Here is a 72,089-nt window from a genome sequence, read left to right as displayed (position 1 = left end):
TCAATTTGACTCCTTATGATGAAGGATGAACATTTAGCTCATTTATAATGTTTTGTATCACTTCACCATGTTTCCCATTTTGAAAAACTATAGTATTTCGCTCAGTTGTTTGGTTAATTTTGTTTCTTTATTGTTTGTAAATCTCCTTTTCCCCCCCATCCATTTTCTACTTATCTCTTAATTTCTCTTAATGTAAAAATGATGCTATTTGCACACCTCCCTTCCTTACATGTCTCCTTCCCTTTCAGAGAATCAGCTCTAGCTCTCTCTTTCCTTTCCATTTTCCAGGGTGATATCTTTTACCTTTCATTCTCTAGTTAGAATTGTCTATCTTGTGTGGAGTGTGTGTGTGTGTTCACTCTAGAAATTACAACATGTACCTTTGACTTTCCCTGGACATTGCAAGGTTATTAAAACATTTAAACTCATTTACATTGACTTACATGCCATTGTTTTCTTATATTTTCTAACATATACACATACATGCATATATATGCAAATATGTAGGTAAATCTAAATGAGTAATGACTATAAAACAACAATAGTATGTAAGATGTATATTTACATAATGTGTGTTTTAAAACAACATTAGTATTGTTTTATTCATTTACTACTCATTTAGAGACTCCCATGTATTTACCATTTTCATTGCTCTTCATTCCTTCCTACATCTCCTCCTCTTCACACTTTATTCTATCTTCAGTTTTATGCATCAAATTCTTAAATTCTATTATTATTTCCTAGAATTTTCCTAGCATTTTCACTTGGTTATTTTACAGTTCCCTATGTCACTTCCCATAGGTTCCAGCTCCCTGCCAACATTTTCAAGCTTGACTTGGAATTTGGTTTGTGGTGTAATTGGGATGGCCCAATAAACATTCCCTAGGACGTGGTCTGAGCCCTAGTAACTCATGTGTTATCTTGCTAGTTGTAGAAATTTCACTTGATAAACATTAAACATTGTAACCTTAAAAAAAATAAAATGTCTGAGCCTGTTATTTTTGTTGTTTCTTGTCTCAACATGTCCCTAGTTATCTTTTAGCTGTGTGTTGCACATTGTATTTTGAAAGATTAATTGTTGAAATAATTTAAGACTGAGCATCATGTTACCTTCCTCTAAAGAGGATTTTCATTTGCTTTGTCAGATATATAGGAGTAGTAGCGATCAGAGTTGATCTTAATTGAGTTCAGGCCCAGATGACTCCAAGCCAAGCTGCGGTCTATGCCCTGGACAATATCTGACATAGAGACCTTTCTCCATTTTGACAATTTGATAGACACCCAGGTTTCCACACTGTTAGGTCCAGACAAGTTCAGTGAAGGTAAATAAGGAGTTGAAAAACATTTCTCATTGAGTAAGAATGAAAAACATTGGAGTTATTATTATTTTTATTAAAGAAGAAAAATCTAGGTGTTGATTTTATTTTAATTAATATATGAAGAACTACTACTCAACAAGAAATAAGAGAAAATAAGCTTGGAATCTCCCAAGGGTGAAAATCATAGATTTAATGAATAAATGACTAAATTAGTTAGTGGAGACCCAAGGAAAATATTCATATATTTCTTGATCCAGGTACCACTCCCACTGGATCTTTTTGGTCCATCCTCATTATAACCTTTCCATTGTAAGTTAACGAGACAGAGACCCCAGTAATTCATTTCACATTTTTATGTTGTCCCATGTCCTTAATGAAAAATTAGAGCATCCAGTCATCCGTTTGGAGTTGATTGCATTTGATACAAAATGATAATTACACCTTTTACCTTTGCATAATGCTTTATATTATTTCAAATTGCTTTCATATCCATTATCTTACAATAAGATATACAATATAAAAAATGTGTGATATAGGCAGGTGGTTTGATTAATTTACATTATACATTTGATGAAACTGATTCCCGGAAAGGTTATACTTAACTTCCAACAAATGCTGATAAAAAAGTTTGACCAACAAAGCGGGGGGATTCTAATTTTCTTTTTAGCACACTTTCATATGTATGAAACATTATCAGGTGAAGGTTATCTGGAATTTAAATACCAACCTTGTTCATGAATTCAAAGCCATAGGTAAGCTGTACAGGCCCCAAACTGCCTACCTAGTTTGCTTCAATCTTCATGTTTAACACAGATGTGTTAGACACCCACTCTTCCTTTGCCAGCCATTAGAACAATCTCTTTGTCCTTCTTCTTTCAACCTAGGCAATGTACTATCTGTATCTTACTTGGGTCTTTGATATTGTTATATTGATACTTCCTGAAGATTTATTTCTGAAATAGTTTCTCTTTTTTCATCTTTCTTTCCTGGGACTTCCATTCAGCTCTCTTTGTTCAGTTGGAAGTAACCAGGACTTATTCCCTCAAGCACACTTAACTAATTTCCCTTTTCCTAAGGCTGATAGCTATGTAATTAGGTTCTTCCTTGCTATCTTAAGAAAATAATCTGCAGAGAAAACTAGGTCTCCTTTTGAATATTCAGATGTATGAGATTCCTAATATTAAAATTAATATTTTCCCAAATACTCAATTATTAAGTGCATGGACAATGTTTGTAGAGCATTTAATCTGGTATCTGTCCCATGGTAAATACTCAATAAATGACAATTGGTACTACTATTACCATTATTTCTACTACTATTCCTTCTCCTCCTACTACTAAAATTTCAAGCTCCCAAACACAAGGTTTCTTTCTGGCTCTATTGGATTGGTGTGGCATCATGAAAAAATGAAGCAACATGGTGCCAACTTTAGAGGTGCTCCTCTGGCTATGGTTTGGCTGTGCACTCGAGGTCAGAGAAGGCCTCTTTTAGAAATCAGTGTTTTCAACTAAGCATGTATCAGGACTAACATGTCATCAGTGCCTAAAAGATAATTTGGCCATAGCTGTGACATGTAATCAGAAGCATTACTTTCTGGGGGGATTCATTTCTGAAATGAAATTTTGAGCTGGAGATTTCAACCTATCCGTCCCTCCATTATTTTGGGAACACTTGGAGAGTGCAGTGTGGAATGAGGGTTTTCTGAGTGTGACTTTTTAAAAAGTGATATTGAGTTTCAAGATCATTTTTAAATAGAACGTGGAGGAGGTTCTGAAAGAGTGAAGTTGAAACTATATAGAGACTTCTGATAGAAATATTTTAAAAGGCATAATCATGATTTAAATTTTGTTTTTAATATTTCTTTTGGCAGCACCGTATGTGGCATGTGGGCATGTGGAATCTTAGTTCCCCAACCAGGATTGAACCTCTACCCCCTGCAGTGGAAGTGCGGTGTCTTAACCACTGGACTGCCAGGGAAGTCCCCATGGTTTAATTTTTGTCTGGGATAAGCTGGCTTTATTTGGTTGGCTGGCGGTTAAATAACCAAATAGTGGGGGGGGAGGGGTTAAACATAAAAATCCTTGTGTTTCATCTCAAATATTTGATGAATGATTTTATAAAGGTGAATTAATCAATGCCAATTGTGGAAAAAGTGTAAAATGTACTGAACTCTATTCAGGGACTACTACTACCATGCTACTGTTTAATTTAATGTTGCTACATTAGCAACAGGCCATCTATAAGTTAGACAAACAGAAGAAACACTGTAATGTGAACTTTGACACTGTTGACTGTAGAAGAAATTAAGTGATGTATTAACTGATACAGGATGGCAATTTGAACAAAGTCACTCTATTATTCATTGGAAAACCAATAAATAAAAATAATGCCAGCCAATAGGAGACGAGTTTGCCCTGCATTACTGATTCTGTAAATATTTCTAACTCTTGAATGTGTGACATACTGAAAGTGAAAAACAATGCATTTTTATTGACTGAGATATGAGAACTCCAACAGCATGTTAAAGAAGGCTTTGACTATGATCGTGATGCAAATGGTTAGAGATTTCGGAAGAAGAGCTAATTCTTCTGGCTGTTTTTTGCAAGTGAGTGCTTCCTTCTTGATGAAATCTCAGCGCTATTGGCCAAATGTGGGAGACATCTTAGATTTATGTTGTGTCAAATAGAGCTTAACTTCAGACTCACTGTTCTTCTTCAGAAAAGTAAGCCACATGTAGCACTTTCTATGGTTGGCTAAGATTTCTTCAGATGACCAGACTAGGCCAAAGCTGTCTTGGGAAATCTGACAAAATGCTATGAAGGTAATTTAGCTGCAGGGGTTATTTTAGAACATACCGAGCTTTTTGAGGCTTGCAAGATCTGAATCATCTTTTGTTTAGATGAATCAGAGTTTTACTTTCTGAGCTTCAACAACAAAACTTGATGTATTTGAAGTGTAATTACCAATATTGAGGATTATAGCCACCTAACTTGGCAGACTATTACTCTTTCTTTGGCTCACTCCTTTAATCAAGGGCATTTTAGGGGCCGAATTTGACAGCTGCAGTGCTGGAGACAGATTGGGAACAAGGTTCTGGGGTAAGTTACATTTTCTCTAGCTTTCGTGTCAAAGCAATTGGCAATCTATTAGAAAGGTTCATTGTCTGCATCAAAGCCAGGAGGGTGTAACGCACTATTTCTCTGGCAGAAGTAACAATAAGATGAAGTGGTTTTGATAAAATCTCATTATGTTCACATCTATGGGATCAAAGGAGGAGAAAAAGAGCCTATTTTTACGGGGAAGAAGTGTTGGTGTTACACGGTCTTACTCCTATGGATGTTGGAAGTCCTGGGGTAACTCAGCTACATGGTGGTGTTGGGCTTCTAAGCCTAGCATCTTTTCAGGTTCTTCAAATATATCAAAACCTCTTGGAGAAGAGCAGCATCGGCATCAGCACCAGCAACAACAACAATCACACAATAATTATAGCAGCAGCATTTTCTGAGCCTCAGCTGTTGGGTTATTCTGGTTCAATGCATTTACTATACTGAGTTATTTTGATTTGTAACCAATTTTAGTAACTTCCAATAAGACCATAAACCATCTTTATTTCTTCCTTAACCCTCTTTTTAGTTCTTTTGCTCTCTGTAATTCCCTTCCTTTCCTCTCTCTCCTCTAGGCACCAAAAGCAACTTCACACAATGACTGCTTCTTTGTCATACTCCCTCGGACCTATGGGATATAACTATTATTTAGTGTAGCTCTCCTCTTGTTCATCAGGACTTCAAAGCCCTATCCATCTGCTTAGATATTGCTACACAAAAGCAGAGTGCATGCAGAAGAGGCCATTCTCCTTCTGAATTGACAGGATGCTTCTCTGAAAGGAAAGGGCTCAAGTTCTCCATTGGTTGGCTGATGGCAGGAAAGCAAAGAGGTGAGCTTTGGAGAAAATTACCATCCTGGTTCCTATTGCTATGGTTCTGGTTGGACCACAGTCACAATCTGACATCTCAGTGAAGAATTATATATATTCTTTGAATGTGTCTTCTATATTTTTAAGAAGTGTTCTGGCCAGGTACATTGTGAAAGGACTTTGTGGTTAATTAAAGATCTGCAGTAAAGAGTGCTATTAATTTTGTATTCTGTGCCAGCAGGTATTTAATAATTAAGCTATATAGGAGAGGTTAACTCGTTTCTTCTAATAATTTACAGTAGGTACAGACATTGTAGACAAAGGAATACAGAATATGAGTTTTCATTAGATAGCTGAGAAAAGTTCCCCATGGTAACTGCTCTATCTTGTAATTCCTCAACAACATTACCTTTAGCACGGGCTCATGAAGCCTTCTATTTGCGAAAGTACTCAAAGCATATTACCTGGTAAAACTTTTAAAAACTACCCATTGTGAGTTTGAAGACATAGTGAATAAAATTCAAAACTGAAGCCTGTTTCTCTACTTTTTCCCCCCTTTTGAGTACTTTTTTCTTCAGTTAGAAGGTTAATTGCTAATTCTTTATCATCCAAAGTGTCAGCCTCCTTATTACGATGCTAGATCATATACTGGAATGTCCCTTATCTAACATGACTGGCTAATTATTAAAATACTCTATTTTTTTCTCCAGCTGTTTTCTTTCTGAGTAAACAAATTGCTAAATTCAGTTGGCTTCCATTTGCACTTCATTGCTTCTTGAAAGCAAATACTCTGCAAAAATGAGTTGCCTCTGAGTGTTTATAATCTCCAAGGGCAGAAGGAACAAATGTGTGCATGATTTCTCTAATTTAAAAACAAGAGATTAGGAACCAAGATGGTGGAGTAGAAGGAAGTGCTCTCACTCCCTCTTGTGAGAACACCAGAACCACAACTAGCTGCTGGACAGTCATCAACAGGAAGACACTGGAACTCACCAAAAAAGATACCCCACATCCAAAGACAAAGGAGAAGCCACAATGAGACGGTAGGAGGGGTGCAATCACAGTAAAATCAAATCCCATAACTGCTGGGTGGGTGACTCACAGACTGGAGAACACTTATACCACAGAAGTCCACCAACTGGAGTGAAGGTTCTGAGCCCCACATCAGGTTCCCAACCTGGGGGTCTGGCAACGGGAGGAGGAATTCCTAGAGAATCACACTTTGAAGACTAGTGGGATTTGATTGCAGGGCTTTAACAGGACTGAGGGAAACAGAGACTCTACTCTTGGAGGGCACACACGAAGTAGTGTGCGCATTGGGACCCAGGGGAAGGAGCAGTGACCCCAGGGGAGACTGAACCAGACCTACCTGCTAGTGTTGGAGGGTCTCCTGCAGACGTGGGGTGTGGCTGTGTCTCACGTGAGGAGAGACACTGGCAGCAGAAGTTCTGGGAAGTACTCCTTGGTGTGAGCCCTCCCAGAGTCCGCCATTAGCCCCACCAAAGAGCCCAGGTAGTCTCCAGTGTTGGGTTGCCTCAGGCCAAACAACCAACAGGGAGGGAACCCAGCCCCACCCATCAGCAGTCAAGTGGATTAAAGTTTTACTGAGCTCTGCCCACCAGAGCAACACCCAGCTCTACCCACCACCAGTCCCTCCCATCAGGAAGCTTGCACAAGCCTCTTAGATAGCCTCATCAACCAGAGGGCAGACAGCAGAAGCAAGAAGTACAATCCTGCAGCCTGTGGGGAAAAAAACACGTTCACAGAAAGATAGACAAGATGAAAAGGCAGAGGGCTAGGTACCAGATGAAGGAACAAGATAAAATGCCAGAAAAACAACTAAATGAAATGGAGATAGGCAATCTTCCAGAAAAAGAATTCAGAATAATGATAGTGAAGATGATCCAGGACCTTGGAAAAAGAATGGAGGCAAAGATCGAGAAGATGCAAGAAATGTTTAACAAAGACCTAGGAGAATTAAAGAATAAACAAACAGAAATGAACAATACAATAACTGAAATGAAAACTACACTAGAAGGAATCAGTAGCAGAATAACTGAGGCAGAAGAATGGATAAGTGTCCTGGAAGACAGAATGGTGGAATTCACTGCTGCAGAACAGAATAAAGAAAAAAGAATGAAATGAAGACAGCCTAAGAGACCTCTGGGACAACATTAAACGCAACAACATTCGCATTATAGGGGTCCCAGAAGGAGAAGAGAGAGAGAAAGGGCCAGAGAAAATATTTGAAGAGATTATAGTAGGAAACTTCCCTAACATGGGAAAGGAAATAGCCACCCAAGTTCAGGAAGCACAGAGAGTCCCATACAGGATAACCCCAAGGAGAAACATGCCAAGACACATAGTAATCAAATTGGCAAAAATTAAAGACAAAGAAAAATTACTGAAAGCAGCAAGGGGAAAATGACAAATAACATACAAGGGAACTCCCATAAGGTTAACAGCTGATTTCTCAGCAGAAACTCTACAAGCCAGAAGGGAGTGGCATGATATACTTAAAGTGATGTATGAGAAGAACCTACAACCAAGATTACTCTACCCAGCAAGGATCTCATTCAGATTCGATGGAGAAATCAAAAGCTTTACAGAAAAGCAATAGCTAAGAGAATTCAGCACCACCAAACTAGCTCTACAACAAATGCTAAAGGAACTTCTCTAAGTGGGAAACACAAGAGAAGAAAAGGACCTGCAAAAACAAACCCAAAACAATTAAGAAAATGGTCATAGGAACATACATTTCGATAATTACCTTAAACGTGAATGGATTAAATGCTCCAACCAAAAGACACAGGCTTGCTGAATGGATACAAAAACAAGACCCATCTATATGCTGTCTACAAGAGACCCACTTCAGATGTAGGGACACATACAGACTGAAAGTGAGGGGATGGAAAAAGATATTCCATGCAAATGGAAATCAAAAGAAAGCTGGAGTAGCAATACTCATATCAGATAAAATAGACTTTAAGATAAAGAATGTTACAAGAGACAAGGAAGGACACTACATAATGATCAAGGGATCAATCCAAGAAGAAGATATAACAATTATAAATATATATGCACCCAACATAGGAGCACCTCAATACATAAGGCAACTGCTAAGAGCTATAAAAGAGGAAATTGACAGTAACACATTAATAGTGGGGGACGTTAACACCTCACTTACACCAATGGACAGATCATCCAAAATGAAAATAAATAAGGAAACAGAAGCTTTAAATGACACAATAGACCAGATAGATTTAACTGATATTTATGGGACATTCCATGCCAAAACAGCAGACTACACTTTCTTCTCAAGTGCGCATGGAAAATTCTCCAGGATAGATCACATCTTGGGTCACAAATCAAGTCTCAGTAAATTTAAGAAAATTGAAATCATATCAAGCATCTTTTCCGACCACAACGCTATGAGATTAGAAATGAATTACAGGGAAAAACACGTAAAAAACACAAACACATGGAGGCTAAACAATACGTTACTAAATAACCACGAGATCACTGAAGAAATCAAAAAGGAAATCAAAAAATACCTAGAGACAAATGAAAATGAAAACACGATGATCCAAAACCTATGGGATGCAGCAAAAGCAGTTCTAAGAGGGAAGATTATAGCTATACAAGCCTACCTCAAGAAGCAAGAAAAATCTCAAATAAACAATCTAACCTTACACCTAAAGGAACTAGAGAAAGAAGAACAAACAAAACCCAAAGTTAGCAGAAGGAAAGAAATCATAAAGATCAGAGCAGAAATAAATGAAATAGAAACAAAGAAAACAATAACAAAGATCAATAAAACTAAAAGCTGGTTCTTGAAGAAGATAAAAAAAATTGATAAATCATTAGCCAGACTCATCAAGAAAAAGAGGGAGAGGAGTCAAATCAATAAACTTAGAAATGAAAAAGAAGAAGTTATAACGGACACCGCAGAAATATAGAGCATCCTAAGAGACTACTACAAGCAACTCTACGCCAATAAAATGGACAACCTGGAAGAAATCGACAAATTTTTAGAAAGGTATAACCTTCCAAGACTGAACCAGGAAGTAATAGAAAATATGAACAGACCAATCACAAGTAATGAACTTGAAGCTGTGATTAAAAATCTTTCAACAAACAAAAGTCCAGGACCAGATGGCTTCACAGGTAAATTCTATCAAACATTTAGAGAAGAGCTAACACCCACTCTTCCAAAAAATTGCGGAGGAAGGAACACTCCCAAACTCATTCTATGAGGCCACCATCACCCTGATACCAAAACCAGACAAAGATACTACAAAAAAAGAGAATTACAGACCAGTATCACTGATGAATATAGATTCAAAAATCCTCAACAAAATACTAGGAAACAGAATTCAACAACACATTAAAAGGATCATACACCATGATCAAGTGGGATTTATCCCAGGGATGCAAGGATGCTTCAATATATGTAAATCAATCAATGTGATAAACCATATTAACAAATTGAAGAATAAAAACCATATGATCATCTCAATAGATGCAGAAAAAGCTTTTGACAAATTTCAACACCCATTTATGATAAAAAAACTCTCCAGAAAGTGGGCATAGAGGGAACCTACCTCAACATAATAAAGGCCATATATGACAAACCCACAGCAAACATCATTCTCAATGGTGAAAAACTGAAAGCATTTCCTCTAAGATCAGGAACAAGACAAGGATATCCACTCTCACCACTATTATTCAACATAGTTTTGGAAGTCCTAGCCACAGCAATCAGAGAAGAAAAAGAAATGAAAGGAATCCAAATCACAAAAGAAGAAGTAAAGCTGTCACTGTTTGCAGATGACATGATACTATATATAGAGAATCCTAAAGATGCCACCAGAAAACTACTAGAACTAATCAATGAATTTGGTAAATTTGCAGGATACAAAATTAATGCATAGAAATCTCTTGCATTCCTATACACTAATGATGAAAAATCTGAAAGTGAAATTAAGGAAACACTCCCATTTACCATTGCAACAAGAAGAATAAAATACCTAGGAATTAGCCTACCTAAGGAGGCAAAAGACCTGTATACAGAAAACGATAAGACACTGATGAAAGAAATTAAAGATGATACAAATAGATGGAGAGATATACCATGTTCTTGGATTGGAAGAATCAATATTGTGAAAAATGACTCTACTACTGAAAGCAATCTACGGATTCAATGCAATTCCTATCAAATTACCAATGGCGTTTTTTACGGAACTAGAACAAAAAATCTTAAAATTCGTATGGAGACACAAAAGATCCCGAATAGCCAAAGCAGTCTTGGGGGAAAAAAATGGAGCTGGAGAAATCAGACTCCCTGACTTCAGACTATACTACAAAGCTACAGTAATCAAGACAATGTGGTACTGGCACAAAAACAGAAACATTGATCAATGGAACAAGATAGAAAGCCCAGAGATATATCCACGCACCTGTGGTCAACTAAGCTATGACAAAGGAGGCAAGGATATACAATGGAGAAAAGACAGCCTCTTCAATAAGTGGTGCTGGGAAAACTGGACAGCTACATGTAAAAGAATGAAATTAGAACACTCCCTAATACCATACATAAAAATAAACTCAAAATGGATTAGAGACCTAAATGTAAGACTGGACACTATAAAACCCTTAGAGGAAAATAGAAGTACACTCTTTGACATAAATTACAGCAAGATCTTTCTTGATCCACCTCCTAGAGTAATGGAAATAAAAACAAAAATAAACAAATGGGACCTAATGAAACTCGAAAGCTTTTGCACAGCAAAGGAAACCATAAACAAGATGAAAAGACAACCGTCAGAATGGGAGAAAATATTTACAAATGAATCAATGGACAAAGGATTAATCTCCAAAATATATAAACAGCTCATGCAGCTCAATATTAAAAAAACAAACAACCCACTCCAAAAATGGGCAGAAGACCTAAATAGACATTTCTCCAAAGAAGACATACAGATGGCCAAGAAGCACATGAAAATCTCTCAACATCACTAATTATTAGAGAAATGCAAATCAAAACTACAATGAGGTATCACCTCACACCAGTTAGAATGGGCATCATCAGAAAATCTACAAACAACAAATGCTGGAGAGGGTGTGGAGAAAAGGGAACCCTCTTGCACTGTTGGTGGGAATGTAAATTGATACAGCCACTATGGAGAACAGTATGGAGGTTCCTTAAAAAACTAAAAATAGCATTACCATATGACCCAGCAATCCCACTACTGGGGATATACCCAGAGAAAACCGCAATGCAAAAAGACTCATGCACCCCAATATTCATTGCAACACTATTTACAATAGCCAGGACATGGAAGCAACCTAAATGCCCATCGACAGACAAATGGATAAAGAAGATGTGGTACATATATACAATGGAATATTAGCCATAAAAAGGAACGAAACTGGGTCATTTGTAGAGACGTGGATGGATCTAGAGACTGTCATACAGAGTGCAGTAAGTCAGAAAGAGAAAAACAAATATTGTATATTAACGCATATATGTGGAACCTAGAAAAAAGGTACAGATGAACCGCTTTGCAGGGCAGAAATTGAGACACAGATGTAGAGAACAAACGTATGGACACCAAGGGGGGAAAGCGGCGGGGGTGTGGGGATGGTGGTGTGATGAATTGGGCAATTGGAATTGACATTTATACACTGATGTGTATAAAATGGATGACTAATAAGGACCTGCTGTATAAAAAAAATAAATAAAATAAAATTTGAAAGAAAAAAATAAATGAAATAAAAACAAAGGAACACCCTCCTTCAAAATCTAACACACTTTAAAAATATTGCACAACATTATTTTTTAGACTTCATAAAGGCACAGTATCTGTTTCTGCAATTCCCAGATTCCTTCATTTGCTATTTGAGGATGTTATTTTATCAAATGGAGGAGAGGGCATCATCTTCAGGGAGTAAGATCACCAAATATACAAGACACAGAAATACCATCATATTTAGACAATGAAGAATTAATTTCCATTTCGATTAACCAGGATTACATGGTTAAAAAGTTGAGAAGAGTAATGATTTATTTTGCAATAGGTTCAGCTTGGTCTGGTTTGATTGTACTTTGGTCTATGAAAATAAAATCACAACACGGTAACAATTGCTATTCTGACCATAGTGTCTGAGGAGCAGATAATTTGCATGCATCAAAATTGCAATTTAGTCACAGTTTTGCCAGTTTCTTTAGCTCCCATGACCAAACTTGTTTGCAAAGTTTGGATTTTTGTTGTTTCTGTCACGCCTCAAGGAAAGGTTAGCACATTGTAGAGTCTAATATATTTTATATCTAAGAATGAGATTGTGAATTAAAAAAATGATTGTAAGTATATCTTGGCCAGAATTCTTATATCTTTCTTTAGATGATAAAGTGGTTAGGAGACTGCTCTTTGAAACCATACAAACTTGGGATTAGAGACCCAGATCCATCAGTTATTAGCTCCATGATGCTGAGCAGGTTACTAACCTCTAATAATAGTATTTACCTCACTAGGTCTCTGTTTAGATAATGTGAGATAGTGCACATAAAGTGATTAATCTAGAACTGGACACAGAATAAGGCCACAGGAATTCTTTATTATCATTATGGTTATTGTTGTTACTAATAGAAGCCAGGATTACATATGCAAGGCATACTATATGAATGCCTACGAGGTTTTTCTTATTATTTGTTAAGTGTTTCAGTGTCCATGGAATGAGTGTCAGGGGTATAAATCACAGGTGTATCCATTTATTAATGGATAAGATGGCAGCACCAGTCTGAAAACGGGACAGTCTTTTAACTTTGAGAAGGCAAAGGTTCATCTTGATGATACTAATGAAAATTCTTTTAAATTTGTATGCATTTGTTTTATTTCATCTTCATTACAACCCTGTAAGTTAGCTATAGTAGTTTTTAAGTAAACTGAGATTCAGAGAAGCTAAATAATCTGATGATCACATAATAGGCAAAGCTAAAATTTGAGTTTGGTTGATCCAGTGAAAATTGCATTTTTGTTTTGTTTGGTTTTGCTATGCATTGTTGCCTCTTTTTGCTATTGAGTTTCTGAAACTGTATTGTGACATTTTAATTTTTCTGATTAATATAATTGCTTATGTTTGATAAGTTCAAATATAGAAAAGCATAAAGATGATAAAAAAACATAATCTGTAATTGAGTTACCATGAGTTAGCCACCTTAACATTTTGGTGCTTTTATCTGTCAAATATATAGTTACCTGATTGCTTCCTTTTGATGCATGACATTGTTAATATATAGAGGAATCCTTTTTTTAATCCCCAGGTGATCTTTTATAGATGCCCTTCAGAAAACCCTTGGATCCCGGACCTTAGTTTTCTGCCACCAGTACAAGAATGGCCATCTTTCCTTTGTTTTTGGCTTGTAAAACATCGTGCTGACATGTAAGGGAATGATTTGACATGTGAATATCTACTTTTACAGGATAAACTTCAAATGATCAAAGTGATGCCAATGAGAGGTGAAAAATTCTCTAAATTTGGTCACCTTCAGAGCTGAGCAAAAGGAAAAAGAACTAGACCAGAAAGTATTTCACTAAAGTCTAGATACAAGTAAGTTGCATTCACTTTGCCTACAGCTATTTTCTGATTCACATGGTGAGATAATGAAATGATGAGTGTGAAAAGAGGGAATACAGGCATGGATGTACTGAGCATATATGATGGAAAGGTGTGGGAATGATGCATGGCGCCATATTCTTCTGCACTCGGGTGAGAGGTAATTGTAGACAATCTGTTTAGTTTGACTGCCAGTGATGACCTATCTAAGTCAAGTCTAGTCCTTGAATCTGATTCCATTTCATGGGCTTTGATCACCTACTGAAGGGCAAGGATCTGGGGTGTGTGCATGCACACGTGTGCACGTGTGTGTGAGTGTATAGGCAAACATGTATTTGTAATGCCATTCAGGATATAGGTGTACGTGGAGGGATTATTATTTATATTTATGTTTATTTTTGGCTTATTAAGGACCTCTTGGGGGGCAGAGATGGGATTAAACCAGGCAATCTGCTTTTAAAAAACAATTTTCCCTCAATTTGCTTATATCAAATGTGCTATATTTTTCTTTACAGAGTGTGTAAAATTCATTATTTTTTTAAAAATTCTTGTTTTTTCATCTAAAGATGGTCTTAAGGGATTTCTATACCCAGGACTCCACAACACACACTGCTGATTTTGAGATTTGGATTTTGGTTTGAAGCCAAGTTTTCATCTCTTTAGCTTAGCTTTTAGTCTTTCTAAGTCCATAAATGCTGAATGCCAGAATTTTAATGTAGAATTGAACTTGGGCCCAGTTTTCAGTTGGTCCCTATTTACCCAGTGACAACTGATATAGGACCCAAGGAGATAGGAGAGCTGAATGATGGGGTTAGATGATAAAGTCTGTGGAGAAAGAAAAAAATAGAAATGGATGATGGTGAAAATTTTCTAAAAATTTATTTTCTTTTATCACAACCTAAATAAATAGCCCCATAGTAGAGCCAGTTTTGGAAGAGAAAACAGTGATAGTTACATAGATAAATCACATACATTCTACCGATATTTGATTAGTCTTACTATGTTTTATAAAGGACCCTGTGCTTTGGCCATCCTATGGCACTTGCAGACTCTTGAATGCAGTGTGTTTTCACATCTTCAAGCCTCCATCCTCTTTCTCATAACTTCACTCATTCTTCAAAATGCAATTTAACAACTTTTCTGGGAAATCATCCCTCTCTTCTTCCTTTATATTCTCAGTGCCTAGTATCAGGCCAAGTACTAGGTGTCCAATAAATTTTGAAACAGTAGGTAAGTGATACAGGAATCAAAACTGGTGGTGAGAAAATTCTTTCTTTCCATTGGAGAAAGGCATTGCAGGGTGGTACAGTTTCAGAGATGAGGAAAAGAAAGGGAGATGTGAAGAATATAAAATTCTTATGCATGAAAGTTTTTTAGACTCACAGAAAAATTGCTCCTGATAAAAAATTGGAACAAGGTGAATATCCAACTACATATCTACAATTGTGTCTGAGTGAACAAATAATAAATTACTTGCATCAAAATAACAAATATAAATTATTCCTGTTTTTTATATCAAACTTTTATATTCATTTTTGGAACAGAAGGTACTTTTGATTTAATTTCCTACAAATCTTAAGACTCTTACTGAGGTCTGAGGACCTAAGAAAGAGGTGGAGTGGTTAGAAAAAAGGTAACAAGCTTGAGTGTGTTAAAAATATAAAAATCTGAAAAATAACTCAAAATGATGAAATAAGGCAATTTGCTAAAATAGAAAAAAGATGGCATTGATTGGAACTTGGATCCTTCTAGAAATGTGAGTCAGAAAATAAGTAGCAAATATTTTCAGAACTTACTGCAAACCTCTTTTTATAAAAGACTGAAAGCTATGAATGAAATGCTGGGGAAATATCATTGTCATGCCTGAGACTGTAGACAGAATAAATCAAGGGACATAGAGGTTCTATCACAAAAAGGTTTATCACATTTTAAAATTCCGTAGTTCAATTCTTGTAAGAATATTGGATTGAGTCCTGAAATAAGTCTATTAGTTCATGAAAAGTCAGGCATTGCTAAGTAATTGGAGAGTTCAAAGGAATCAGAATTTCAGAGCTGGAATGAACCTTATGTATAATCTAGTCTGGCCTCTTTATATTATAATTGAAGAATTTGAGGCTTAGAGAGTGAAATGGATTGTCCAGGGTCACCTAGGGAATTACTAATAGAGTGGCAACCAGGAGTCTGGACTTCAGGAGCTCAGCCTGGAACCCACTCCTGTGACATTATATCATGCTAGGTTATGTGTCAATAATTCCTTTACTAGGAATTATGTATGGCATTAAGCTGCTGCCCTGGCTGGATAGATTTCCATTCTTGAGAATGATGAGGTACAATTACATTTAACAAGTATTTATTCAACACATCACTGTGCTTGGCACTCAGAAAATTTGAAAAATAATAGAAGTTCCAGTCCCTGCTCTAGTGGCATAGGAAATTATAAGTACCTCACAAAAGTGTGAAATTTTCAAGGCCTAGGTCATCTTACATTCAATGTGTTCTCAGTAGTTAGCATAGGACCTGGTATATTGGATAGTCAAAAACTGCTGAGTGAATCAAACTGGAGAAATGAAACTTGTCTCTAGATCACCCCATTGTGGCCATTAAATGGTTAAACAGCAAAATATGAGCAACTGCACTAAGAAGAGGAGGGCTTATAGTGTGACATCCTATTTTCTAAGTAATGGAAACATTTTTTCAGTTTGTGCCCAATTTAGCATTTGCCTTTTTACAATTTTTGGTTTTTTTGTAAAGAAGGAAGATGGTGACATCGGAAAAAAACTTAACCTTGCCATCTCCATAGCATTACAGAAAACTGAGGTAGCAGGCAGAAAGATAAGCCACTCCCCAGTAGAAAAGACTCTGAAGTATAAATGTGTCTGCGAAATATAAATTACCCCTCAGAATTTATTCCAACTTGAGGGAAGGGAGCTGCTTTCACAATCCCATACCAGTCAGTAATTGGCTGAGAGCCATAGTGGGATGGGGGAAATGTAACCTCTCTGTTATTTCCAGCCACCTGTGTCTCCAAGCAAAGTGATTCCAATAGCTTCAGAGCAGTCCTCCAAAGAGAGTCACAAGTAGAAGTAAAAGCACACAAAAGTCAAGGGAGGGGCACACAGAATTGGTAAAGAAAGGGAATCTCTGTAGAACATCGACAGTATTTGTTATAGCAGTAGTCAGCAAACTTTTTCTGTAAATAGCCAGATAGTAAATTTTTTAGGTGCTTCAGGCCATGTGTCTGTTGCAACTACTCAACTCTGCCCTTACAGTTCAAAAGCAGCCATAGAAAATACATAAGCAAATGAGCATGTCTGTGTAGCAATAAAACGAAGATACTTTACAAAGGACACTGAAATTTTCATTTCAATAGCTAGTTTCGAATGACCATTTACTCCTAAGAGTATTTGAACTTGCCTGAAAATCCTTACCTCGTTGATGTCCATCAGTACTACACTAGCATTATCATGATTCTTACCCAATCCTAACCAAGCCTGTAAATTGAAAGACCCATGTTAAACCAGAATCTAATCCTCCATAAATATCCTTATTTTGCCCTCCTTTACCATGGTAAAAAAAAAAATACTCTTTTTTTGTCTTATCAAAAGTTGCTTTGGTAATATTTTCAGGAAACTAGCACTTGACAATATTTCCAGTTTTTCTATGTTTTCTGTACTTTGAATTGTCTATACTAGAAGATCAGTCAGATGTCAACAGGTTTACCAAATTCAAAGTATTTTTCTAGGCACTGTTTTTGCTATGGGAAACTCTGGGAACTGAGATCTTCTTCCTGGCTTTGATACAGATGTTTTAACACTTTTGAAATTGTGTGACTTCTATTGTGTATAAATTACCTAAGAAGTTTTTAAGCAAATGATACTTTTTATAATTTATGGTGTTCTTTAATTAAGGAATTGTTTTACTTGATTCAACTGGTTTTTGACAAAGGCTTGTATATAGAAGGAGCTGGCATAAATAAATGTGCTGCCTTCACTTGGTTCCTGGGAGGCTAACTTTGAGGAGTTAAATCTTCACACATGACAACCTCTATCAGGGATATTCTGAGGAAATTTAAAATGCAATAAATTCGTATTTTTATTAGGAAAAAAATCTATGGCTCTCGTTAGAAAAAAATGTCCTTAAAATCTAAGTTTTGGATTTTAGAAAAATAACTATGAATTTTCTATTGAAGGCAACCCATGAAGTAGTGTTATAGCTGGAACAGAGAAAGATTGGAAGCATAATTTGGATCAATTCTGGTCACAAATCACTTTTTATTTTAAAGAAAGCCTGAAAATAACCTGAAATAAACTTATTTCATAAAGTAAGAGCATGAAAACTTACTGTTCCTTTTGCTGTATTTTTTATTGTGCTTTGGGACTTGGTTTACTGAGCTATAAAATTTTTAATAGGGTATTTCTTGCTTTTGCTTGGGAAACTAACAAGAATATGACACTTTAGGGGTTATTTGATGGAAAGGAAAAGAAAGTCTTTAAAACTTGCTGAAGCAAGCTGTGGCTCCTGTACTCTTTACCTAAGTAAAGCTTCTCTTTGCTTTAGTTGTCTTTCATGAGACAAGAAAGGCCCTTTCTATTTATAGGCAAAGATTTGATAAAAGACAGCTTTAAAATCTTTCTACTCTACTAAACTTAAGGGCTAATCATACTTGGAATTTGCCTAACACCGCTTCTCAAAAGAATTTTAAATGTATTTTGTTGAGGGTTAGAGTGCTGATTATGAAGCATTTTGCTTTTTTAACCCATTGTGCTCTAGGAGAGCAGGGATACACTTCAGAATCCTGGATAAAACAATACATGTCCTGGGCTTTCAGTTCACTGTGCCTAATCAACCCAGTCAAAATAGTCATGAGAGGTTGGTAAAAGCAAACAAAATACCCAGAACATAATATGTTGGTATGTCATTTTTTTTTCATCCAAATGAGCCATGTTCCTGGAAGTCAGAGGTTATAATAAAATAAGCTTTTGAAACAAAAGGCAATTTTATTAACATGTCTACATTTTTTAGAATGTTTTAAAGAACCTGTATTTTCTACTGTGTAATGACACAAATGTTACTTTCTTAACAATGGGTAATTATTTATGTTCTCTGGCTAATGTAGAGCTGGTAAGCACAGAGATAAACATGAGACAGGGAAGACTTCTGATGCTCCTCAGAAGTCAGAGTTTAAATTAACATGAAAGATTCAACATGTAAAAGATTTTATTGTATGTTTTCCACATTTTTACATCTGGATGGATGATAGAAGATAATGTTCAGTCGGCCAAGTTTTTATTGGCATTTTCAGAGTGAAACAGAAAATTTGCATTCATATTTTATTAGCTATTCCATAATGCTCTGTATCTTTAAAATAAATAGCCTTTGGCACTCCATTTCCATCTTTATGCTAAACCTATTGTTTTTTTCCCCCTGTCTTCTCCCTCTTGGAAAATATACTGTGACTTTCCAGAATTATTTTCTTGGATTCTGAGGTAGCAGTTTTTTCAGGCTTCTTTTACTCTTCATGTTCAGAGAAGTTTGTTGATTTTTTTAAGTTCTCATAATGACAGACTCTACACTCACCTCAGTTCTAGGTGGTATTATACTTCACTGGGAGGAAATAAACCAAACCAGCAGAATGAAAATAGCTTGGGTAATGATTGCTATCCTGTGCCGGTGTGACATTTGGGTTAAGATTTTGTCCTGTGAAAAATATCAAAGCAAATCTCATCCTCTATAGAAAAATAAGCATGTAATTAAAAAAACAAAAAAAATACAAGAAATTCACTGTGATGACGTCAATCAAAAGTATTTACTGAGAAACCACTATGTTCTCAGAACTTTGAGTAATGTGGAAAGAAGTTTAGGGCATGGTACCTACTTCAAAGGACTTTCATGCCTTACATCACACCTTTGGTACACCTTTAATAGTGAATTCTTCTTCCACAAGGATATTAATAATGTAAGAGTCACATTTTGGTTGGGTTTGTTTTATACCTTTGATCATTCACTATTCATTGAATGTTTCTCTAAGGATCACCTCTTTTCTGTAAATTTGGATCACTTTTTCTCTTGAATGAAAATATTTGGATTTCAATAGAGTTCCAGTCAAGGTTCTTTCGGCTGCAAAGAACAGTCACCCTTCCACACTAGCAAAATAGCAAAATAGGGGGTTTTATAATGAGATGCAGAGGATCTCAAGGATCCCAAGGTGAGGTTCATAGTGTATATTGTAGCAGAGCTGGGAATCAGAAAGCCAGGAAATGAATTCATTCTTATTATCTCTGTGGAACCATGTTATCTTTTTAATCTTTGTGCTGCTTAGTGTTCTGTTTCTCTCTCCTTTCTGCTTACTGAAAATATATCTGGCTCAACATGGTCTCCAACTCCATCACTACATCATGAACTCTTAGTTTTAGCAACCACCTTTAGTTAACAATGTTCTCTGTGCTCTTCATTCAAATTCTTTTGAAAGGATATGATTGGCTAATGTCTGGAACTCCTTTTATTCATCCCTAGTCCAATAACTTTTGGCTGGAAGGTAGGTTCATGTAATACAACATGGCTGTTTAGTTCTGCTATTTTGGTAGGGGCTGTGGGTGGATACAGTTTCTCTTGAAGGGGATGCTGTTACAGGGGGTATTGAATGTTTAGTATCAGTTATAACTGGGTTAGTATTTATTATCAAATCTGACTGGACAAAATTCCCACAATACCTGTAAGAATATTCAAGAATAGACATTCATGTCTATCAAGACTCACTCATTCCTAGAGACGTGCCTTTTATTCTTCATTAAATAAATGTTTTTGCCAGGCACTGACTTAGGTCCTAGTAATACTGTGGTGAACAAGACAGGAGAGGGCTCTGCTTTCATGGAACTTGTATTATACTGGTGGGAAGTAGAAAACAAAAGTAAAAAAATCAGTACACAACATAATATGAGAAAATGTTAAGTGCTATGAAGACGATAAAACTGTGATACGATAAAGAGGGGATGGGTGTTTAGACTGAGATTTCAGTGAAGTCCTTTCTGAGGCAGTGATCTTTGAGATAACATCTAAATGGTAAAGGAGCTATATACAGTTATAAGCATTTTATGTGTATTAACTCATTTGCACCTCACATTTAGCTTATGAAGTAATTATTTGTATTTTCTGCAATTAATGAATGAGGAAACAAAAGCACAATCACCCAGAGGAGGTTCAAGATGGCGGAAGAGAAAGACGCGGAGATCACCTTCCTCCCCACAAATACGTCAGAAATACATCTACATGTGGAACAGCTCCTACAGAACACCTACTGAACACTGGCAGAAGACCTCAGACCTCCCAAAAGGCAAGAAACTCCCCAGGTACCTGGGTAGGGCAAAAGAAAAAAGAAATAACAGAGACAAAGGAATAGGGATGGGACCTGCACCAGTGGGAGGGAGCTGTGAAGGAGGAGAGGTTTCCACACACTAGGAAGCCCCTTCGCAGGCGGAGACTGAGGGTGGTGGAGGGGGGAAGCTTCGGAGCGATGGAGGAGAGCGCAGCAACAGGGGTGTGGAGGGCAAAGCGGAGAGATTCCTGCACAGAGGCTCGGCGCCGAGCAGCACTCACCAGCCCGAGAGGCTTGTCTGCTCCCCCGCCGGGGCAGGTGGGAGCTGGGAGCTGAGGCTCGGGCTTCGGAGGTCGGATCCCAGGGAGAGGACGGGTTGGCGGCGTGAACACAGCCTGAAGGGGCTAGTGTGCCACAGCTAGCCGGGAGGGAGTCTGGGAAAAAGTCTGGAGCTGCCAAAGAGGCAAGAGACTTTTTCTTGCCTCCTTGTTTCCTGGTGCACGAGGAGAGGGGATTAACAGCGCCGCTTAAAGGAGCTCCAGAGATGGGCGCGAGCCGTGGCTATCAGCGCGGACCCCGGAGACAGGCATGAGATGCTAAGGCTGCTGCTGCTGCCACCAAGAAGCCTGTGTGCAAGCACAGGTCACTCTCCACACCTCCCCTCCCGGGAGCCTGTGCAGCCCGCCACTGCCAGTGTCCCATGATCTAAGGACAACTTCCCCACAGCGCGCCTCAGGCTGTTGCAACGTCACGCTGGCCTCTGCCGCTGCAGACTCGCCCCGCATCCATACCCTTCCCTCCCCCAGGCCTGAGTGAGCCAGAGCCCCCGAATCAGCTGCTCCTTTAACCCCGTCCTGTCTGAGTGAAGAACAGATGCCCTCAGGCGACCTGCACACAGAGGCGGGGCCACATCCAAAGTTGAACCCCGGGAGCTGTGCGAACAAAGAAGAGAAAGGGAAATTTCTCCCAGCAGCCTCAGGAGCAGCGGATTAAATCTCCACAATCAACCTGATGTACCCTGCATCTGTGGAAAACTTGAATAGACAATGAATCATCCGAAATTTAGGAGGTAGACTTTGAGAGCAATGATATATATATATTTTTCCCTTTTTCTCTTTTTGTGAGTGTGTATGTGTATGCTTCTGTGTGATTTTGTCTTTATAGCTTTATTTACTTTTACCATTTATCCTAGGGTTCTGTCTGTCCGTTTTTTGTTATTTGGTTTTTTTTTTTTATTGCTTTAAAATTTTTTCTTAATAATTATTTTTAATTTTAATACCGTTATTTTATTTTATTTTATCTTCTTTCTTTCTTTCTTTCTATTTTTTCTCCCTTTTATTCTGAGCCGTGTGGATGAAAGGCTCTTGAAGCTCCAGCCAGGCATCAGGGCTGTGCCTCTGAGGTGGGAGAGCCAAGTTTATGACACTGGTCCACAAGAGACCTCCCAGCTGCACATAATATCAAACAGCGAAAATCTCCCAGAGATCTCCATCTCAATGACAAGACCCAGCTTCACTCAACAACCAGCAAGCTACAGTGCTGGACACCCTATGCCAAACAACTAGCAAGACAGGAACAAAACCCCAGCCATTAGCAGAGAGGCTGCCTAAAATCATAATAAGGCCACAGACACCCCAAATCACACCACCTCACGTGGACCTGCACACCAGAAAGACAAGATCCAGCCTCATCCACCAGAACCCAGGCACTAGTCCCCTCCACCAGGAAGCCTACACAACCCACTGAACCAACCTTAGCCACTGGGGAGAGAAACCAAAAACAATAGGAACTATGAACCTGCAGCCTGTGAAAAGGAGAGCCCAAACACAGTAAGTTAAGCAAAATGAGAAGACAAAAAAACACACAGCAGATGAAGGAGCAAGGTAAAAACCCACCACACCTAACAAATGAAGAGGAAATAGGCAGTCTACCTAAAAAAGAATTCAGAATAATGATAGTAAAGATGATCCAAAATCTTGGAAATAGAATAGAGAAAATACAAGAAATGTTTAACAAGGACCTAGAAGAACTAAAGAGCAAACAAACAGTGATGAACAACACAATGAATGAAATTAAAAATTCTCTAGAAGGGATCAATAGCAGAATAACTGAGGCAGAAGAACGGATAAGTGACCTGGAAGATAAAATAGTGGAAATAACTACTGCAGAGCAGAATAAAGAAAAAAGAATGTAAAGAATTGAGGAGAGTCTCAGGGACCTCTGGGACAACATTAAATGCACTAACATTCGAATTATAGGGGTCCCAGAAGAAGAAGAGGAAAAGAAAGGGACTGAGAACATATTTGAAGAGATTATAGTTGAAAATTTCCCTAATCTGGGAAAGGAAATAGTTAATCAAGTCCAGGAAGCACAGAGAGTCCCATACAGGATAAATGCAAGGAGAAACATGCCAAGACACATACTAATGAAACTATCAAAAATTAAATACAAAGAAAAAATATTAAAAGCAGCAAGGGAAAAACAACAAATAACACACAAGGGAATCCCCATAAGGTTAACAGCTGACCTTTCAGCAGAAACTCTGCAAGCCAGAAAGGAGTGGCAGGACATATTTAAAGTGATGAAGGAGAAAAACCTACAACCAAGATTACTCTACCCAGCAAGGATCTCATTCAGATTTGATGGAGAAATTAAAACCTTTACAGACAAGCAAAAGCTAAGAGAATTCAGCACCACCAAACCAGCTTTACAACAAATGCTAAAGGAACTTCTCTAGGCAGGAAACACAAGAGAGGGAAAAGACCTACAATAACAAACCCAAAACAATTAAGAAAATGGTAATATGAACATACATATCGATAATTACCTTAAATGTAAATGGATTAAATGCTCCAACCGAAAGACATAGACTGGCTGAATGGATACAAAAACAAGACCCGTATATATGCTGTCTATAAGAGACCCACTTCAGACCTAGGGACACATACAGACCGAAAGTGAGGGGATGGAAAAAGATATTCCATGCAAATGGAAATCTAAAGAAAGCTGGGGTAGCAATTCTCATATCAGGCGAAATAGACTTTAAAATAAAGACTATTACAAGAGACAAAGAAGGACACTACATAATGATCAAGGGATTGATCCAAGAAGAAGATATAACAATTGTAAATATTTATGCACCCAACATAGGAGCACCTCAATACATAAGGCAAATACTAACAGCCATAAAGGGGAAAGCAACAGTAACACAATCATAGTAGGGGACTTTAACACCCCACTTTCACCAATGGACAGATCATCCAAAATGAAAATAAATAAGGAAATAAGCTTTAAATGATACATTAAACAAGATGGACTTAATTGATATTTGTAGGACATTCCATCCAAAAACAACAGAATACACATTCTTCTCAAGTGCTCATGGAACATTCTCCAGGACAGATCATATCTTTGGTCACAAATTAAGCCTTGGTAAATTTAAGAAAATTGAAATCATATCACGTATCTTTGCTGACCACAACGCTATGAGACTAGATATCAATTACAGGAAAAAATCTGTAAAAACAACAAACACATGGAGGCTAAACAATACACTACTTAATAACCAAGAGATCACTGAAGAAGTCAAATCAAAAAATACCTAGAAACAAATGACAATGAAAACAAAACAACCCAAAACCTATAGGATGCAGCAAAAGCAGTTCTAAGAGAGAAGTTTATAGCAATACAATCCTACCTTGAGAAACAAGAAACGTCCCAAATAAACAACCTAACCTTACACCTAAAGCAATTAGAGAAAGAAGAACAAAAAAACCCCGAAGTTAGCAGAAGGAAAGAAATCATAACGATCAGATCAGAAATAAATGAAAAAGAAATGAAGGAAACGATAGCAAAGATCAATAAAACTAAAAGCTGGTTCTTTGAGAAGATAAAATTGATGAACCATTAGCCAGACTCATCAAGAAAAAAAGGGAGAAGACTCAAATCAATAGAACTAGAAATGAAAAAGTAGAAGTAACAACTGACACTGAATAAATACAAAGGATCATGAGAGATTACTACAAGCAACTCTATGCCAATAAAATGGACAACCTGGAAGAAATGGACAAATTCTTAGAAATACACAACCTTCTGAGACTGAACCAGGAAGAAATATAAAATAAGAACAGACCAATCACAAGCACTGAAATTGAAACTGTGATTAAAAATCTTCCAACAAACAAAAGCCCAAGACCAGATGGATTCACAGGCAAATTCTATCAAACATTTAGAGAAGAGTTAACACCTATCTTGCTCAAACTCTTCCAAAATATAGCAGAGGGAGGAACACTCCCAAACTAATTCTACAAGGCCACCATCACCCTGATACCAAAACCAGACAAAAATGTCACAAAGAAAGAAAATTACAGACCAATATCGCTGATGAACATAGATGCAAAAATCCTCAACAAAATACTAGAAAACAGAATCCAACAGCACATTAAAAGGATCATACACCATGATCAAGTGGGGTTTCTCCCAGGAATGGAAGGATTCCTCAATATACACAAATCAATCAGTGTGATGCACCATATTAACAAATTGAAGGAGAAAAACCATATGATCATCTCAATAGATGCAGAGAAAGCTTTTGACAAAATTCAACACCCTTTTATGATAAAAACCCTCCAGAAAGTAGGCATAGACGGAACTTACCTCAACATAATAAAGGCCATATATGACAAACCCACAGCCAACATCGTCCTCAATGGTGAAAAACTGAAACCATTTCCACTAAGATCAGGAACAAGACAAGGTTGCCCACTCTGACCACTATTATTCAACATAGTTTTGGAAGTTTTAGCCACAGCAATCAGAGAAGAAAAAGAAATGAAAGGAATCCAAATCACAAAAGAAGAAGTAAAGCTGTCACTGTTTGCAGATGACATGACACTATACATAGAGAATCCTAAAGATGCTACCAGAAAACTACTAGAGCTAATCAATGAATTTGGTAAAGTAGCAGGATACAAAATTAATGCACAGAAATCTCTTGCATTCCTATACACTAATGATGAAAAATCTGAAAGTGAAATTTAGGAAACACTCCCATTTACCATTGCAACAAAAAGAATAAAATATCTAGGAATAAACCTACCTAAGGAGACAAAAGACCTGTATGCAGAAAATTATAGGACACTGATGAAAGAAATTAAAGATGATACAAATAGATGGAGAGATATACCATGTTCTTGGATTGGAAGAATCAACATTGTGAAAATGACTCTACTACCCAAAGCAATCTACAGATTCAATGCAATCCCTATCAAACTACCACTGGCATTTTTCACAGAACTAGAACAAAAAATTTCACAATTTGTATGGAAACACAAAAGACTCCGAATAGCCAAAGCAATCTTGAGAAAGAAAAACGGAGCTAGCGGAATCAGGCTCCTTGACTTCAGATTATACTACAAACTACAGTAATCAAGACAGTGTGGTACTGACACAAAAACAGAAATATAGATCAATGAACAGGATAGAAAGCCCAGAGATAAACCCACGCACATATGGTCACCTTATCTTTGATAAAGGAGGCAAGCATATACAGTGGAGAAAAGACAACCTCTTCAATAAGTGGTGCTGGGAAAACTGGACAGGTACATGTAAAAGTATGAAATTAGAACACTCCCTAACACCATACACAAAAATAAACTCAAAATGGATTAAAGACCTGAATGTAAGGCCAGACACTATCAAACTCTTAGAGGAAAACATAGGCAGAACACTCTATGACATAAATCACAGCAAGATCCTTTTTGACCCACCTCCTAGAGAAATGGAAATAAAAACACAAATAAACAAATGGGACCTAATGAAACTTAAAAGCTTTTGCACAACAAAGGAAACCATAAACAAGACAAAAAGACAACCCTCAGAATGGGAGAAAATATTTGCAAATGAAGCAACTGACAAAGGATTAATCTCCCAAATATACAAGCAGCTCATGCAGCTCAATATCAAAAAAACAAACAACCCAAGCCAAAAATGGGCAGAAGACCTAAATAGACATTTCTCCAAAGAAGATATACAGATTGCCAACAAACACATGAAAGGATGCTCAACATTATTAATCTTTAGGGAAATGCAAATCATAACTACAATGAGATATCATCTCACGCTGGTCAGAATGGCCATCATCAAAAAATCTACAAACCATAAATGCTGGAGAGGGTGTGGAGAAAAGGGAACCCTCTTGCACTGTTGGTGGGAATGTAAATTGATAGAGCCACTATGGAGAACAGTATGGAGGTTCCTTAAAAAACGAAAAATAGAACTACCATACCACCCAGCAATCCCAGTACTGGGCATATACCCTGAGAAAACCATATTTCAAAAGGAGTCATGTACCAAAATGTTCATTGCAGCTCTATTTACAATAGCCAGGACATGGAAGCAACCTAAGTGTCCATTGACAGATGAATGGATAAAGAAGATGTGGCACATATATACAATGGAATATTACTCAGCCATAAAAAGAAACAAAATTGAGTTATTTGTAGTGAGGTGGATGGACCTAGAGTCTGTCATACAGAGTGAAGTAAGTCAGAAAGAGAAAAACAAATACTGTATGCTAACACATATATATGGAATTAAAAAAAAAAAAAAAAAAAAAAGGTCATGAAGAACCTAGGGGCAAGATGGGAATTAAGACACAGACCATTAGAGAATGGACTTGAGGATATTGGGAGGGGGAATTGTAAGCTGAGACAAAGTGAGAGAGTTGCATGGACATATATACACTACCAAACGTAAAATAGATAGCTAGTGGGAAGCAGCCGCATAGCACAGGGAGATCAGCTGGGTGCTTTGAGACCACCTAGAGGGGTGAGATAGGGAGGGTGGGTGGGAGGGAGATGCAAGAGGGAAGGGATATGGGAACATATGTATATGTATAACTGATTCACTTTGTTATAAAGCAGAAACTAACACACCATTGTAAAGCAATTATACTCCAATAAAGATATTTTTAAAAAAAAACATAAATACACAAAAAAACAATAGTGCTTGGATTAGGCCCTACACAATGGAGAGAGGGAGAAATACAGAGGAAAGGAAGATTCCAAGCAAGGTAACTCTGCTTTACTCATTGTCCATTTGGTCAACCTTGCGTATATTTTACATGTATATTTCTAACCAATTGTCTCTTGAGGATATTGGAAATAGTACTGTATAACATTGTATCTCTTATAGTATTTGACCCATCATAGATGCTTATCCTATTCAGTGATTGATTAGACAAGAAATACAGAGAGATGATTTGTATGTAACAAATACTTTCATGTACATGCGGGTCATTTTGAAGTAACAAAAATTTTTGTTCAAATGATATAATTATAAAATATATTACTTGCAAAAAAAAAAAAGCACAATCACCCAGTCAAAATATGTAACCTGCTTCACATGAATAGCTAGTAACTGGTAGAGCTAGAATTCAAACCCTGATAGCATGAATACAATACAAAGTCCACACTCATAAACATACTCTATTCAGCTTTCTGGGGTAACATTACTTAAACCAAAAAAACTGCTCAGACTCCTGGTTTCTTAGGTTCCTACTTTTTTCATTTAGTAACTGTAATTTACTATTCAGTTTTTTACAATGTGCAAATGTGTTTCTGTTTCCTCCCATTTCTGACCATTTAAACACATTTTAAGCAGATATACTTTTAAGTTCTTGTAGTCAAAATTTTTTGATTTATAAAAATAACTTTATCATGTATATATAATATGAAAATTTGCTACTTTTTCCTAATAGAATTAACTTTCTCACTCTACATATATTAAAATATAGTTTATTTTCTCTGGCATTATGAAGTATTTCAAGCATATTACAAAGGATTGTCATATAATAAGGATACAAATTCCTACCATCTGGCTTTGCCAAATCTTATCATTTTTACCTTATTTCTTTTTAATCTTTTTAAAATATAATGAAATGTAAAGACAGCAAATGAAGTCTATATATCTCTCTCTGACTTAATCTCTTCTCTCTCTTCCTGGAGGTTTACACCATTTTGAATGTGGTATTTACTCTGTCCAAGCATTTCTTTTATTTTTCACGTTTACTACAAATATAAGCATGCATAAACAATATATAGCACTCTTTGGGATGTTTTAAACTTTGTAAAAAGATCACACTTTATATATTTTTGGCAACTTGAGTTGTTTTTTTTTTGGTCACCATTATGCTTCTGAGATTTATGTTAATACATGTAGCTCTGGTTCATTCAGTTTCACCGTTGCTTAAGAAAAAGTTTTTTCTCTGTTCTCTTGCTGCTAGTTGATGCTACAATGAACATGTTTTTATCTGTATCCTTGTGTACAAGTGTGAAAATTTCTTTTGGCTACTATATACCTAGGAATGAAATTATTTGATTGTAGACATAGGCATCTTCACCATTAACAGATTTTGACAAACTGCTCCTCAAGTATGGTTTCACAAATATTTTGTAATTTTATATTATAAAAATGCATATTCATTAAAGAATACCTGGAAACCTTGGAAAAATTTTAGAAAGGAAACTAAAAATAGCTGCATTCCATCTAAAACCTTTTCTTATATGCCTTTTATTTATAAAATCATGACCATATTAATATGCAACTTCTGGTTCTACTTTTTTATTATATTATAAATGTGTCTTTGTGGTATTATAAACTTTAATAAAATGTCATTTTTAGCAACTATATAACATTCCATGAGATGAATATGCCACAGTTTACATAAGCATTTCCCATTGTTGGATATTTTGATTGCTTCTAATTTGTCACCACTTTAAATAACATTTATATAGTTTATATAGTTTTAATAATTGTTTTATGTTACTTTCGGTCTGTTTTCTTATTTTAATGTTACATTATGTACATATTCTATGCCTACCACTGAATGCTTCAAGCCACACCACAAGATGGAATCACACAGGAGATTTTTCACCTTCTTAGGTGGAGAGAATTCCATACTAACACTTAGAATTAACCTAAGGGTTTGGATAATTTGAATCAAGTGGTTAAATATTTTTAAAGAATCCTTCTGAATAGTTGCTATGGAATCCTACCTGAATAATTGCCATCCCTGCATTTTAACAGTCAGATTTATTTTGGATTCCAGAGAGCTGCCGACTATTGAAATGGCTGAAAAGGATCAGGAATAGTTCACTGCTTTTGTTTTTCTTCTAGGACTACAGCCTCCACCATTTCCAAAGTTAACATATTGTTGAGAACATGTGTGTATATAACAGACACAATTCCTAAACTTTTTCCTGTCCTTCGTCTTTTGTAGTTTTGAACAAGCTGTCATAATAAGGTCACAGTACAGGCTCAGCCTTATGTTAGCAACTTTTTGGAGTTGAAATAGAATTCCTCTGGGAGGGCTTCACAGCAGTGTTTGGCATGCGAACAGAAAAATATCAAAAGAAAGAACGACACAGTTTTCCTGTGATGGGTATTCACTATGTGATCAAAACTCTGGAATATTAATTATAAGGTAGAAGGAGGCTGAACTTGAAAGGATACATAAAACACAAATGTGGATTTCTAATGCAGCTGAAACAGATTAATTTCCCCACTGGTTCCATTTATTTTATAATAGGCCCCAGCTTTATACATGCTTCAAGAAAGATTTTCTTCCTAGGCAATTCTTTGGATAAAATGACAAATAGATTTCAAGTGAGAGGATTTAGGACAGATTGGCAAGCTCGGTGAATTCTGTGCCCTCAGCTATGATAGGATGGTAGAAAGAAAACCGACTGAAGCAGCTAAACTCTGCCAGGAAGAAAAATCTCTGAGTTGCCACCATTGTTATGCACCTTGAGCTTGTTACCACACAAATATATGACATTATCAGAGTTAATGAGGTTGAGGCAACAGAACAAAACGAATGGAATGATGCAGGAAGTTCAAGGGTGGTGAATAAAAGAAGGAAAGATGGGTGTGGGTTTTGGTAAAGTAGAACTTTTGCCTATGAGGGACGTAATGTGCATTAGCTCACTAAATCCTAGGCAAAATTGAAAACAAAAACATAAGATTTCCAGGTTTTGCAGGCTCATCAGTCATCTTAAATTTGGGGCACAGTGTACAAGTCCATGACTTGACCTTTATCTGACACTCCAGCCTTATCTCCCATATCTCCACCTCCAACAGTACCCCAGCTACACTGCAGGTTGACTCTTGCTGAGATATCTTTGCTTATTCTGATTCTCCAGTCTAGAATAGTATTATTTTGCCCTTATGTGCCTGGCTAAATCTTACTAATTTTCAAACACTTTGCCTTGTCCTTCTTTCTGAGGATTTATGAACTGCTCTTTTTTTGGAAATGCCTATTATACTGGTAATTTTTATCTGTCTAGTACCTTTGACTATTCCCTATTTCTGCTACAGCTCTGAAAGTTCTGACTACAGTAGAAGTGACATGGCAGAATCCTTCACCAAGTTTATTCTAACAGGATCTAGAGAGGGAGGATCCTGTTGCTTGTGGGGTCATTAAGATGGAAAAAGCTCCTGACATTAGGAGAAATAAAGATAAGCAGATCACAAAATGGCAGACATGAGATCATAACCTTTAACTCCACACATAAACAATTATAAAGTCAACTATCCATTGACTATTCCCCTAGGGGAACTCTAGAGTGCAATCACAACAATTAGTTAAGGAATACAGAAAATAAAAAAGATGGAAAACGTGTCATCAAAAGTATAAAATGTTGGGGGTGTGTAAGAAGATAGAACTTTGGAATGTGTTCCAATTTAAGTTGCTACAAACTTAAAGTAGACTGCTATTTACATAGGACAATATATGTGAACCTCACAGTAACCACAAAGAAAAAACTTATAGTAAATACACAAAAGGAGAAAGGAATTTAAACATAACACTAAGGAAAACTACCAAAACATGAGGGTAAAGAAAGAGAAGACAAAAGACAGAGAGGAACAAGAAAAACATCCAGAAAACAATAAACAAAATGGTAATAAGTACATACCTATTAATAATTACTTTAAACATAATTGACTAAATTTACCAATCAAAAGATACAGTGTCTGAATGAATAAAAAGAAAGACCCATATATATGCTGCCCATAAGAGACTCATTTTAGAGCTAAACACACACACAGACTGAAGGTGAAGAAAGGAAAAAGTTACTCCATGCAAATGAAAGTGGAAAAAAGTACTGGAGTAGCTATACTCATATCAGACAAAATAGACTTTAAAACAAAGACTGTAATAAAGACAAAGAAAGGCATTACATAATAATAAAAGAGTCAATCTAGCAAGATATACATTTACAAATGTATATGCACCAAACATAAGATCACAAAGATATATGAAGCAAATATTAATGGACTTAAAGGGAGAAACTGAAAGCAGTGCAATAACAGAAGAGAACTTTAACACCCCATTTACATCAATGGATAGATCATCCAGACAGAAAATCAATAAGGAAACATTGTCCTTGAAGGATACATTAGGGACCTCCCTGGTGGTCTAGTAGTTAAGACTCCATGTTTCCAATGCAGGGGACACAGTTCAATCCCTGGTTGGGGAACTAAGATCCCACATCCCACATGCCACATGGCACAGCCAAAAATTAAAAAAAGAAAAGAAAGGACACATTAAGCCAGATAAACTTAATGGATATATACAGAACATTTCACCCCAAAACAGCACAATATGCATTCTTCTCAAGCACACATGGAACATTCTCTAGAATAGATCACATTTTGGGGTCACAGAACAAATCTCAATAAATTCAAGAGGACTGAAATCATATCAGCCTCCTCTTCAACCACAATGGTATGAAACTAGAAATCAATCACAAGAAAAAAATGGGGAAAAAAACCACAAAAACGTGGAGATTAAACAACATGCTACTGAATAACCAGTCATCAAAGAAATCGAAGGAGAAATTAAAAAAATACCTAAAGACAAATGAGAACAGAAATATGACATACCAAAGTCTATGGGACACAGGAAAAGCTGTTCTAAGAGGGAAGTTCATAGCAAAACAGACCTACTTCAAGAAAAAAACAAACAAAAAAATCTCAAATAAACAATCTAACTTCACACCAGAGGAACTAGAAGAAGAAAAAATGAAGCCCAAAATTAATAGAAGAAAGAAAATAATAAAGACCAGAGCAAAAAATAAATGAAATAGAGAAAAAAAATAGAAAAGATCAATGAAACTATGAATGGTTTCTTTGAAAAGATAAGAAAATTGACAAGCCATTAGCTAGATTAATCAAGAAAAAAATAGAGGACTCAAAAAAAAATAACACCAGAAATGAAAGAGGAGAAATTACAACTGATATCACAGAAATGCAAAGGGTCATGAGACTATTACAAACAATTTTACCCACACATATGTGGACAATTAATCTACAAAAAAGAGGAAAGGACATGCAATGGAGAAAGGACGGTCTCTTCAATAAACGGTGTTGGAAAAACTGGACAGCCACATGCAAAAGAATGAACCTAGACCATTATCTTACACCATACACAAAAATTAGCTCAAAATATATTAAAGACTTAAATGTAATACTTGAAACCATGAAATTCTGAGGAGAAAACGTAGGCAGTAACCACATTGACGTTGGTCTTAGTGACGTTATTTTGGATTTGACTCCAAAGGCAAAAGAAACAAAAGCAAAAATTAACAAATGAGACTACATCAAACTAAAAAGATTTTGCATAGCAAAGGAAACCATTATCAAAATGAAAAGGCAATCTAGTGAATGGGAGAAAATATTTGCAAATCATATCTCTGGTAAGGGATTAATATCCAAAATATGTAAAGAACACATATCACCCCAAAACAAAAATATCAAACAACCCAATTGTAAAATGGGCAAAGAATCTGAATAGACATTTTTCCAATTGATAATAGCCATTTAACAGATGGCCCACAGGCACATGAAAAGATGCTCAGTATCACTAATTATCAGGAAAATGCAAATCAAAACCACAATGAGATATCACCTCACACTTGTTAAATGGCTATTATCAAAAAGACAACAAATGACAAGTGTTGGCAAGGATGTGGAGAAAAGGTAACCCTAGTACACTGTTAGTGAGACTGTAAATTTGTGCAGTCACTATGGTAAACAGTATGGAGATTTTTCAAAAAATGAAGAATAGAAATACCATATGACCTAGCTATTTCACTTCTGGGTGTTTATCTGAAGAACACAAAAACACTAATTCAATGAATGAAATCTTTTTCATTAGTCTCATTGCTCTTTAAAAAGTATCCAAGGTATCAGACACTAGACAAATTTTAGAATAAGTTAACCTTAACATATTCCTTAAAAGATATAGTAAATATGCAAATATGCTTGATAAAACACTTTTATCTAGAAACACATGGAAGAAAGTAATCACTAGCCTCACAGTTACTCAGCCTTAATTGGATTTGAAAGCTGAAAAATATTAATTCTATTTGATGTATATATAAATCAAGTTTCCAAATACAAACAACAACAAAAACCCACTAATTTCAAAAGATATATACACCTCCTATGTTCATTGCTGCATTATTTACAAAAGCCAAGATATGGAAACAACATAATTGTCCATCAATGGATGAATGGATAAAGAAAATGTGGTGTGTATATAAACAATGGAATAGTACTCAGCCATAAAAAGAATGAAATCCTGCCATTTACAACCTCATGGATAGACCTTAAGGATATTATGCTAAGTGAAATATGGCACACAGAGGAAGAAAAATACTGTATGATTGCACCCATATGTGGAATCTAAAAAAACAGAAAACAAAAAAGCAAACAAAGAAAATTTTTAAAAACCAATTCATAGAATCAAAGAATGGATTATGGTTGCCAGAGGGGACGGTGGTGGGGGGGTGGGCAAAATGGGAGAGTGGGTTCAATTGTACAGTGTCATGGATGGCTTTTTCACAGAAATAGAAAAACAATCCTAAAGTTAATATGGAATCACAAAAGACTGTAAATAACTAAAGTGATCTTGAACAAAAAGAACAAAGTTGCTGGCATCACACTACTGATTTCAAAATATACTACAAAACTACAGTAATAAAATCAGCATGGTACTGGCACAAAACAGACATATAGACCAATAGAACAGAATAGAGAGCCCAGAAAAAAATCCATGCAGTTTTGGTCAATAGATATTTGAGAAGGGTGTAAAGAACACATAGTGGTGGCAGCATGCCTGGCCTCTACCCGCTACATGCAATTAGCATGTCCTAGTTGTAACAACCAAAAATGTCTCCAGACATTGCCTCCAGACCTGTCCCCTGGGGGAGCAAAATTACCCCTGGATGGAAACCACTGTTATAGGTGCAGGACAGAAAAATGTTTGTTGAGCCATTCTTGTAACTTTTCTGTGGATTTGAAATTTTTTCCAAATAAAATTTTTAAAAACGGTAGACCACATGTCAAAGTACTTACTGAAATAAAAATGCACAGTGTGGAAAAAAAACACAATGCGGAAAGGACAGTCTCTTCAATAAATGGTATTTGGAAAACTGGTTTTCCACGAGCAGAAGAAAGAAATTGGACCCTATTTCACTCCATATATAAAAATCAACTCTAAATGAATTAAAGCCAAAACAATCTTCAGAAAGAAGAACAAAGCTGAGGGTATCACACTTCCTGATTTCAAATTATATTACAAAGCTGTAGTAATCAAAATAGAATGGTATTCATATAAAAACAGACATATAAACCAATGGAACAGCATACAGAGTCCAGAAGCAAATCCATGTATATACAGTTAACTAATTTTCACGAAGGGTGCCAAGAGTATACAATGTGGAAAGCATAGTCTCTTCAATAACTGTTGCTGGGAAAATTGGATATCCACATGCAAAATAATGAAATTGGACCCTTATCTTACAACATACACAAAAATCAACTAAAAGTCCATTAATATGCTCAACGTTGCTAATTATTAGAGAAATACAAATCAAAACTACGATGAGGTAACACCTCACACCAGTCAGAATGGCCATCATTAAAACGTTTACAAATAATAAATGCTGGAGAGGGTGTGGTGAAAAGGGAACCCTGGTTCATTGTTGGTGGGAATGTAAATTGGTGTGGCCACTATGGAGAACAGTATGGAGGTTCCTTAAAACAGGGATCCCCAACCCCTGGGCAACTGGGCCACACAGCAGGAGGTGAGTGGTGGGCGAACAAGCGAAGCTTCATCTGTATTTGCAGCTGCTCCCCATTGCTCACATTACCACCTGAGCTCCACCTCCTGTCAGATAAGCAGCAGCATTAGATTCTTACAGGAGCACAAACCCTACTGTGAACTGCGCATGCAAGGGATCTAGGTTGTACACTCCTTTTGGGAACCTAATGCCTGATGACCTGAGGTGGAGCTGAGGTGGTGATGCTAGCGCTGGGGAGCGGCTGCAAGTACAGATCATCATTAGCAGAGAGATTTGAGTGCACAGAGACCATAGTAAATCAATTGCCTGCAGACATGTCAAAACCCTATCAGTGAGTGGCAAGTGACAATTAAGCTGCATTTGGTGGCAGGCTTTATAGTGGCAAGTGAGTTGATGTACTCCAATTGTACAGCTGAATCTGGTGGCAGGCTTTAAGTCAGAATCCGACACTTATTTTAGTCCGCATGTGGCCCACCCATTATTTTATTTACCACTTCTGTCCGTGCCTCTTTTCTGTGCTGTGCACTTGTCTCAGTCACAGTTTTAGTAATCCCACAAGCTAACCCTAGCCAAAATGAGTGAAAAACAAACGTCACTGGAGAGCTTCTTTGAAAAGGGGGAAAGACCCAATGATGAGACTGCAGAAGACTCTAAGACTGCCAACAAAAAGAAAGCTGCATTTAAAGGAAAATACCAAGAGTCCTACTTAAATTTTGGGTTCATTGCAACAGGTGATTCACATTCTTCAAGCCCACTTTGTATAATATATGGCAACCGGCTATCCAGCTAAGCCATGAAACCTTCAAAACTGCTTCACCACATGGAGACCAAGCACCCTGCATTAAAACACAAGCCTTTGGAGTTTTTCAAAAGAAAAAAACGTGAACACAAATAACAGAAGCAATTATTGAAGGCCACCACTTCATCTAATGTATCTGCACCGAAAGCATCATTCTTAGTGGCTAACTGCATTGCTAAAGCTAAGAAGCCCTTTACTATTGGTGAAGAGTGGATCCTGCCTGCTGCTAAGGAAATTTGTTGTGAACTTTTAGGAGAGGCTGCAGTTCAAAAGGTGGCACGTGTTCCTCTTTTGGCTAGCACCATAACTAGATGAATTGATGAAATAGCAGAGAATGTTGAGGCACCATTGTTAGAGAGGATTAATAAGTCACCATGGTACGCAATCCAGGTTGACGAATCTACCGATGTTGACAAGGCAACAATGCTTGTTTCTGTGTGATATATTTTTCAGGATGATGTGCATGAGGATATGTAATGTGCACTTTTGTGGCCAACCAACACCACAGCTGCAGAACTATTCACGTCTTTGAATGATTACATATCAGGAAAACTGAAATGGTCATTTTGTGTCGGTATATGCACGGACGGAGTGGCTGCCATGATAGGGTGGCTTTCTGGTTTCACTACTCGGGTCAAAGAGGTCGCTTCTGAATGTGAGTCTACGCACTGTGGCATCCATAGAGAAAAGCTAGCTAGCCAAAATATGTCACCTGAGCTTAACAGTGTTTTGCAGGATATGATTAAAATCAGCAACCACATTAAAGTACATGCCCTTAACTCACGTCTGTTTGCACAGCTCTGTGAGGAGATGGACACAGAGCATACACGTCTTCTCTTATACACAGAAGTGAGATGGGTTTCTGAAGGTAGATCACTGCCAAGAGTTTTGAGTTACAAGGGCCACTCCAGAGATTTCTTTTAGAAAAACAGTCACCACTGGCAGCACATTTCAGTGACACACAATGGGTCACAAAACTTGCTTACTTGTGTGACATATACAACCTGCTCAACGAACTCAATCTGTCCCTTGAGGGGAGAACGACAACTGTGTTCAAGTAGGCAGATAAAGTGGCTGCATTCAAAGCCAAACTGGAATTATGGGGGCAACGAGTGAACATTGGGATTTTTGACATGTTTCAAACATTAGCAGAGATTTTGAAAGAGACTGAGCCAGGGCCTTCTTTCTTCCAGCTGGTGCATTGATCACCTATCTCAGCTTTCAAAAGAGCTTGAGCATTACTTCCCAACCACAAAAGACCCCTGAACTGGGAAGGAATGGATCCGGGACCCATTTGTGAGTAAGCCAGGTGAATCGATTTTGTCCGTGCAAGAAGAGGATCCACTGCTTGAGATCACAAATGACGGTAGCCTTAAAAGTATGCATGAGACAACGTCAAATCTCCATACGTTCTAGATTAAAGTCAAGGCAGAATATCCTGAGATTGCCACAAAAGCACAGCTTCCATTTCCAACATCCTATCTTTGTGAAGCAGGATTTTCTGCAGTGACAGCAACCAAAATGAGATTATGGAGTAGACTGGACATAAGCAACACACTTTGGGTGTCACTGTCTCTCATCACCCCCCGTTGGGACCATCTAGTTGCAGGAAAACAAGCTCAGGGCTCCCACGGATTCTGCATTATAGAGAGTTGTATAGTTACTTCGTTATATATTACAATGTAATAATAATAGAAATAAAGTGCACAATAAATGAAATGCACTTGAATCATCCTGAAACCATCCCCTGAAACCAGTCCCTGGTGCCAAAAATGTTGGGGACCGGCTGCCTTAAAAAATGAAAAATAGAGTTACCATATGATCCAGCATTCCCACTTTTAGGCATATATCTGGAGAAAACTCTAATTTGAAAGGATACATACACCCCAATGTTCACTGCAGCACTACTTACAATAGCCAAGACATGTCCATTGACATGTCTATTGACAGATGGATAAAGAAGATGTGGTATATATACACAGTGGAATATTGCTCAACCACAAAAAAAGAATGAAATAATGCCATTTTTAGCAACATGGATGGACTTAGAGATTATCATACTAGAGAAGTAAGTCAGAAAGAGAAAGACAAATATAACTTATATGTAGAATCTAAAATATGATACAAATGAATTTATTTAGGAAATAGAAATGGACTCACAGACATAGAAAACAAATTTATGGTTACCAAAGGGGAAATGGGGTAAGGGAGGAATAAATTAGGAGTTTGGGATTAGCAGATACAAGCTACTATATATAAAATAGATAAACAACAAGGACTTACTGTATAGCACAGGGAACATGAAAAAAAAATATATATATATATATATACACATATATATGTATATATCTGAATCACTTTGCTGTACAGCAGAAACTAACACAAAATTGTAAATCAACTATACTTCAATAAAAAAATTAAAAATCCATTAATGACTTAAACATGAGACCTGAAACCATAATATTTGTAGTATATAGAAATCATAAGGGAAAATCTCCTTCATACTGGTCTTGGCAATGATTTTTTGGATAAGATCTCAAAAGCACAGTAAACAAAAGCAAAAATTAACAAGTGGGATTGCATCAAACTAAAAAGCTTCTCCACAGCAAAGGAAACAATCAACAGAGTGAATAGACAACCTACAGAACAGGAGATATTTGCAAACCATACATCTGACAAGGAGTTAATGTCCAAAATACTGGATAAATATGAAATATTGGATTTTCCAATAACTGGAAAATCAATAACCTGATTTAAAAGTGGGCAAAAGACCCAAATAGATATTTTTCCAAAAAAGACATACAAATGGCCAACAGCTATATGAAAAGAAGCTCAACATCTCTGATCATTAGGAAAATGGAAATCAAAACCATAATGAGATGTCACTTCACACCTGTTAGATTGGCTATTATCCAAAGACAAAAATAACTGTTGGTTAGAATGTGGAGAAAAGGGAACCCTTGTACACTATTGGTGGGAATGTAAATTAGTACAGCCATTATGGAAAACAGTAGGCAGTTTCCTAAACAAATGAAAAATAGAAGTACCATATGATCCAGCAATCCAACTTCTGGATGTATATCCAAAGGAAATGAACTCATTATCTTGAAGAGATATCTTCAATCCTATGTCCATTATTCACAATAGCCAAGATATGGAAGCAATCTAAGTATCTGTCAGTGGAAGAATGAATAAAGAGAATGTGTTATAAATATACAGTGGAATATTATTCAGCCATGAGAAAGAAGGAAATCTTGTCATTTGCAGTAACAAAGATGAACCCAAAGCCATTAAGCTAAGGGAAACAAACCAGACACAAAAGGAAAAATACTGCATCATCTCACATATATGTGGAATCTAAAAACGTCAAATTCATAGAAGCAGAGAATACAATGCTGGTTTTCAGGGACAAGGGGAAAGGTGGAGGAAATGGGGAGATGTTGGTCACATGGTAAAAAGTTTCAGTTATGTAAGATAAATAAATTCTAGTGATTTGATGTACAGCATGGTGATTATAATTACTAATACTGTACTGTATACTTGAAACTTGCTAAGAGAGTTGATCCTAAGTGTTCTCACCATTCACACACACACACAAATGGTAACTGTGAAGAGATGGATAAGTTAATTAACAACCCTAGTTATTATTTCACAATGTATATCAAAACATCAAGTTGTACACTTAAATATATATACATTTTTTAAAAAATAAAATAACTGCAGTTCTCAATGTACACTCAAGACAAAGAAAACAATTTTTTATATTGAATTCTTTTCTCACAAACATGTTACACTCAGTAATTCATTGTAGGAGGTTTTTTCAAATATATTCCTTAGGATTGTCTAAGTACATGATTATGCCATATGCAAATAAACAAAATTTTACTTCAAAAAAAAGAAAAGGACAAGCAGACACAGGAGATGGAGAGATAAGAGTCCTGACGATTACTGAGTTCCCTTTCCCTTCCCTAATGTACACAGCATGGCTTTGGCACCTTTTTTTTTTTTTTTTTTTTTGATCCTATGTGCTACAGAATCCTTCCAATACCTTCCCACAAACTTTAATATTTCTATTTGTTGGAGATTTTCTTTTAGTTGTAACTGAGAATTCTAATACAATTTTCATTCTGTGTGCTCCCCATAGCATCCTGGATTAACCTCTACCTTATCACTTCATTTTGATAATATACTATCATTATATATCTGTGCCCCCGCAAAGACTCTGAGCTCCTGCATATTAGGACAATGTCTTAGTCATCGTTTTACAGCCAGTATCTTGCACATTTCATCATATAATCACAGTCAGTAAATGTGAACCTGAATTGTACCTAGAAGTAATAACCTTGGAAGATTATTTTAGTATTGACATGTATATAAAACTGAATACCACTGTGGAATTTTATTGGCTAGAAATTATTAATTTCCCTTCAGGTAGTTTACTATTTGGGGATGCATTGAATTACAAGGAAATCTAAAAGACATTTGTCTTCAATGAATAATAGTCAATCTTGTTGCAAAATTGTTTTCCATCCACCAAAATTTATTAGTGGTCATTAAATCTGTAAGAAGAAAATCAATGTTATGCCCTGACATCTAGTTGGAGAATTACTTTTTCCTTCGGAAGTCGGAATTTTGTTTTTAAATTTCCAGTAACAAAAAAAATTGATGATTCCCTCAGTGCCCTTGTATCTTATAGGTAAAAAATATGTAAATGGAGATCTTGGACTTTAGAGTTTGACTGTCCTGAATGGGACTCTTGATATTTCCTATTATTACTTATGTTACTGAACTGTGGGACAGTGTGATTAGCCTCACATATTCTGACAAAAAGACTTTAGACTTTTATTCTATGTTATTCTATGAGTATAACAATAACATTACTTAATTTTGTTGCTTCCTCATCGGTAAAATGGATGTAACTATAATACTGAATATAGTTAGGAGTATGTGTTTGTTAAAATCCTACAGTTGTGTTGAGGATTAAATGGAATAATCCATAAAGAATATTTGCATTGGGCTTACATCATAGTTTGCCATTGTGAATATTATTATCAATTGCTAGGTAATGGATTAACAATAAAAAAATCAAAATAATTTTAAGCAAAAATACCGGTATATGTTGTATAGAGGAGTCTCGTTTAGAACCTATCACACAATTCTATACTCTCTTCCTACTCTAGGCTTACTTTCCGAATATCCTGGATGATGGGGCTGAAAAAAAAACCCATATCCTGAAATAAGGGACTTTTTTTTTTTTTTTGGCCGCGCCTTGTGGCAGCTTGCAAAATCCTAGTTTCCCCACCAGATCAGGGATCGAACCCATGCCCCCTGTAGTGGAAGCGTGGAGTCCTAACCACTGGACTGCCAGGGAATTCCCTAAGAGACTTTTAGTTGGAAAGCACTTTGGAGGTCATTTTCTGATCAGAGAAAACTCTGATGCTTTTGTTTTAAAACCACCAGTGATCTGAACTTTTATATAAGATAGTCTACTCAGTTTAATAGTAGATACAATTGTTAAGAAGTTTTTCCTTATGTTGAGATGAGATCTGGCTCCCAGAAAATTATACTCATTGTTCTTTGTGCTACTCCTTGGGGCACATAGAAAAAAAAAAGTTAAATTTCTCTCTGGCCTACATAATATATGAGGTCAATTATCATGTCCCATACAAGCCTTCCCTCTTCTCTGGGACTTCAACCACAGCTCATATTCTGTTGGATTTAATCCTCCCACCCTCTCATTTATTCTGATACCCAAAATTATATCTAAATGTATTCGATTAGCTCTGGGTAAAATAGGATAATCTTCCTTGTTCTGGTACTTTACATCCAATAATACAGATAAAGTAGAATAATTTTAGGTAACCTCCACATTTTGAAGATAAATTAAAGTAGGCCATATACCTTATTAACATGTTCATTTTTAGTGTGTATAAACCTACACATAGATTGTTGCTCATTATTAATCTTGTCAAAAATTAAATCAACTATTTTGTATGTGTTCCTTTATTTTTGGACTTGTGCTCTAGATTTATTTAACCATGTTAAATTCTAGTTAGATTCAGCCCATAATTAGATTTGATGAACTCCTTTTTGGTTCCTAAAGCTGTCATTCAGCATGTTGGCTTTCTCTCTAGTTTTTTCATGTTAACCACCAATTTGATTTCCATGCAATCAATGTTGGTTTGGATCTGATAGGAAGCCATATTTGTTTAAATATTCTATGAATGTTCAAAGGCTTCCAGAAAAGAATATTGACTGAAAAAAACTAAGGTTGGAGTAAGTGGTAGCTTTGGACTGCAAACAAAATTTATGTTAACTGTGCGTGAATAGAAGTGTGAATAGGGGAGAGATGCTAATATTTTTGAATACATACATTTTATTCCAGAACTTGTGCTAAGTACCATACATACATTGTGGTTTAGCCCTACTACAGTTCTGTGAGTTATTAAGTAATATCATCTTCTTTTTTTAATTTAATTTTTATTTTATATCGAAAAACAGTTGATTTACAATGTTGTGTTAGTTTCAAGTGTACAGCAAAGTGATTCAGTTATACATATACATATATCTATTCTTTTTCAGATTCTTTTCCCATATAGGTTATTACAGAGTATTGAGAACTCCCTGTGCTACACAGTAGGTTCTTGTTGACTATTTTATATATAATAGTGTGTATGTGTTAATCCCAACCAAGTAATATCATTTTCATTTTGTAGATGAAGACAGTGAGAGTCAAAGATCTCATTAGATATTTGGCCTAATGTCATATAAAGAATAAGGGATTGTGTTGGATTTTGAGCCTGTATCTGTCAGCCTTGTTTCTCTTTTTGAAGCTGGGGCCCACAGTAAACATCATGGAGGGACTAGCTATCTCCCACTCACACTGCTGGACAAAAGACAATCATTATTTTAAGGTAATTATTTTTTTCTACTTTGAGATAGAGGAGGAAAAGTCTCTTGAGAGTTAAAATGAGTGTAGTTTCTGGCTGGTTTTTAATGAATAACTAACAAGTTAGAGTTAAGAAAATTAGCTGAGAAGAGACAAACTTTAATTTTCCACTTAATTAGGTGAAAATACCTCATTTAGGGGAAGAATTGTTCCTCTTGGACTTTGTTTTGAGGAGGCAAAGTGAGATTTGTCTCTCAATTCCCAACAAGGTATTAGCAACGGCTTTATTTTCAGAACAGGAAATTTTAGCAGGGAACTTGAGAGTGCAGCCAGAAGTGAACTGCCTTGCATCTTTCAGGTCAGGTGAGGATAAGATGAGATGTTGGAGAAGAAACACTTCTGGCAATTCCTTGGAGTTCCTCCAGGGCAGTGTTAGCACTAAAGAAGAAGATCTATCAGGTACAAGTGGCCTCACACAAATCAGGTGCAGGGACACTTTATGTTGTTAGTGCTGGCTCAACTCCAGACAACATCATATGAATGAGTTCTTCTTTGGGATATAAATACTTTATCGATTTACTAATGTCTCAGAAAATATTAGTGCGGTGGAAAGGGAATACCTGAGTCTTGATGTCAGACTGTACACATATATCAACTGCACCTCTTACTAGCTGAGTAGTCCTTGGATGCATTTTTTAACCTGGCCAGTTTCTCAGCTGCAATAATGGTATTATACTAATAATAATGTCATAGGCTGCTGTGAGGATTAAATTGGATATTGTATATAAAGAGGATAGCATAGAGCCTACTACATAGTAGATGTTAAATAAATTTTTATTTTGATTTATTAATAAATATCTTAATGCACATTACAAAGCTTTTATCAATAATTTGTTATGTTCTAGACACTATGTGATGAGGATAGAAAACTTTTCAAAGGTTTAATTAAATTAAAAAATTAATTTTAAAAGATTAAAAAAAGATTAAGAAAGACTGACGTTGGCTTACATATTATAATGGTGTGGGGATTTAGAGTAGAGCATTTGAAGTTAGATTACTGGAATTTCAATTCTGGATTTTCTGGTTACTAGCTATGTGATCTTGAATAAGTTATTGAATCTCTGACTATCAGTTTACTTATCTGAAAATGAGAATGATGATAGCAACAACCCCCTACATTGTTTTGAGGATTAAACAATTCACGTAACGTTTAACACAGTAAAGACATTAAGTCAACTCAGGAAATATTAGCAAAAACTATTGTATGTCTTCTTTGCTCTATTATAGATTTCTTGAAGTCTGAGCTATTTTGTACACCTTTGTGCCCCGTCATACCATGAGCTTAATTATTTGTTGAATACTGGGAGTTGGCATGTATCTTTAATTTCTCTCCTACTACGAGTTCTCCACTTGCAAAATTCTAGAATAAGTTAATTTACGTTAGTATTTGTTCTGTTCACTGTGAAGCTTTCATGTGCGGCATAGATGAATTGTGTGTCAAGACTGATGGAGGTATTTCCATACAGAGAAAGCTTGGAATTGGAAACAGAAAGTAAAGGGAATGGCCAAGGTTTTAACAACAAAAAGTTGCAGACTATTAATAAGATGATAAAAAGAAGTCTCACATTAGAATTGCCAGTGTGATAGCACATCTGAGGAGTAAAACAGGTGTATGGTTTGGAATGAAGTTATTGTGGTCTAGGACTACATAATCTAGCATTTTGGGGAGGCATTTTGAGAAAAATCTACTGAATTATGTTGAGTAACTTACATTCAGGCCATTGATTTATTTGTACAATCTTTTTCTGTTTCAAGTATTCACATATATTTTTTAATCTCTGGGACTCCCATGGTTACTGGGAGGGACCAGGGTCCAGGAGGCAAAGAGAAGAGGGGCAGAGTCAGCAACAATGACTCATAAAACCAGAAGGCATTCGATATGGGTATGAATTGCCAGGCACATTAATTATGCTATTTGCAATTGGCAAAATAAAGCAATCATTATTGGTAATTTAATATATTTTTTCTAATGAGTTCTGTCTTCCACGGACATTTGTAAGTGTAGTCCCCGTATGTACCAGTATTTTCTATTGATTTGACACTTGACACTATATCATAAACTTACATTCATGACATTACACTTACATAAAATATTATTGCTTTTAGAATTATTTATTGAATATAATATATATGAAGCCAAAAATACACATTTTAATTGTACAGTATGAGGAGTTTTGACAAATGTATATACCTAGAAACACTACTCAAATTAAGATATAGAATATTTCATCACTCCAATAAACTCCCTTGACTTTTTTCCAATGAATTGCCACTCCCCCAAGAGGCACCACTGTTTTGACTTTTATCCCCATAAATTAGTTGTGCCTTTTTTAGAACTCTATATAAATGGACTCATACAGGGTGTGCTTACTGCATCTGGCTTTTTTTACTCAGTACAATTTTCTTGATACTTAGGTTCTTGTGTGTTTTAGTAGTTCCTTTTAATTGCAGAGGAGTATTCCATTATATGACTATACCACAGTTGGTTTATCCATTCTTCTGTCATTTGGCATTTTCACTATTTCCAGTGTTTGGATGTTATGAAAAAAGCTGCTACATACATTCTTTAAACATCTTTTTGGGACTTCTCTGGTGGTGCAGTGGTTAAGAATGTGCCTGCCAATGCAGGGGACACGGGTTTGAGCCCTGGTCCAAGACGATCCCACATACCGTGGAGAAACAAAGCCCATGTGCCACAACTACTGAGCCTGCATGCCACAACTGCTGAAGCCCGTGCTACACAACAAGAGAAGCCACCACAGTGAGAAGCCGGCACACCGCAATGAAGAGTAGCCCTCGCTCGCCGCAACTAGAGAAAGCCCGTGTGCAGCAACAAAGACCCAATGCAGCCCAAAATAAATAAATAAATTTATTTAAAAAATTAAAAAATAAAAAAAACGTTTTTGAGCATAAGTGTTTTCCTTTCTTGCTGATAAACACTTAGGAGTGGAAGTGCTGCGTCATGGTTTATATATGATACTGTCTTCTCAAGAGGATATACCATCTTATTCTCTCCATACACCAGTAATGTATAACAGTTCAAATTGCTTCACACCCTCACCAATGCCTGGTATTGTCAGTCTTGAATTTTAGTTCTTCTGGTGGGTGCGAAGTGGTACCTTACACTAGTTTTAATATATAATTCTCTAATTACTAATGAGATTGAGATATTTTTCCTGTGCTTATACACATTTGAATATCTTCTTTTATGAAGTGTTTGTTCAATGTTTATTTATTTTTTGGTCAGTTGTCTTTTTAATATTGAGTGGTAAGCTTTCTTCATAAATTCCAAATACAAGTGTTTGACTAAGTATATGTTTTGCAAATATTTTCTCCCATTGTGTGGCTTACATTTTCATTTCCTTAATGGCATTTCTTGAAGAGCAGAAGTTTTAAATTTTGATGAAGTCCAATTTATTTTCTTCTTGCGGTTATTATTTTTTGTGCCACCATTTTTTGTGTATATAAGAAATTTTTACCTACCTGAAAGTTATAAGGATATTCTTTCATTTTTTTTCTAGAAAGCTTTATAGGTTCAATTTTTAATTTTTTGTATGATATGAGGTGGGAGTTGAGATTCATTTTTTAAAGGAAATTATTACAGATCTATTTTTATTAAAGGTATAATCACATTGAAATTGGAATATTGAAAAGATAAAAAAGTTACCCTCAGTTTCAATACCTTAACACAACAACTTATAATGTTAAGTCATTTAGCTGAAATCTTTCTTCCCCCAACTTCTTATTTTAAAAAATACATATTTATATATGTATATTATATATATTTTATATATAGTATATGTTTATATACTATATACAGAGTATATAAAAATGTATGTATATGTTTAGAGAAAGTCTGTCGTAATAATAACAAGAAAATAATAATTTCTATCAATCGGGTACTCACCATGTGCCAGTGAACACTTTACATGCGTTATTGTATTTGATCCTCACAACCATCTTTTGGGGTAAATACCATTATTATTCTCATTTTACAGACAAAAAAAGAGGCACAGAAAAATTAAGTAACTTGCTTACCATCACACAAATAATGATATAGAGCTGAAATTTGAACCCAGGCAATCTTGTTCCGGGCTACAATACTCTCACTAAGTATGAGATGTCATTTTTTATTAGGGAAGTTTTATTGGTCCAGCTGTTCCAACCACTTCAAATTCATTTTTTTTTAATGGAATGAATGGAATATATTAGATAACATAAAGCCCAGAGAATTCACCAATATGTTGTTCCTCAGGTTCTCCTGTCTCATTTTGATATTTTTAGCTGTACTTAGTGGGAGAAATAGGGAGAAGTGTGAATTACCTTGGTGTCTTTGTCAAGAATCAATTATGTATTTGTGAGAGCCTATTTCTGGATTCCATCCTATTTCACTGGCCTAGTCAAGTCTACTTATGTCAACTCAATACTGCCTTAATTACTGTACTTTTATAGTAAGTCTTGAACTCAGGCAATGTGAGTTCTCTAACTTCATTGTTTGAATTTCCGAATATATTTTTGAATGTGTCTTAGTTTTAACAAAAATGTCTGCTAGGATTTTGGTAGAGATGGTGTTGATTCTAGTTCTATTGAGCGATTTTGCTGTGAAGGTTAATTTCAGCAACTCTGGATTTGGCCTGAGATATTCTGCTCAAGTACCTGCACTGTACTGACCTCTGATTAAGGCATGAAACATACTGATTAATAATTTTGCTTTGTAGTCATGAGTTCAAGGAATTTCAGAGTTGCGTGTACCAGCTTCTCAGCATTATTTATTGATAATAGTGAGCTAGATTACTTGCATCTCTTCTCAGTGAGACCCTGGGAGGACTCCACCGCTGGGCTGGTTACATTGCACAAATGCCTATGTGACCAGCAGGATATAAGAAGTCACAGCTGAGATTCCATTTCATACTCCCTGAAGTATTCCCTAAACATTTTGGTGGTTTCTGATCCAAGAGAGAAAATGTGTTTCCCTGTGAACCTTAGAGAGGGAGGACATTTTCAGTTTGCACGTGACCTCTCTAGAATACTTAGAGTGGCTGAAAGCCCCTTAAAATGGATGTTATAATATATTCTTCTCCTGCAGTAAGCTGTAGATTTATAAGCTTTGCCATTTTGAGTCCTGTGAGTCTTCTTTGACAACCAAACCCTGCTTAACTGCCACTGGTTGTGCAGAGATAATTGATATCTTAACAGTATTGTCTCCCAATCCATTAACATAGTTTTTCTCCTCACTTATTTAAGCCTTCTTTAACTTCTCTCTATTTTTAAAATAGTATTTAGTGTAGAGGTCTTGCACATTAATTAAAATTGTTAAATATTTTGTTTTTTGTAGCTATTTTAAACATTATTATTTCATAAATTTTGATTGCCAGTTTATAGAAATTGAATTTTTTTACTGACTTGCTATTATATTTTTATACTGATCTGGTGTCCTACAATCATGTTAAATTTAAAATTAATTACAATAATTTTATAGATTTCTTAGGCCTTTCTACATAAACAATCATATTGTCTTGGATTAGAGGCAGTTTTCTTCTTTCTTTATAAAATCATTATGCCTATTTCTTTTTCTTGCTTTCTTGCATTGCTAAGACCTCCATTACAATGTTAAAAAGAAGGGGTAAAAGCAGAACACATTCTTGATGTGTTCCTGATTTTAGAGAAAACAACTTTATTGATTTATCGTTACAGAAATTAGCTAAAAGTTTTGCATAGATATCCTTTATCAAATTGAGGCAGTTTCCATCTATTCCTAGTTTGCTGAGATTTTTATTGTGTATGCTGAATTTTATCAGTTGCTTTTTCTGTAATTATTGAAAGGATCATAATATTTTTCTCTTTAATTCTGCTAATGTGGTGAGTTGCATTGATTAATTTTCAAATATTTATCTAATATTATTCCTGGCATAAAGTTCTTCAGTTCTTGGAGATGATCTTCCTGTAGACAACCAACAGTTAAACTGAGGAAGGAAAATATATATATATTTTTTGTTGGAGTATAATTGCTTTACAAAGTTGTGTTAGTTTCTGCTGTACAGTGAAGTGAATCAGTTATACATATACATATATCCCCCCCTCTTGGACCTCCCTCCCCCACCATCCCGCCCATCTAGGTCATCACAGAACAGAGAGCTGAGCTCCCTGTGCTGTACAGAAGGTTCCCACTAGCTATCTATTTTACACAGGGTGGTGTATTTATGTCAGACCTAATCTCCCAATTCATCCCACCCTCCCCTTCCCCTGCTGTTTTTTAATTAATTGTTTTTTCAGGAAAAGTGGCATCTAGGCTGGTGAGTGTGTTGGAAGACAAGAGCCTAAGTGTTCACAGGCTGGAGAATTGGATTTAGCAAAGTGTGGGTAAGTCTAGAAATGCTCTAGACTTGGAGTACTGACTTGGGAAACAATGACAGACCAAGTGCATGTGATCTAAGAGAATGTAACCTTTGAGCATATGATACCAATGGGCAAATGGTCCTCAAGGGATTCTCCAAGAAATGGACAAAAAACTGTTAAATTGTGCCATGCAAATGCTAAAAATTGACAGGAGAAGGAAAGGATAGTAGTAGCTTGTTCATATTTCAGTTCAATTTTTTTTTGACATTTTAAGTAGAGCTGGCCTCCCTTGGACTTTTAAAACTCTGGGATTCTTCTACAATTCCTGGAAGTTCTCAAGAGGGAGACTGTACTTTCTGCAAACAGGGAAGTGGACTTATATAGTAGTCATGAGCAGAGACTCAGAATTAGAACTTCTGGGTTCAAATCATTGGTTTACCACTCACCAGCTGTCTCTCTGACATGTTTCTAAGATTCTCTGTCACTCAATCCTTGATGAGGATTATGATGATGGGAACAACAGCTATAAATAGGATCCACTCCTTGGAGTTACTCTGAAGACACATTTAATATGATGACCAGTACCCAGCATGTATTATAGAAGTATTCAATAAATATTTGCTACAATTAGGAAGATATGTAACCACTATGTAGACACACAAGAGCAGGGATTCTTGTATGTTTTGTTTACTGGTGGATCTGCAGTACCTAGAATAGTGCCTGGATAGAAGTGCCCCATGAAAAATATATTGATTGAATTAATATAACGTTATTTGCATCTAGAACTGATGAGTTGCATGTTACTGGTAAGAATGAGTCCTATAATCTAGCAATTTAATGGATTGGCCTTCGCTGAGGCAATAGCCTACTGAACCAGACAGATGGTTGGGGTGAATGCCAGTACTTGTCCTCCTGCAGGTGTTTTCCAACTGACAAATCTCATGCTTTGGTTCAATGTGATTCTGCATAGAGAAACAATATAAATTGTAATACAAACTGAACACTTTTGAGAATGAAAGGGTTGCTAATAATGACACCAGGATAACAGGTATAAAGTGGGACTGTCTGGGACAAAGCAGGACATATGGCCACCCTAATTTAGCATCCTTACTACCGCTGACTGGATTAAGGATTGGTAGAATTCCTAAAAGCAGTGGTCTATTGAGTGGACAGCAGCCCTGCTGTGGCCCTCTGTGCATTAGATGGAGACTGTCTAAAGCAATAACATTCTCTCACTTGGGCATTTTTAATGCAAAATAGCATAAGAGTCAAGTAATGATAAGAGAAGTTGCAAGAGGCATTGTAGAGAATAGCTGAGTCACCTAAAAGCAGAGCACTGCTGTAGAGGGCATAAAGAGCCGACCAGATCTCTGCAGCTGTTGCTTAGTCTGGAGAGACACTCGTGCTGGTTGGTCTGTTCTCAGGTTCACTTCAGATTTTTTCATGACTTCAGCTCTCTGGTGACTGGGATTTTTTTCTGCTCTTGCTTACTTCCCTGACAATCCATATAATGAACTTTCATTATTTGAGAGGAACTGAATATACATTTGTTCCTGAAAAAGCCTAACTCACATATACAGAATAACAGTTATTTGTATTTTCTCTAGCACGACTTGCTTTCCTTTAGTGCTCCGTTCTCCTTTGTTGTTAGCCCATCACCCCCTGTAGCCACAATACTGAGATGATCTCTAACCCCTGTCAACCTTGGAATCACTATAGGCTAGTGGATTAATTGATAAATAATTCATTAATATTATCTGTGTTATGTTTAACCATGGGTTAAATGAGCTTTGGGACTTGCCCAGGAGTCTTACCAACATTTTAATATTATTTCCATGAGAAAAAAGCATTTCAAATTCCAGCCAAGAGTGCCAAGGCATTATTTTAGGAACTAAAATTCAGGACAGATGGTTTGATAAGTATGAGTGCATTTACGAGGACAATAGGGTAGAATATTTGAAACTGGGACTCTCCAGGAAAGGCAGAGCTAAATGGGAACCATAAATATCAGAGGCACAGGGCTGTGTTCCAAGTCATCATAATAGGGGTATTATGGTAGGAAATATAATTAAAGACTAACTAAATTACACTAATGTCAAATGGGCCAGAAAAGAAAATATGCATGTGTCAGCGATAAGGGGTGGTTAGAGGAGAGCAGAATTCTCCAGAAAGGGGAGGAGAGTTCTGGGAGTCTGGAGGGAAGGGAGGGAGAGCTGCAGGTCTTGGGAAATTGGTAGTGGGGAATCATAGCATCTTGTACCTCATGATAGGTTTTTAGCAGTAACAGCCATGTTTGTTGGTTGTCACAGGGCATCAGGAGTCCTTGTATTCCTGAGATCTCCCTCCTTTCTCCATCCTTCCTATAGTTATCACAGAAGCATTAAATTTGATTTAGTAATTGCTGAAGGCTGAAAGTACTTCAATAGGGGAAAAATATTAGTATTCTGACACAAAATGCAAATTTATATACATATCAATTAAACTCTCTTTTGCAATAAAAAGCAGTTAATCGCAGATCAGCAAATGTGAGCCATTAATAAGAGGGACTTTTCTGTTTTATAAAGTGGAATGGAGGCAGGCCAGATCAAGGCCACTGAGAGGCTTAGGGCAGGGTAGATTGGGATCCAAGTTTAACAGGGCTCTGAAAACAGAGGTGTAAAAAGAAAATTTCCAAACTTCACAACATAATGACCTGTCCTTCACCATTTGGTGTACAAACAGAATCTGCACTGAGAGGAATTTTAGTCTAACTCTGCAGTATATTTATGCATATGACTAAGAAGTGTGATGATGAAACATATGATGCTGTCAACATCATTTCATGTGATTTAATGACTTTTCCTTTTTAAACTCAATTAACTTTTTTATATAAGAGGGTCATTTCAGAAGTTTTGATAATCCACTTTATGTCTTCCACACTTGTTCTCTAAGCAAAAAAAAAAAAACAGAAGTAAAATAAAATAAAAAAGTAGAACTTCTACTCTGAAATCTTCTTTGAAGTTCTGACTAAAACCACGTCTAGTAGTCCTAAAGCCATTGTAACAAAACTGCCATTTTTCACATGCTTATTTAAGAAGAGAAAAGGTCATTTACTCTATGAAATTTTGGTCTGAATCTGTTTTAAAGATTCATATCTATTCCATCCTAATCATTTGAATAGATGTAAAACTATTAAAATATTTGAAAAGTTTATTCTTCTGAAAAGCCTTTAAAAATATTCAACAGTCCAACAAAGGTCAAATGCATCAAGATGTGCAATTTTAAAGTTAGAGGGCAGTAATTAGAAAAATTGTACCCATTACAGTAATAATGAACTGAGAGCATTTTAGAATCCTTTAAGTTTACTTATCATTTAAATATAGAGAATACCACGCGATGTCCTATTTGTTTGATTCTTTAATTGTTTTCTAATTTCCTTCCGTTTTATTGGCATATAGTTGCTTGTAGTAATCTCTCATGATCCTTTGTATTTCTGCACTGTTACATCTCCTTTTTCATTTCTAAATCTATTGACTTCAGTCTTCTCCCTTGTTTTTCTTGATGAGTCTGGCTAATGGTTTACTGGTGTAAACCATTAATTAATTTTGTTTATCTTCTCAAAGAACCAGCTTTTAGTTTTATTGATCTTTGCTATTGTTTCCTTCATTTCTTTTTCATTTATTTCTGATCTGATCGTTATGATTTCTTTCCTTCTGCTAACTTTGGGGTTTTTTTGTTCTTCTTTCTCTAGTTGCTTTAGGTGTAAGGTTAGGTTGTTTATTTGAGATGTTTCTTGTTTCTTGAAGTAAGATTGTATTGCTATAAACTTCCCTCTTAGAACTGCTTTTGCTGCATCCCATAGGTTTTGGGTCATTGTGTTTTCATTGTCATTTGTTACTAGGTATTTTTTGACTTCCTCTTTTATTTCTTCAGTGATCTCTTGGTTTTTAAGTAATGTATTATTTAGCCTCCATGTGTTTATATTTTTTCCAGATTTTTTTCCTGTAATTGATATCTAATCTCATAGTGTGTGGTTGGAAAAGATACTTGATACAATTTCAATTTTCTTAAATTTACCAAGGTTTGACTTGTGACCCAAGATATGATCTATCCTGGAAAATATTCCATGAGCACTTGAGAAGAAAGTGTATTCTTTTTTTTTTGGATGGACTGTCCTATAAATATCAATTAAGTCCATCTTGTTTAATGTATCATTTAAAGCTTGTGTTTCCTTATTTATTTTCATTTTGGCTGATCTGTCCATTAGTGAAAGTGGGGTGTTAAAGTCCCCTACTATGATTGTGTTACTGTCGATTTCCCCTTTTATGGTTGTTAGCATTTGCCTTATGTATTGAGGTGCTCCTATGTTGGGTGCATGAAATTTAAAAATGTTATATATTCTTCTTAGATTGATCCCTTGATCATTATGTAGTGTCCTTCTTTGTCTCTTGTAATAGTCTTTATTTTAAAGTCTATTTTGTCTGCTACTCCAGCTTTCTTTTGATTTCCATTTGCATGGAATATCTTTTTCCATCCCCTTACTTTCAGTCTGTGTGTGTCCCTACATCTGAAGTGGGTCTCCTATAGACAGCATATATATGGGTCTTGTTTTTGTATCCATTCAGCCAGTCTGTGTGTTTTGGTTGAAGCATTTAATCCATTTACATTTAAGGTAGTTATTGATATGTATGTTCCTAGTACCATTTTCTTAATTGTTTTGGGTTGGTTATTGTAGGTCTTTTCCTTCTCTTGTGTTTCCTGCCTAGAGAAGTTCCTTTAGCATTTGTTGTAAAGCTGGTTTGGTGGTGCTGAACTCTCTTAGCTTTTGCTTGTCTGTAAAGGTTTTAATTTCTACATCAAATCTGAATGAGATCCTTGCTGGGTAGAGTAATCTTGGTTGTAGGTTTTTCCCTTTCATCAGTTTAAATATGTCCTGCCACTCCCTTCTGGCTTGCAGAGTTTCTTCTGAAAGATCAGCTGTTAACCTTATGGGGATTCCCTTGTATGTTATTTGTTGCTTTTTCCTTGCTGCTTTTACTATTTTTTCTTTGTATTTAATTTTTGATAGTTTGATTAATATGTGTCTTGGCGTGTTTCTCCTTGGATTTATCCTGTATGGGACTCTCTGCTTCCTGGACTTGATTGACTATTTCCTTTCCCATATTAGGGACGATTTCAACTATAATCTCTTCAAATATTTTCTCAGTCCCTTTCTTTTTCTTTTCTTCTTCTGGGACCCCTATAATTTGAATGTTGGTGTGTTTAATGCTGTCCCAGAGGTCTCTGAGACTGTCCTCAATTCTTTTCATTCTTTTTTCTTTATTCTGCTCTGTGGTAGTTATTTCCACTATTTTATCTTCCAGGTCACTTATCCGTTCTTCTGCCTCAGTTATTCTGCTATTGATTCCTTCTAGAGAATTTTTAATTTCATTTATTGTGTTGTTCATCACTGTTTGTTTGCTCTTTAGTTCTTCTAGGTCCTTGTTAAATGTTTCTTGTATTTTCTCCATTCTATTTCCAAGATTCTGGATCATCTTTACTATCATTATTCTGAATTCTTTTTCAGGTAGACTGCTTATTTCCTCTTCATTTGTTTGGCCTGGTGGGTTTTTGCCTTGCTCCTTCATCTGCTATGTGTTTCTCTGTCTTCTCATTTTGCTTAACTTACTGTGTTTGGGGTCTCCTTTTCACAGGCTGCAGGTTTGTACTTCCCATTGTATTTGTTGTCTGCCTCCAGTGGCTAAGGTTGGTTCAGTGTGTTGTGTAGGCTTCCTGGTGGAGGGGACTGGTGCCTGTGTTCTGGTGGATGAGCCTGGATCTTGTCTTTCTGGTGGCAGGACCATGTCTGGTGGTGTGTTTTGGGGTGTCTGTGACCTTATTATGATTTTAGGCAGTGTCTCTGCTAATGGGTGGCATTGTGTTCCTGTCTTGCTAGTTGTTTGGCATAGAGTGTCCAGCACTGTAGCTTGCTGGTTGTTGAGTGGAGCTGGGTCTTAACACTGAGATGGAGATCTCTGGGAGAGCTTTTGCCGTTTGATGTTTGTGGAGCCGGGAGGTCTCTGGTGGACCAATATCCTGAATTTGGCTCTCCCACCTTGGTGCACAGGCCTGACACCCGGCCGGAGCACCAAGACTCTGTCAGCCACACAGCTCAGAAGAAAAGGGAGAAAAAAAGAAAGAAAGAAAGAAAAAAATACAATAAAATAAGGTTATTAAAAATAAAAAATTAAAAAAAATTATTAAATATAAAAGAAATTAAAAAGTAATTTAAAAAAAAGAAAGAAGGGAGTAACCAAACCCAAAAACAAATTCACCAATGATTACAAGCAGTAAAAACTATACTTAAAAAAAAACAAAAACAAAAACCGACAGACAGAACCCTAGGACAAATGGTAAAAGCAAAGCTATACAGACAAAATCACACAAAGTCCACCGCCTCAAATTTGGGATGATTCGTTGTCTATTCAGGTATTCCAGAGATGCAGGGTACTTCAAGTTGAATGTGGAGATTTAATCTGCTGCTCCTGAGGCTGCTGGGAGAAATTTCCCTTTCTCTTTGTTCGCACAGCTCCCGGGGTTCAGCTTTGGATTTGACCCCGCCTCTATGTAGGTCGCCTGTGGGTGTCTGTTCTTTGCTCTGACAGGACAGGGTTAAAGTAACAGCTGTTTAGGGGGCCCTGGCTCACTCAGGCCAGGGGGATGGAGGGGTACAGAATGCAGGGTGAGCCTGCGGCGGCAGAGGCCAATGTGATGTTGCAACAGCCTGAGGTGCGCTGTGTGTTCTCCTAGGGAAGTTGTCCCTAGATCACGAGACCCTGGCAGTGGCGGGCTGCACAGGGTCCCAGGAGGGGAGGTGTGGATAGTGACCTGTGCTTGCACACAGGCTTCTTGGTGGCTGCAGCAGCAGCCTTAGCATCGCATGCTCGTCTCTGGGGTCCATGCTGATAGCCGCAGCTTGCGTTGGTCTCTGGAGCCCATTTAGGCGGTGCTCTGAATCCCCTCTCCTCGTGCACCCCGAAACGATGGTCTCTTGCCTCTTAGGTAGGTCCAGACTTTTTCCCGGACTCCCTCCCGGCTAGCTGTGGTGCACTAGCCCTTTTCAGGCTGTGTTCACACCGCCAACCCCAGTCCTCTCCCTGGGATCTGACCTCCGAAGCCTGAGCCTCAGCTCCCAGCCCCCGCCCGCCCCGGCGGGTGAGCAGACAAGCCTCTCAGGCTGTTGAGTGCTGGTCGGCACCGACCCTCTGTGCAGGAATCTCTCTGCTTTGCCCCCTGCAGCCCTGTTGCTGAGCTCTCCTCCATGGCTCCGAAGCTTCCCTCTCCCCACCACCCCCGTCTCTGCCGGTGAAGGGGTTTCCTAGTGTGTGGAAACTTTTCCTCCTTCACAGCTCCCTCCCAGAGGTGCAGGTCCCATCCCTATTCTTTTGTCTCTGTTCTTTCTTTTTCCTTTTGCCCTACCCAGGTACATGGAGAGTTTCTTGCCTTTTGGGGGGTCTGAGGTCTTCTGCCAGCGTTCAGTAGGTGTTCTGTAGGAGTTGTTCCACATGTAGATGTATTTCTGATGTATTTGTGGGGAGGAAGGTGATCTCCACATCTTACTCCTCCACCATCTTGAAGGTCACCCACGGTTTGCTTTTTGACATCCCTCTTAGCATTTTTTTTTTTTTTTAGATCTATCTCCTCAGGCAAGGGCAACAAAGCCAAAAATAAACCAATGGTATGACATCAAAGTAAAAAGATTTTGTATAGTAAAGGCAAACCATCAACAAAATGAAAAGGCAACCTACTGAATGAGAGAAGATATTTGCAAATGATATATCCGGTAAGGGGTTAATTTCCAAAATATGTAAAGAACTCATACAACTCAATACTAAAAAATAAAAACAGTTTGTAAAAAATGAGCAGAGGACCTTAATGGACATTTTTCCAAGGAAGACATACAGATGGCCAACAGACACATGAAAAGATGTTCAACATCACTAATCATCTGAGAAAAGCAAATCAGAAGCACAATAAGTTATCACCTCACACTTGTCAGAATGGCTATTAACAAAAAGATGACAAAAAACAAGTACTGGCAAGGATGTGGAGAAAAGGGAATGCTTGTGCACTGTTGGTGGGATTATAAATTTGTACAGCCACTATGAAAAGCAGTATGAAAATTCCTCAAAAAATTAAAAACAGGACTACCATATGATCCAGTAATTTTACTTCTGGGTATTTATCCAGAGGAAAAATAAAACATTAATTCCAACAGATATATATACCCCTATGTTCATTGCAGCATTATTTACAATAGCAAAGATATAGAAGTAACGTAAGTGCTAGATTGATAGATAAATGGATAAAGCAGATGTGGTACATATATATACATATATATACATACATATGTGTGTATATATATATATTTACAATAGAATAATAGCCACAAAATGAATGAAATCGTGCCATTTACAACAACCTGGATAGACCTGTAGGGTGTTTATGTATGCTAAGTGAAATAAGTCAGACAGAGAAAGACAAATGCTGTATGCTTTTGCTTATACATGTAATCTGAAAAAACCCCAAAGCAATAAAGAAAACAAAGCAGAAACTGACTCATAGATATAGAGAACAAATTGGTGGTTGCCAGAGGGGAGGATGTGAGGAGTTGGGAGAAATAGGTGAAGGGGATTAAAAAGTACAAACTTCCAGTTATAAAACAAATAAGTCACAGGGACGTGATGTATAGCATAGGGAATATTGTCAATAATATCGAAATAACTGTGCTTAGTGACAGATGATTACTAGACTTATTGAGAGGATTAATTCATAATGCATATAAATGTCCAATCATTGTGTTATATACCTGCGACTAACAATATTGTATGTCAACCCTATGTCAATAAAAAATAAAAAGTAAAACAAACTAAAAGCAAAAAACAAAACATCAAAATCAGGAAAGAAAACATGATTACCTTAAAATTTTATTTTATTTGTTTCTTCAAACTATCTGAATTCAGGAAGTTTCCTACCCCCTTCCAGGCATTGGTATCCCCATATGTGAAATGAGAATACAAATTTGAAGATTTTGAAGGACCCATCCAGAATTTCTGACCCATCCCTTTCTCCCTTCTTCAGGCTTCCCTGAAAACAGACAGTGGGGTAAGTCCTTCAACTAAGAGTCTGAGTCTTCTCCTTGATCCCATCCCCTCACTTTTTTTCCTTGTAATCTTCCATGATACATTCTTCCTTCATCTTCCTCTCCCCATGTACTTGCAGCTAAAAGCCCCCAGGATATAATGTAGGCCTAGCTGATCTGTAGAACCCATTAGTAGAAGCCACCTCACTCTCTTCTTCATAAACAGTAAACTTTTTTGTTAAGTTCAATTGATATGCAGACCTGGTTGAACTGTGAACTTAGAGCTTGTGCCTACCTGACTCCACACTTAACTCTTCTGAAGTTACCCTGGGATGAGGTTCATGAAACCCTGTTGCTCCATCTCTGATTAATCAAAGACTAGAAACTGAAGACCTAACATGCACATAAAATGTATTCTGCAAATGAATGGAAAACACACAGCCAATCACACAAACCTCATAGTTTCCCAAACTTTTTAAAGAGTTGTTGCCATAATTAATTTGCTGTTCATTAATAAATTAATTAACATATAAAAACAAAACTAGAACTCTTACTGAGGTCTTCTATATCCACGTAGGTGACAGGAGCCTGATTTTTTAAATTTCAATACTAGGTCAATACTGACTAAAATCGGAGTGATGCTTGAAAGTAAATGAGAACGGCTAATGTCTGAGCAAGTATAAGTGACGTCTGAATGAGTGCACGTATTTTGAGGTGTCAGTAAATGTTTAACTTAGGAATCTAATCCAGTCTATTTACATTATCCCTCCATTCTTGGTCTTGGAATAATTCTCTCATACTGGGTTACATACGGAAATAATGTGGTGAAATTTAGGAGCTGACGATACCGCCTAGCAAGAGAGTGAAGGGGAGAGCCCCGAGAGTCACCAACACTTAGCATGAGAAAGTGAGAAGGACGATCCCACTAAGTACACAAGCAAGGAATGGCCTGAGAAATAGAAGAAAATTCAGGAACATGTGGCTTCACAGAACCAGGAGAGGAGGACCAAGAGGACAGACCAAACTTATTAGATTTGTCTAACGTGTATCCGTGAGAGTTATTTTAATGATGTGCTTGGGGCAGAGCCACTTTGCAGTGAGGGGAGGATGGAGCAGGAAGTGAGGGAGTCAAGCCAGAGGGTGCAGATGGCTGTTGAGAGGTCTGCCTTCTTTACTACATTGTGTGCTCCTCCTGAGCAGGGACCTCACTTGATTCTTCTCCACAGCCTCCACATCCAAATCAGGCCCTGGCACAAAGAAGGTCTGAGGACCACTTGGGAGGAAAGCTACTTTTCCATACGTGGTGTTTCCTTCCATAGAGAAAGACATCAAATATTGTAACACCCCTGGCCTGTGTCTGTCCTTTTAAAAGCTTCCATTCCTTAGGAGTGGAGGGGGTTTGGGAAAAGAACCTGGTCAAGTGCAGCTTAGGTCCTTTCTCCTCTCTTCTCTCTCCTCTCCTCCTTCTCCTCCTCCTCTTCCTGCCCCTCTTTCCTCTCTCGCCCACCTCATCCCTTTCTCTCTCTCTCTCTCTCTCTCCCTGTTTCTCTTCCCTTTTCTATGCTGTAAGTTTTATGGGCTGCTAGTTTGAGGAATGCAGGAGGCTACCCTGACCTAGCTCCATCTGGCAAGTAACATAGCATTTCTAGGAGAATTTATAACTTCAGCAGGTCATACAAATGTTTGTCTTCATCTACTGAAAATAAGAGACAATCTATAACAATTTCCTAAAAGCTTTTGTAAAAAGTTGAGTGAGATTTCCTATACTCGAAATTTTCAAGAATGCTTTTTTGAAAAAGCATTATGATGAAGTCTGTTATTTTGAAGTTAAAATGAGAATATTTGGAATGTCTCATTTTTCTCTCATATTCATACCCCCTATATTCTTTACTTTGTATGATTTAAGGGATTTATTATGGTTACACCAGTGCATGATCGTAGAGGATTTTTTCCTTTGAGAAAATTTTGAGGGGGCAAGCAGGTAGTCCACTCTGAATTTTTCCTCAAAAGATGTGAATAATTCTCTGATAGGAATTTTTCTTGAAGTTCTTAGAACATAAATTGAATTAAACAACTAAATATCAAATTCAGTTATGTTATTTTGTGTTAAAAATACTAGCACAACAAACAAGTTTACAAATATTAACATTAGATATAATGTAATCTTCATTTTTCTGCTTTGTATTATTTAAATTTTCATACATATTTTTGGGCTCAAAAGAATATAATAATTTTTAAATTGTCTAGCTAGTGAATTCAATATTTGTATTAACTGTCAATCTATTTCACAATTTAACTATTGTTTTATACATAAAATTAACAGCTTTCATAGTCAGTTGATTATTGGAGCAGATCTCTCATCCAAACATAAATATGACTATATTTCAACTGACTGATTGAATTTCAAAAGTTTGAGGCTTATAAGGAAATTTTTTACTTCAAGTTACATCCAGAATGCTTCTTATTGAAAAGTGAATGTGAAAATATGATGGACAAGTCCAAATAAGATGGACACTTTATCTTAGCAAAGTTATGTTGATTAGTTATGATGGAAACCTATGTGATCCCCAATCATGCATAAACATGATTTGTGTTTTGTCTTTTTTCTTTTTCCTTAATTATACCGGGGGTGGAGGGGGTTATCAATTTTGTTGATCTTTTCAAATAACAAAGTTTTGACTATGCTAATTTTCTCTATTGCTTGCCTATTTTCTGGTTCATCGTTTTCTGCTTACTTTGGGTTTTCTTTGCACTTCTTTTTCCAGCTTTTTAAGGTGGAACTTAAGCTCATTGATTTTGCACCTTTTACTTTTCTATTATAAGCATTAAAAACTACATTTCTTTGTAAGTACTTCTCTAGCTCTACCCTTAAATCTTAATATTAATTAAATAAACATTAATATTTAATATGAAAGTTATATTGTTTTCCTTTCAAATTTTAGTTTTTTTCTAGATGTCTTATTGTTATTTATTCCTAATTTGATTCTATTTTGGTCAGAGAATACATGCTGTGTGATTTCAGTTCTTTTAAGTTTATTGACACTTGTTTTTGCCCCAGAAAATTTTCTATCTTGTTTAACATACTATGTGAACGTAAAAAGAAAATGTATTCTGCAGTTGTTGGTTGTAATGTTTTATTAAAGTCAATTAGATTAAGATGGTTGACAGTGTTGTTCAGAACTTCTACGTCTCTGCTGATTTTTAAAATTGGTTCTATCAGTTGGTGAGAGAGGGGTGTTAAAACCGCCAACTATGTAGCTTTATCTATTTCTGTTTTTAATTCTGTCCATTTTTACTTCATGTACCTTGAAACTCTCTTATTAGGTACACACACATTTATGATTGTTAGGTTTTGATATGAATGACCCTTTGTCATTATTATATCATTGTGAATATCTTATCTCCTTTGGTGCTCTTTGTCTTAAGGGTTACTGTTTCTGATATTAATGTATTATATCATGTATAAAATTCATATATAACATATTATATATTAGCTAACTATATAATTAAAATAATATATTATGAAATATATAACTAACAGAGCAAAAAGCAGAACAAAACAAAGCAGATTTCTATACACTTCTCAGACCTACTGAATCAGTTTATGGAGTTAGTTTTATGAATCTGTATTTAAAAAAATAAAACCTCCCTGATGATCATGATTCAACATTCAAGACAGGTATTTGATTGCTAAGGTAAATTTTTAAAAAATTGTTGGTGAATTTAAAATATAAATCCTAAAATTTTAATTCTTCAGTCAGAGGAAAAGTTGAAAAAGATAGAAATATTTGAGTCATTTTGGGTGAGAAAACTATGCGGCATGCAATTTAAAATAATTTATCTTTTATCTCCAAATTATCTCAGAGTTAGGAAATAAGAGTGATGCAGGTTTCCAAGCAGAGTTCTTTGGAAACATTTTGTAAGCTTAACGAAAGTTCAGATTTTTTAAGAACCCTGTGTTATTTACAATAATAATGATCTGCTCAATTCTTAATCTTATACTTTGTTAATTACATATTTATTAGTGATGTAGAATATCACTCTTCTAAATTGTAGAACATTCTATGTGTTAGAAACTCTGAAGTTTCAGATGGAGATGATTGAAAACAACCTTCCTGAATTTAGTTTATTTGAGCCTAAGTTTTTCCTAAGGTATTCTTTCCTCTAGGATTCTCATTTAGGATTGATGGAAAACTGTATTATTATCAATCCAGTTTGAAAATAGGAGCAGTTCTGGAAGTCAAGATTAATAAGCTTTTTATACACACAAGTGCACATTTGCATGTGTGCCCGCACGCAGTCTGCTCACATTTGCAGGCCTTATAAAGTGTGGACAATCTCCTGTATTAGTTTCTATGCGGGAATCTAAATAAAAGACGGTGATTAAAAGAAGTTAGTGTAGAGTCAATGTTGAGGCATCTGTGTTGTTTTCAGTTTGCTACTTTTCTGTTCACACAAGGTGCAGAGAAAAGGCCTAGAGATATCTAAAACAATAATTAGTCGCCAGAAAAGACCACAGTGTGGAAGATGCACTCCTTGAGGCAGTTGGCCTGCAGTTTCTCAGTTCCCATTCTGACTGCAGTACTATGGGAGACTCAAAAGCAGTCATCCCTGACAGCCTTCAGTCTGCAAATCACTTAAGAAACCTCAAGTGGAAGATATATAACAGTGAAACATAGTCAGTGCTTGGAGCTGGCCACGGTTCAAGCTCTTGAATAGGCACAGCGTAAAGCAGCTTTAAAAATACTGCACTACTTCATAGCTCTTTGTTGATTTACAGAGTGGTATTTCCTTCAAATTTTTGCTCGTTAGCATCTCCTGTTTGTTTGTTTTTGTGTTTGTAGTAGCTTGGCATGATGAGAGCCTGTATCTGGTCTGGGGAACAGTTTTACTTTATGATTTTCTGGATTCACAACTTAGAGAACAGAGGCAACTGGCAGTAGTTCAGGCCAAAATAAAATACTCCCCTGAAATGTATGACCGATGCTAAAACATGTTTTTCTTTATCCACTTTTTTAGGTTCAGTTATAAACTGAACCACCTAGGTGTAGGTTACAAACTGCTGGAGAGCTATAGTCACCTAAAATAACCTCATAAGTTCCAAGAAATCAGAGACGTTGCTTGAAGAGTACAGTTCTAATGAGTGTGACTTTGCAACCTAACAGGATAGGGTAGGAATTGGATTTTCCATTTCCTGAAGGCGAAGTTGTCTTTTTATGTAGGCAGAGTATGCAGCTGCTTTTATATAGAGATTTGAGAAGTACTAAAATCTTTCCCCTATTACTGAAGCTGAAGTACATATTTCATCTATCTGAATATTCAGTTATAGAAGGAAAGAATCTTGGAAGTTCTGTAATCCTACTTTCAAGTTTTAGAATCATAAAACTGAGATCCAAAGACGTCAAGTAGTTTGTCCAATCTTGACTTTTTTCCAGAAGTTTAAAAAGTTACATAAAATAAATATAACAGGGAATCTATAAAACCTGGGGCAAAAATGAAAAACACAGGAAAAATGTTAAGGTGCACACTGTAATTGACTAGTTAAGTATTTTCTATGTAACCCAAAATGTCTTGGAATTTTTTTAACAGTTTATGCAAAGAGGAAAATTGAATCAGAGGATTCATAGCAATTATAAGACAAAAATAATTTATTTTTCAAAAGTACAATTAGCAGCTAATTTTAATATTCTGATCAGATAGGAATATCTCCTTGGAAGTATATCACAAAAAGGAATGCTTGTGATGTAATAAACTAACTCCTTTATAAATCATGGAAATATATATAACTATGAATTTCAGAGACTTTCTTATAATTACCTTCAATATGGATTAATGGCTATACACCGAAGTAAAATTAAGTGAAAGCAATTCTGTTGGGGACCAGGATGATTGTAACCTGCTCTCAGTCTGGATTGAGGAAACACAATAAGATATATGCTTAGCACAGCTGAAAATGACTTTCACTAAAATCAATAAAATATTAACAGTAATTGGCGTGTTTGACAAGCTGTGACCTTCTCACATCCTGATGTAAGTCAAATGCTTCACTGAAAATGACCATTTTTAAAATCCATTTCTAACAGTTGTGTGCTTTGTGTACCAAAACAAACAAACAAAAAACGATCATAGGAATTCAACTATTAGAGCAAAAAGCTCAAGAGAAAATGAAGATACAATATTTTAATTGGCCAAGAATCTAGAGATTAGATTTTATGATGAAACCAGTGAAGAATTAGACATTGAAAATCCGATATGTTCCCACATATGTTCTGAGTTTTGCACTTTCATTTAATGCCATAGGAGTGAAGCAGATGAAAACTTTCAGTAAATTTCATTTTAGAAGAGTTTGAAAACTGTCTCTTAAACAGATTAGCCTACAATCAGCTCATATAGAAATCTCTAAACATAATTTTTCTTTACTCTCAGCAATATAAAACAAAGTGAAAACTCACACCACTGCATTCCTCTATTATATCCATGGCTATGCACTTCTTCTTGCTAGAAGTCAAGTTTGTTTTTTGTTTTTTTTTTTGTTTTTTTTTATCTTGTTCAAAGTAGCTCAGTGACCAACTCAGTGGGTACTTGATGGCCTAGAGTAGGTGCTAATGCTGTATGATGCAGTTTCTCTAACATCCCATACGTAATCCATCAAGAAGTCGTATTGGTGCTGTCTCAAATGACTTCCCAAATCTGATTACTTCTCAACATTTCTACTGCTCTGGTGAAGTCAACATCATCTCTCACTTTTACTACATCAGAAGTCTCCTAACTGATCTTTCAACTGCCATACTTTTCCCCATCCCCAAACCCCAAGGCCATCCTCCAATCAGTAGCTGCACAATGTAAATCTGGGAAGTAAGAAAGTTGATCAATATAAGCATGCAGTCCATGGACTTGACATTACATTCATCCTTCTCTACTCAATGGACAAATCACTGATAAGTGAACCTAAAATTAGCAAATTTGGTGGGACAGTTAATTCTGTATCTTTATATTTCTGGCCACCTCATCTGGTTATAGAAAATATTATGAATGAAAAGTAAAAATAAAACTTTTTCAACATTGGCTCATATCAGAGTTCAAGACCAACATGACCTGTGTTGATTTTTACTAGGACTGAACACTTGCCAATATTGTAGTTAACTCCTGGTCTCCTTCCCGATGATCTTTCACTACATTTTCTGAAGGAGGTTCTTGGGTCGTAGAATATGTAGCCTGGCAAGTTTCTGATGCTGATTTACTCAGCTCCAAGATTTGTAAACCACTTAGGAAAGCTATGCTGCTCATTAGAATCCATCTTTGAATAACTCTTGTTTGTCAAAATGAAAATAGAATATTAATTACTTCTATGCATAGCTTATTTCTAATAAAGCATTTGTCAACAACCTGGCATTTACCTTAGAAAAAAATAGGATATTTGCATAGCACTTAAAATTTACATGTGTGAAGATGTCAGGGTATAATAAATGTTCATTAGCTCTAACTACAGTCTTTCACAGAGATATAGAAAATTTATAAAAAAGTGTTATACTTATTTATTTAGCACTTTCTAAAATGGATTATGTTACAGACTAATAAATTATCAGTAAATGATGCTATTAGTTAGCCTAAAATGCAGTTTTAAGTATAGCTCTAGCTCAGTGCTGATGGGGAAGAAATCCTGAAGAAAGATCCTAGGTGGTTGTTTCAGACATTCTGCTTTCATGAGTAAGTTCCTAGGAAATGAAAGAAGTCTACCAGAATGACTCCAAGAAAATCAGGATATCACCTTGACAAAACTATGAAGTCACTGAGGTATTTACTTGGTACCTCTAGCCTTTTTTACTGTGTCATTTTCTCCCTTCCACAGCATTCGCTATAATTGGTTTCAGAAATTTGTGTCTTCTCCCTCTGTCTCCAGTATATTTCCTCCTATCCATCAATAAAACCCCCAAAACAACTCTCTGTTAATCTTTGCTCCGTATTTTGCAAAGTAATTAAAAGCAGAGGTTTGAAAACTAGACTGTCTGGATTCAAATCCCAGATCCACCACTTACAGTGTGCTTGTAACTTATACCATCTATGCCTGTTTCCTTGCGTGTAAAATGGGAAGATAGTAGTTTCTATGTTAAAGGTTTATGCTCTTGTTTTAAATGAGTTAAAATATGGAAAGCACAAAAGTCTTTGCCACACAGTAGGTTCTCAATAAATATTAGCTCTTTCAAGGTATTTGACCTTTATCGCTTATTACAGAAGGAATAATTTTGTTTCTTGTTAAAGAAATTTCAGACATCTATACTCAGTAGGAGTAAAGCATGTAATCTTTTGTACTGAGACCTTTTCATATTGGTCCTAAAATCATAGAAATTAGTCAGTTCTTACCCTGGAGGTCAGCCGAGCTTGCTTCAAAATTTCAAGGATTAATTGATTACTGCAGCCAAAACTGTCAAGGCCCCAGGAATTTATAGGATGGGGCTGGAATTTTTGAGTGGGTAATGGTTTAGCAGCTATATATATTTTTTCTGTTGTTGTTGTTGCAATTTTTAAAAATTAATTTATTTATTTACTTTTGGCTGCATTGGGCCTTCATTGCTGTGCGCAGGCTTTCTCTAGTTGCGGTGAGCGGGGGCTACTCTTCCTTGTCGTGTGCAGGTTTCTCATTGCGGTTGTTCTCTTGTTGCAGATGGAGCACGGGTTCTAGGCGCGCAGGCTTCAGTAGTTGTGGCCCGTGGGCTCTAGACCACAGGCTCAGTAGTTGTGGGGCATGGGCTTAGTTGCTCCGTGGCATGTGAGATCTTCCCAGACCAGGGCTCGAACCCGAGTCCCTGCGTTGGCAGGCGGATTCTTAACCACTGTGCCACCAGGGAAGTCCGCAGCTATATATTTCTTATTTAGCAAATGGGATGCACTAAAGTGCCACCAGATTTCAAAGATATCCTCTATAAGATGATTTAAGAAAAAAGGAGATTGAGCTGAGAGTGAAGGTTGTTGTGATATTTCTTTTTTAAGACTTTTTTTTTTTTTTTTTTTGGCTGTGTTGGGTCCTCGTTGCTGCGTGCGGGCTTTCTCTAGTTGCGGCAAGCAGGGGCTACCGTTCATTGCGGTGCGTGGGCTTCTCATTGCGGTGGTGTCTCTTGTTGCGGAGCACGGGCTCTAGGTGCGTGGGCTTCAGTAGTTGTGGCATGCAGGCTCGGTAGTTGTGGCACACGGGCTTAGTTGCTCCACGGCATGTGGGATCTACCTGGACCAGGGATCGAACCCGTGTCCCCTGCATTGGCAGGCGGATTCTTAACCACTGTGCCACCAGGGAAGTCCCTTTTTTCTTGAAGACTTTTAAAGTCCTTATAAATTAAGTGACATATATTGTCAATCTCATTCAACTGGAGTCATTAAATGATATTTTATTGTGCAATACCATGCATATTTTTCCTCCATGAAATATGGAGGAGAGCAGAAAACAATATAACAGCTTTAAGCTATATTCATCAATATGCATGGAAATTCTTTATGGAACACAATCCTATAAGCCAGGCTTCATTCTAAGCATTTTCATATTTCCTCATTTGGTCCTCACAACCAGTCTATGAAGCAGAATTAATTCTTCCAGTTTCACTGTGAAAAACTGAGATGGCAGAGGTTAAATGGCAGGACCATGGGCACCCACTCTGTCTAGTGGCAGAGCCAGGATTCACACCAGGCCTCTCTATGTCTAATTAGAACCTGTGCTCTTCATTGCTGCATTTCATCATAGAGCACAAACATATTTGGTAGTAATGAAAGACTTCCTCTGACAGCAAATATGCAAGGTTTACCATTCTTGGGAGTTTCCCAAAGTTCTGGTATTGATTTTATGACTGGTTGAATCAGAACTGCTGGATTAATGTTTGTTCAGTGCTTCAATGAAGAAATGGATCTTCGGTTCATAGACTGCTCATTGTGTCCAGTCTATTTCACAGTGCAACACTTAAGGATCAAGAGAACAAGGAACAAGAGATCTGAAAGATGATTCAAAGTCTTTTGGAAAACTTTTCAACACAAATGATTTCAGAAATCTTTGTAAGTCTGCTGAAACCAGCATAGAAAAAATTTTGGATCTTTTAGTAGAGAAAACAAAGATTCTTCACTCATTGCTTGCTTTATTTGGACCAGTGTCCTATGTACAAATACAAATCATAAAACCCATTTGTTTCTGAATCTGCTGGAAGGATGGAAAATGCATAAATAATTGTAATTTTTAGTTAAGTATATTTATAAGTACTTATACTAAGTATTAGAGTAACAAAACTCAGGAATTACTGAATGGAAATAAAAATAAGAGTCTTCTAGATTTCTGAGCAGTGAGGGATGTAAGCAAAATCCCGCTTCCCTATTAGGGTACTAAAGTATATAAATGCTAAGTCATTTCCCAAAAGATTAAATGAGTTAATATATGTACAACAGTTAGAAAAGGGCTTTGCCTAAAGTAAAAACATCACTATTCCTATTCTACTGTATCTCTAGGAGAATAAAGGTGAAAATATATACATATACCTGTAGTACACACATAAAGCAAAATATATATATATATATACATTTCATATTGATGAATGACTCATAAAGATTATAAAAATTTATCAGTTAACTTGGTTTGATGATAAGGGAATTCCAACATTTATTTTAAAATACTAAAAGTTTTTATATTCACTTTGAGGTTTTTAATCTCATTGGTTAATTGTAAAAAAAGGTAAGTTTATTATAATTTTTGCTATGTCTACATACAGTATAACCTCAAATGATAAGAAAATGAAAATCTTACATTTTCTACTAAGCACTAGTAATAACTAATTTGGATTCCAAAAATTATAATGCACAAAGTGTATGTTTAATAATGATATTTCTTTATCGTTTGAAAGACTAACCCTATTTTATTTCCTCAGAGTATTAATATGTTTGTGGGGTCAAAACATATGGATAAAAAATTCTTACACATGAAAAATAAATGTCTTCCTTCCTCCCTGATATCCAAATTTTACTTACCTGAAATCCAAAAGATTTGAAAGGTCAAAAATTACTAATTTTCTCCTCCACTTTATACCTTCACAGATGAAAGAACTAAGGTCCGGAGAAGTAAATTGGTAAGTTTTTTGTGAAATGGTGGAGAATAGAGGTTACTAGAACTCAAGTTTCTAGCTTTCTAATGGTCTTTATGAGAAAAACAGATGGAACATACATAGTGGATTTAAAGAAGCTTCAAAATAAAGTATCTTCCAAAGTATGTCACAGGGTTAATTTAGATTTAACCTAATCCCTTCTAACTTTAAAATCTACTTTAAAAGAAAATAGATGTTCATCACACAGATCCCAAGAGATTATAAGCTGTAAAATGTTTTAAATTATTAAGGAAAGATTACATTATGTTTAGAATAACCTTAATGTTAAGCAGTATTTACTTATTTCCATTTTATTGTACCCTTTTTCTTTTCTAAAATGGTTTGAGATATCTTGCAATATAACGGTAAGGTTGATAAAATAGGAATAGATGAAAATCAGAAAAGGGTATAATGAAGGAAGTTCATATGTTCAATTGTATGTGTTAACATAAATCTTGTATTGGAGATTTGGCTCTGAGCTTCCAAGTGGTCAGTGCAAAGCAGTTATACCACTCTTATCAAAAGGAGGAAGTTTACTGATTCTAAAATGCAAACAAACTTTCTTTGATACTGAATTCTTTTTTTTGTTTATAAAGTGAATGGCTTTTTAAAAAAATTTATTTATTTTATTTATTTTACTTTTGGCTGCACTGGGTCTTTGTTGCTGCGCGTGGGCTTTTCTCTAGTTGAGGTGAGCGGGGGCTACTCTTCATTGTGGTGCGCAGGCTTATTGTGGTGGCTTCTCTTGTTGTGGAGCACAGGCTCTACGTGCGCGGGCTCAGTAGCTGTGGCTCACGGGCTCTAGAGCGCAGGCTCAGTAGTTGTGGCCCATGGGCTTAGTTGCTCCACGGCATGTGGGATCTTCTCTGGAGTAGGGCTTGAACCTGTGTCCCCTGCATTGGCAGGCGGATTCTTAACTACTGCGCGACCAGGGAAGCCCTTTGATACTGAGTTCTTAAAGGATTTCCTAACATGAACTTTTATGAAAATGACTCTAAATGACATTATGGACATTGTCCTTATAATATATTTCAATAACTACATTAGGAGATTTCAGATTGTATATAGTGTTGTATATATCTTGTTACGCTTGAATTCTCTGAGAATGTTTAATTGAAACCCAGTTAAAATCAGAGCACCACTACCTGTTCTTTCAGAATAAGTAAGAATTTGATATATAATGCTCACATTAAAATGTCTTTAAAAAGTTTAAAAGGCTCTTTGTACAGTGGATATTTTCCCTTACTTTGAATGGTCTGATTTAAATTATGGGATTCTTTTTCTGTTTTTTAAAAAAGTTTATTGAGGTATAAGTGATATAGGAAGAACTGCATATGTTTAATATATACAATTTGATGAGTTTGGACATACGCAAACACCTGTATTACTGCTACCACCATCAAGGTAATGGACATAACCAACATGTCCCAAAGTTTCCTTGCATCCTTTGGTTTTTGTTTTGTTTTGTTTTTGTGGCAAGAACACTT

The sequence above is a fragment of the Balaenoptera borealis genome (genome assembly GCF_965194805.1).
Source record: "Balaenoptera borealis genome assembly, chromosome: 1".
NCBI classification, from domain to species: domain Eukaryota; kingdom Metazoa; phylum Chordata; class Mammalia; order Artiodactyla; family Balaenopteridae; genus Balaenoptera; species Balaenoptera borealis.
Note: the sequence above shows the minus strand (reverse complement) of the source record.